The sequence below is a fragment of the Oenanthe melanoleuca genome, chromosome 7 (assembly GCF_029582105.1).
Source record: "Oenanthe melanoleuca isolate GR-GAL-2019-014 chromosome 7, OMel1.0, whole genome shotgun sequence".
NCBI lineage: Eukaryota > Metazoa > Chordata > Aves > Passeriformes > Muscicapidae > Oenanthe > Oenanthe melanoleuca.
The window spans coordinates 16,800,920-16,873,008 of NC_079341.1; the positions used below are offsets into that span (position 1 = coordinate 16,800,920).

The 72,089-nt window shown below is 38.2% G+C and overlaps 1 protein-coding gene across 2 annotated transcripts; it reads left to right on the forward strand.

Moving 5' to 3' along the window:
* Positions 1-342: 342 nt before the first annotated feature.
* Positions 343-34,335, forward strand: SP3 (Sp3 transcription factor). Of its 2 annotated transcripts, XM_056496230.1 has the most exons (8): positions 343-638; positions 973-1,097; positions 1,271-1,387; positions 11,554-11,644; positions 11,750-12,919; positions 24,836-25,028; positions 30,256-30,452; positions 32,574-34,335. In XM_056496230.1, exons 1-8 carry the CDS (start codon positions 632-634, stop codon positions 32,888-32,890), a joined length of 2,217 nt encoding a protein of 738 aa, XP_056352205.1. In that variant the 5' UTR covers positions 343-631; the 3' UTR covers positions 32,891-34,335. The 2 variants fall into 2 exon arrangements, with proteins under 2 accessions (XP_056352205.1, XP_056352204.1); XM_056496229.1 differs by having other exon boundaries at positions 11,554-12,919.
* Positions 34,336-72,089: the final 37,754 nt, after the last annotated feature.

The window sequence follows — 72,089 nt, forward strand, 5'->3', positions numbered from 1 at the left end:
GCCCGGCGCCCCCCGGGCACAACAGCGGCGGGGGCGCGGGGGGGCGGCGGAGGGACAGCGCCGCCGCCGCGCAGCTGCGTCTGTGCGCCGAGCCCGGCGGGCGGGCGCGCCCCGCGGTGCCAGGGCAGCGCGGCTGCGGGGCCGTCTCCCGGGCCGGCGCGGGCCGCGGGCTGCCGGCGGGTCCCGCTCATTGTTCCCCGCACTGGCCCTGGCAAACAGGAAGCCGCCCCGGCATGGGGCGCCCCCCCCGCCCCCGGCGGGTGACTGGCAGCCCGGGCGGCCCGTGCGCGCGGCGGCGGCGGCGCGGCGCAGCCAATGAAAGCGCGCGCGCGCGGGCGTGGGCGGGAGTTCCGGGCTGGCAGGCGGGCGGGCGGGCGGCGGTGTCGGCCGGGCCCCCTCTCCCGCGGTAAGCCCCACCTTTCGGCTTTCCCGCACCGTCAATCAAAATAGGAAAAAAAACCCGGAGTAGGCTCGGGCCGCCGCCGCCGCTTCAGCCCGCCGTGAGCACAATAAGCATGTCCCCGGCGGCAGCCGCCTAGCCCCAGCCAGCAGGGCCTGTGTGCGAGCCAGCCAGCCTGCCTGCCTGCCTCCCGCCCAGCCAGCCAGCCAGCCGGCCGCTCGCACTCACACCATGACCGGTACGTACGCACCGACCGAGCCGCCCCGGGGGCTCCCCGCTCCTGCTCCGGCCCTGCGCGTCCCCGCTCCGGCCCCCGAGCGTCCGTGTGCGAGCGAGGCGAGAGCGGCACTGAGAGCAGCAGCAGGAGGAGCAGGGGGAGGAGGGAGAAGAGGGGCAGGGGCAGCAGCACGGGGAGGAGGAGGAGGAGGAGGAGGAGGGCTCCGTGCGGGAGGGCGGGGGGAGCGCTGGGGTTAGGGGGGGGGAGAGGGAGGGAGGAAGGGAGGGAGGGAGAGGGAGGGGGGTGATCGCTCCCGTCAGTGACTCTCCCCTCCCCCTCCCCGCTGTGCCCGCAGCTCCCGAGAAGCCCGTGAAACAAGAGGAAATGGCTGCCTTAGACGTGGACAGCAGCAGCCACAGCGAGTATCTCCAGCACGGCAACGGCGCCGCCTCGGCCTCCGCCGGGGCGGCCGCCCCCCAGGTGAGCGCAGGCCCGGCTGGGCCCCTTCCCCCCTCCCCCGAGTGACACGTTGTGAGCGGGTGCGGAGCCGGTGCCGCCGCCGCTTCCTGTGTGCGCGTCTGCGAGGAGCCCGGCCGCTGTCCCGCACTAACCGCCACCCCCCTTCTCTCCCTGAACCCGCCCATTGTGGGTAGGACGCGCAGCCGTCACCGCTCGCTCTGCTGGCGGCCACCTGCAGCAAGATCGGCCCGCCGTCGCCGGAGGAGGATGAGGCCGCCGCCGCCGCCGCTGCCTCTCACTCTGCCGGAGCGGTGAGTGCCCGCCCCGCCGCTCTCGCACGGCCTGCCGGGGGGAGAGACAGCACAGCCAGCCCGCCCGCCCGGGGGGAGGGACGGGACACACGGCACTGCCCGCCCGGGGGGAGGGACGATAGCAGGGCCGACCTGCCAGGAGAGGGGTCCCCGGGCTCCCCTGCCTCTCCAGGAGGAGCCGGGCTCCCGGGAGGAGGAGGGAGCCAAGCTCCCCCCCTCCCCCGCCATTGGGAGCGGCGCCTTCATTTACTTTCAAAAACGGGGGGAGGCGGGAAGCCTCCCTCCCCCGGCCCTGGCACCGGAACGGCTCGCTCGGAACCCGGAGAGGCTGGGAGGCATCTCACCTCCACCTGAGCGCGCCCCCGGTAGCCTCGGCAGGCTGTCAGCCCGGAGCCGCGCAGCCAGGCAGCAACACAAAATGAAGGCTGGCTGTGGGGAAGGATGTAGTGAAGTAAAATGGCTGTTTAGAAGCGAACGCGGTGGTGGAAAGCTGCTTCCTGTATCGCGCTGTTTTTCTGGGGAGAGTTATCATGCGGTTCCTCGCAGCGTTTTCTGTCCTTATCTCTTATGCGCCGTCGCCTCTGAAAGGAGCCTCGATGACCTCGGGACCTTGTGTGATGAGATGGATCTTGCACGCTAGAAACGTATTCTTGCTGAAGCTAGTTTAACAATCCACATAACAAAAGCCTAATGAAAACTCATGTTCCTTAATTGGTCTAGCTGAATCTCGTGTTGACATATGCTCATAAAATTCAAAGAGATTATGCATTTCTAAATAACTGATACCTAAAAATGTTGGTATCTTAAAAGAGAGTTCTAAAATATCTTCTAAAATGACATTATGTAATTTTTTGGCCTTAGCCCTTGGAAAATTGCACATATTACCTCTAATTTTTTTTACAAAAATATCTTCAGAATTACCTAAGAAAAAATGCTTTCTTTTCCTTTTAAAGCAAGTCTTGTTTTTTAAACTTGCTGTACCACAGCCTTGTATGGTGTTAGGATTTTGTGAATAGGAAGAAAAACTGCAAAGCATTGTTCTGATGGATGAAGTGGCTTTGGCAAGCTTTTAACAAATAGCAAGTGTTAGTGATAGAAGTTTCTAAATACTTGCTAAACTTTAAAATAGTTTTCATCTGTACATTACAGCTTACTTTACATAAAGGGAAGCTGGAACAAAATAGCTGTCTGAGGTCATACAGCAGGTTGAAGACTAATGACAAAGCTCTAAAATATATTAAGATTCTGACCCCTTTAAAGCATCCTTTCTGCCAAACCTATTTATTTGATCAAGCAGTGTGTTCTTAAAAATCTTTCTAGATGTTGTAAAGTGCCTAATACCTCTAAGATTTGTTTCATTATACTGGATGCATACAGTGCTGAAGAGCATAAACATAAATGATGTTTAAATGATTACTTGCTTTCCTATATCCATCTTTAAGGTTGTTCTTGTTGTACAGCTGGAATTGTGCATCTTGGAGGTGGATTGATTGATTAGGATGAGCTGTGGGTCAGTTCAAAATGGGCAAAGCAGTTTTGATGTGGTACATCTTTACTTCTAATTAATTAATATGTTGTTGTTTTAATGTGTAAGCAGCTTTTCAGGGGAAAGCAAATGCAATTCAAGAGAAGCCAAAATCTTAGTTAAAAACTAAGTGAATATAAGCTCACTCACTACTTTCCATACATGCAGATAGGCCCTTCCTACATATCTTCTGTGAGTTAGGTTATAGAATTCTGATAATTTTTACACTCCTACAACATAACTCTTGAATGATTCAGAATATTTTGGGTGGAAACTAAATATAAATTGAAGGAGATACCTTACAGTAGCTGAACTAGACACTGGAATTAAGATGACCTTAATAAAGAGAGGGGAGGGACTAAGGGCCCTAAAACACATTCCTTGTGAAATACAGAAGAACAAAAGAGATTTAGTGCAATACAGATTCTTCTTTTTTTCTGATCCTTTGTGTTTATCGTATTGGAGGGTGAAATAAGGAGGAAGAAGCTGAAAAGGCTTAAATTGTAGATATCTCATAAGTCATTTAATGGAAAATGGTATCTATATGCACAGACAGACATAATTGTCTTCCTGTAGTTTGTGATACTCATCCCTTTCCCAGGAGTATAGCTCAATCAGAGACCTGTGCATGGGTGATGGTGCCTAATGTAGCAGTGGGAGGGCAGCTCTTTCCTGTTATAGTCTATACCTGGACTGCAGTTCTGACTGCTGAACATCTGGTAGAACTCTTAATCCACACAAGTGGGTAGTAGAAGTCAAACTAGGTGTTTCCTCCTAGAAGTGCTTGAAGAGCTCAGGTGTAAAGGGATAGCGATGCTGTTGTTTCGGGGTTGTTCTGTTACTGTTTTACTGACATTTGCTTGGTAGAAACTGGCAGGGCTGGAGCCAGCATGCTGGGCCAGCATACTGCTTTCCTGGCTGAAATGATACACTGCAGCTGCTCCCCAAGAGACCAGCAGTATGATTTAAAAGCAACAGCAGAACTCCCATAGGAACGCAGGGAATATTGCATGGCTGGGATCTGGGGAGGAGCTGGAGCAAATGTGATTGTGTTTGTAACGATCTAGTTGGCCCTGCTTTGAGCCCAGGGGTTGGACCAAGTGACCTTCAGAGGTCCTTTCCAGCTGAAATTATCTGTGATTCTGTATTGGTATCCAGGCCTACTGTTAGAATGGACAATTCTGTTACACCACTGAAAGGATTAGTGAGGAAGTAAAAAGACTGATGAAAATGGCAGCTTCTTGTAAGAAAAAGAAAATGAAGAAGGCAATTGGCAGAACTAAGCTCAACCTCTTCTCCTTTTCATTGTTTCAATGACCTGGCAGGCTGTCTTTAGACAGCAAGGTTTTCAGCTTGGCCCATGATTGTGGTTGGACCTGTATTTCATTTTGGCTGAGAGGCACTAGCAGGCATTGCTACTGATCTTGTCTTTGTGCATTGATGAAGATTGCAGTCTTTCAGCTTTGACACTGTGATTTACTCTGCCTAATGATCAACCAGCATCAGTATGTTGTCTAATGGTGTTTGATATTAACATAAATGGCCTTAGGTTTGTGGCTTGCTTACCTGAGAATTTTTCTTTGGTTGCCATACTGCTACATCCATGGTTCAAACACTTCCCATGGGAACTTTGCCTTGAATATTGCTGCTTGCTGGTTTGTGTGAGAGCCTCATTGGGATGGTGTGTGCTACTGCCTGACCTAGAGGGATGGCTCATATTTTGGCCTCTCAGGTTGTCTTTCTCTTGGGAGTTTAAAACCTGAGAAGTTTTAGTTTGGGTCTTGCTTTTTCACTTATTTGTCTTTGACTAATAATTCTACTTCAAACTTTCATATTTAAGATTCTTTTTCATTTAGTTATAAATACTCTAGTTTCATTCCAGTTTAAGCATCTGCAAAGATTTTAGCATTAGGTGAAAGTGAGAAGCAAAGCAGAAGATGGTAAAGCTGAGCATAAGGGAGGAAACAGAAGAGCAGACAGATTTAGGTCAAACAGAGCCTAGATGGTCAGCTGTATGGTTGTAGCATGATCAGATGATCGTTTAAGAAGCTACAAAGCTGAGATGATAACCAGTTGTTTATGTTCTCTTACTTCATTGTAATGCAAAGCTAAAGGTTGTCTTGGAACTCTGATGCTCCCAAGGGCCGTTCTTATGGTTGGGACTGGATGGGCAAGGATACTGCAACACTGATGGGAGGTTGCCTGGGAGGTCTGGAAGGAGAGTGAATTGGGAAGAGTGGCAGGCTGGCTGAGGAATGGGGTGGCTCTGACAGCCACCAAAGAATGGGAGCTGTTAGAGGCAACTGCCCAGCTGAGGTGTGTGGCTGCACCTTGTGTGAAGTGGGCTGCACTGACCTGCTACTCTTTAGAAAAATGTGAAGAATTATTTATATGCTTTGTGTTGCTGGTTACCAACAAGATGTGGAAAACATTTGGACAGGTTAATAATTAGCATATGTGGGGAAGATGAGTATAATTTCTCTGTTGTAGGCAAAGCATTTCTATGTATCTTTTACAAGTAAAGGTCGGAGTGCTTTAAGACTCTTTGGCATATCTTGAGTTGTAGAATTGGGTATCAGTGCTTCTCAGAACATAATGAAAGTCTGGAATTCTGGTTGGTTTATGCCTCAGAAGATTAACCATTTGAGGTGCACCTAGTTTAAACTCAGTTTAGGGGGAAATAGGAATAGCACTGACAAGATGGAGAAAGAGGAAGGCATTTTAAATTTCCTGTTTTCCACTAAGCAAAAATATGCATGAGTGCCATGTGTCAGAATTAACCATACTACTTGGTTTTCTGGCCTGTATGATCATTTTGAGGAAGTTCAGAATTATTCTGGCACCCATTTTTGCTTTTGTGGGTGATAAGATAGCTTCCTGATGCTAGCTTTCTGGATGTGAACAGATGCACCAGAATATATTCAGCCACTATAGAAATGTCTGCCTGGAATTGTCTTGCTTCTCTCTGTTCTCTACTTTTGCAAAACAAAGAAGTTTAACTAGAATGCAGTGGCTAACAGTATATTTTTCTTGCTGCTGTCCTGAAGCTCACCTTTTAAAATGTTCTTTGTTTTTTATATTCCAATTATGCCTTTCTAATGCTGGATCAGAAACAAATGTTGAAGTTCTTTTAGAAGAAGGTGCTTTAGGGATATTCTTAAAAAGAATTGTTTTATTTCTCCTAATAATTTTGGAGAAAGTAAGAAAATGTATGGTCTAAAACATTTCCATATTTAAAAACAGCATAGACAAAAAAATTCTCTAATATTAAACATTAGTAAGGAGTCTAAGATTTTATAGAAAGTTGAGGCTGGTAAGGATGTCTGGAGAATGTCTGGTCTGCCCCTCCTTGCTCAAAGTAGATGGAGTCAGTGAGAGGAAATTGTTCAGAGCTGTGTCCCGTGGGTTTGAATACCTTCAAGGATAGAAACCCTACCATCTCTCTGGGCAGCGTGTTCCAGTGTTTGATAACCCTTATGAAATAAAAAAAGAAGATTTTTCTTCTGTTATGGAGGACAGAGTCAAAAGCCTGACTAATGCAGTGATAAATACTATGCTTGCCTATCTCCATCTACCAAGCTAGTCTTCTCATGATAGGGCATTGTGAGGTTAGTTATTTCAGCGTTATTTCCCCTTCCTAAGTCTAAGCCGACTACTTCTGAACACTACATTTTTTCCCCCTCAAGGTTATTTGAAGGTTAATTTTTTCAAGGTTCTTTTTAAGGTTATTTGCTCCATTGCCTTCCCAAAGATCAAGTTGGGGCTGACTGATCCCAGGTCCTCTTTCTTGTTCTCTTGATGACTTGGTAGACCCTTCAGCACCCGAGTTGAAAGCAGGAAGAAAACAAACCATTTCACAGAATGCTGTGAAACTACATGCAGTTTGGCATGTAGTTATACTGAGATTCATATACATACATAGATTTAATAATTAATTAACAGAAGAAGTTACCTGTGATCTAGCTAAAAATGTCTCCTTGTTGCCATGTCTCATTTCTTAGTGCTTCAGCTTCCTTGTTTCTACTAAGATCAGGGATATTTTATTGTCTCAATTTGGACAAGTTCTGAACTTCTGCTGATGGATAACAAACTGTTGAACCTTTGGCTCCAGTTGTCTATGTTAAGCAAAAAGATGTAGATACTCTTTAATTGAGACACAGTTAGATATAATTCACCAGATTTGAGTCTCTTTTAAAGTAAGATTTGAAACAGCCTCAGATAATTTTTTTTTCCTGAAATGCTCTTTGTTTTTCCAAACATTTTATTTGGTAAAAAGTGTTTCTCTAAATTGAGTGGCTTCATTGGCAGAGGGCTCAAACATGCATCAGAATTAATTTGCCTTAACAAACAGCTTTGTGTCAGCTGAACCACGGTGACTGATCTTGAACATGTTTTTAACCTATGGCAAATACAAGATAGAATGTGTTAGCTCATACTTTAATGAAAGAGTTGAAGCAAGTGCATTTTATCTTGTATTTGTAATGACCTAAGAATGCACAGATAGTTTACTGTAGCTTGCTAAACACATGGTATTATTAAACCCATGCATTAGAACCCTAACTCTTTCATAAAACAACAATTTGGATGAGGCAGTGTCCAATCTTCTTCATTAGGTATGTGATTTTTTGAATGTTTAGGAGCTCGTGACTCATTATCTCTCCACCTCTGGTTGTTTGGCTGGTGCTTTTGCTCCAGGATTAAATGGGTCAAAAGTGACTTTCTGAAAAGTGCAGTAAAATGCACAGATAAATGTTTGGTAGTCTTTAGTACTAGAAAACTGATGGCTAATGACATGTGCCCATGGCTTGACATGTTGAGATGTAGGTGTCTACGACAGATACCAGTTCTTACAGAGGTGTTTCTCTGCTTTTGTCCTCTCCATTTTACTTTGGTGAAGCATATTTTGTTTTTTATAAAGTCCTATCATTCAGTGGTTTCACTTCTGAAAGGTATTTTGTCTTCTGTCTTTCTCTTATCTCTTTCCACATTTGACTTATTGTTGCTGTAATTTTATCTAAATATATTGAACAAGACAGTTACTGGATTTTTATTTATCATGGCTCATGATTCTTCAGGGATGAGACTTTTCTCTCAGAGACATCTCTTTATTTTACCCACTGGCCTGTTAAAGAATCAAAAGACAGGCTGAACAGTTGTTGTTGCTTTCACTCTTTGTTGGTACTTGACCTTTCTTCAGGTGGACATGTCATTTGATTTTAATTCATCCTATGCCTTGTGTCAGCTACTCTCTTTGCTCTGTTCCTGTTTCTTTTTCTTGTTTCCTGATGCTGCTTCCAGTGAATTCCACTTTGCTTCCTGTTCTCTCCTCCTTGGCTGAGTAGTGCCAAACTTTCCTCAGATCTTTGTCCCTTCCTCTTGAAACAGAGCCTTTGGATTGAAACAATCCAGCCTTCTCTTAAAGGAACAGCTGCCAAATAACTGCTGCCTGAGTATCAGTTGATAAGGAAACTGTTACTTTATCTCTAGCCTCTAAGTAATTTTCATGGATGGCTGAGACAGCAAACAAACCAGTGTATTTTGAATGTAAAGCTCAGTGACTGGGCTGCAGATGCTGCTGCTCATATACCAGTGGCAGAACTTTTGACTTACTACAAAAGTACTTAATTGCCTGAGGGCATAAAGAAAGGTTATTACTCTTTAGTTAGTAGGAAAAGAAGTCAAAGAAATGTCTTGTCTCAAGAGACTTTGTGAAAGAGCATAACAGTCAATCTTGTTATGACAGGCTAATGAAGACCATTTGAGATTAGAGATCATCCTCAAATACTCTTTACCATACTTTTTTTTCATGCTTTAGTGCTAGTAATTTTAGCTACCAGATAGCTTCTTGAAAACCTCACCCTCTTTTTGCTCCTCCCTGCACATGATTCAGCTGGTGGTGTCTGATATAGCCAGCTGTAAGGGCAGTATGAATTACAGGCATTTTGTGTTTTATGTGTAGCATAGCTTCATATCCTTATGCATGGCTGCCCTGAACTCCATGGACTGACAAGTGCATCTACTAAAAGAGTGGCTCTGTTCTGCTAAAATCATTACAGAGCAGGATTTGAGGGAACATTTCACTAGATCATGGAAATGTGAGATGTGTGCCCAACATGCAAATGCCAATATGGAAATCAACACTTGTTTTGGGAGAAGAATAAAGTAGGTCATTTCCATATCACGAAGGAGACAGGTTCCCTTTGAAGTATTTCTGTGGAGGATATTACATATGAGTAGACACAGACATGTTACTGTATATTAGATTGGTCCAGTTTAACCTGAGATTTCAACATTTGCTTGTACATAGTTTTCAGTCAGTGAGAAGTTCCATCAGACTTGTAATGGTTTATATTACTTTTCCTTTTTCTTTTGTTCCAACAGCTATCAGCTCCTGATACATTTATTTTATAATGACACACTTTAAACATATAACAGTCATATTTTTGCTTTTGGTATTTTCTGGTTGATGTTTATGTATAACATCTATGGGTCTTTTGATATTTTATGAAACCTTCAGTTAATAGGTATTTATATGCTTGTGAATTGAGTCATGAACTTTCTTAGCAGTGTTTCAGCAACTGGTGAACTGTGTAAACAATATTAAAATCAAGTGTATAGAGCTAATGTGGTAGCAGAAGAAAATAGAACTTATTGCCTTCTTCTAGGTAAGATATGTGATATGGAATATTACGTGTTTTTTCTATTAGTATCATAAGTTATGACCTTGAAGACTAAAAAATTTAAGTATGTTTTTTGAATTAAAGGTTGATCAGTATAAGAGGAAAAAAAAATAATAGAAGATAATTAATTTTCTCCTTTTTCTGTTTCTTTTCCTTGAAATATTAAGGCCATAAAATTAGTTTTGTTCTGGTGACACTGAATCTATTTATTAATACACTACCTGAAAAATTATGAATGATGCTTACGAACCACAGAATATTTTGACCTGGAAAGGAACCCCAAGGATCACTGAGTCCAACTCTTAATAAGAGTCAGTGGTCCGTGAGGGCTGAAGAAGGCTAGCATTCTTTTGTGTTTTGCACAATAATTATTTTTACAGTTCTTGAGAAGACCATGATATGTGTTGCCTTATTGAAAATGAAGCTTGGTAAGCACAGTAAAACTTCTTCTAATAAGTGTTCAGACTTATATACAGTAGTTTTCCTTTATGTGTAAACATTGTGGTGTTATGGGCTGGAATAGGATTAGAATGTGGAACTAGCAGTCCCATCTAATGCTGTGGACTAAATTCACTCAGGTGCATACTGCAGGATTCTTTCAGACTGGCTAGGTCTCAGTGCTGTGTTAGGAAAGAATTAGATGTGTGCTGTATTTTGCATGTCCTGGTTTTGTTCTAAAGGAAGTTAGAATGCAGCATCAGAAAAAAGCAGTGATAGGTTCTGGTAACTTCTGTACCAGGAGTGATCACAGGATGAGAGCAGAAAGACAAACCAGAGCTTTTCTTTCTGTGTCCTCTGGACTCTGGCAGAGAGACTAGGTTTGTTTCACAGAGCTGAACTAGTTGTAAGACAAGTTAGTTACGTGTTGCTAGTATTAAGTTATTCCATTGGTTTACTGTAGTAGCGTAAAACAGATAAGGAGAAACTTTACTTCATATTTTTTGGATTGATGGTTACTTACAATACCAAGCTGGTTGACTATGCAAATCTGTGCTAAGCATTGCAGGATGTTAAATCTAATTCTTGAAATACTCTGTTCTTGAAAGGCTTGCTTTGGTAAAAAAAGGTAAGTGCAATTTACCTTTTCTTTACTGAATAAAAAACAAATGCATTGTAGGTTCTTTAAGCATCTGGCATCTACTCTGAGACACTGGACTTTCCTATTGTTCCAACTTAAATGAAGATAGATTTTTTTTTTTTTTTTTTTTTTTTTTTTTTTTTTTTTTTTTTTTTTTGTTGTTTGTTTGTTTCCCCTCCTAACTGGTGCATATGACTAATCAAACATGATTTCTGCGTGGAAGTTCTTAGTCTATAGAAGTCTTCCTTAGCAAAACTAACTCTACAAGCTTATAAATACTAGAGATTTGTGTTATGTGTAACAAACTGAGGTTGTCCTACCTTTCCAGCTGTGGTGTCATCACTTGTTAATCTTCTCTGTTACTGCTGGGTATCACAACATGCCCAAATAAAACAGAGTTGAAAGGCAGTGGAGCTCCAGGAGATACAAGCAACACTGGCTTCACAGTGATTCCTCCATTTCTGTGCAATAGATGCCTAGCTGGGCAAAGAGTGTTTGAGTCCCAGGGTAGGTTGGTGATGAAACTCCAGCAGCTCCTGCCAGCTCCCTCCTCCCCACAACCAGGGGTTTGGATTACCCAGCAGGCCGGCCACCAGAATAACCCTGCTGTTGGTCACCTGACATAGCCATGACATAGGAGCTGCACTTGATGTGTTTGGGCACAGCGTGCAGCTCATGAGCCACAGGCTGGCTACCCTGACTTAGGTATTAGATAGCTTATAAAATCTGTGTTTCGTTGCTCTGATCCAATTGCTGATATGAGCTGTACTGCATGTTTTCCAGTAGTGTATCAATATCTAGTGTTGAATTGCATGACTGGTCTAACACATAGTCTGTATGACATTTGTTTTAATTTTTTGTTTTCTTTTTTCTTTTTATCCAGACAGGGGATTTGGCTTCTGTGCAATTAGCCGGAGCGCCAAACAGATGGGAGGTCTTGTCTGCAGCTCCTACCACTATAAAGGATGAAGCTGGTAATATAGTACAGATTCCAGGTGCTGCCACAGTAACTTCAAGTGGGCAGTATGTCCTTCCTATTCAGAGTTTGCAAAATCAACAAATCTTTTCTGTTGCACCAGGATCAGATTCGTCGAATGGTACAGTGTCTAACGTACAGTACCAGGTAATACCCCAGATCCAGACGGCGGATGGTCAGCAGGTTCAACTTGGCTTTGCAGCCTCTTCTGATAATAGCGGTATCAATCAAGAAACTGGTCAAATTCAGATCATTCCTGGCTCGAATCAAACCATCATTGCCTCTGGAACATCTTCAACTAATATTCAGAATATCTTATCTGGTCAGTCTGGTCAAGTCCAGGTTCAGGGAGTTGCCATTGGTGGTTCGTCTTACCCTGGCCAAGCACAAGTGGTTGCTAACGTCCCTCTTGGACTGCCAGGAAATATTACTTTTGTACCCATTAATAGTGTTGATCTAGATTCTCTGGGACTTGGCAGTGGTTCTCAAACCATGACAGCAGGCATTAATGCAGATGGGCACTTGATAAATACTGGACAGGCCATGGATAGTTCAGATACTTCTGAAAGGACTGGTGAGCAAGTTTCTCCTGAAATTACAGAAACTGCCACTGATAATGACTTATTTGTGCCAACGTCATCTTCATCACAATTGCCCGTTACCATAGACAGTTCAAGTATATTGGAACAAAATGCAAATGACTTGACCACAACTAGTGGTCAAGTTCATGGTTCTGATCTTCAGGGAAATTACATCCAGACGTCAGTCTCTGATGACACACAGGCTCAGAATATTCAGGTCTCCACAGCACAGCCAATTGTACAACACATACAGCTACAAGAGTCGCAGCAGCCAACCAGTCAAGCCCAGATTGTACAAGGTATTGCGCAACAGACAATCCATGGTGTTCAAGCAAGTCAAAGTATATCTCAACAGGCTCTTCAAAATCTTCAACTGCAGCTGAATCCTGGAACTTTCTTAATTCAGGCACAAACAGTGACCCCTTCTGGGCAGATAACCTGGCAGACATTTCAAGTGCAAGGAGTTCAAAACTTGCAGAACTTGCAAATTCAGAATGCACCTGGTCAACAAATAACTCTGACCCCTGTGCAGACTCTCACCCTTGGTCAAGTTGCAGCCGGTGGTGCGTTGACATCAACTCCAGTTAGTCTAAGCACTGCTCAATTGCCAAATCTACAGACAGTCACAGTAAACTCCATAGATTCTGCTGGTATTCAGCTGCATCAAGGAGAAAATGCTGGAAGTCCTGCAGGTATTTATTTTACTCTTTTTACAAAAGGTTGTTTTTTATTACTTCATGTTGTTGGTTTAAATGGTGATAATCAGAACATCGTCTTGCTGTTGAAACCTAAAAAACACAGTGGATTAAACATGGTGATGATAGATTTGATTTGAAACTGCTGTTCCATTAGAAACTGTAATTGTAGAACATAGTCCTACCTCACTCCTTTTAATATGAGCTCATGTAACTCTCAAGTAGTCATATTAGTTAACAGCACTTCAGTGTTTGTGCTTAAACATCTTACTCTGGAGAAGATCTGTATACTAAATTGAAAAAGGAGAAATCTGGCTATCAGCTGCCACTCTTCTAAGGCATCAGTGTCATTAACATACCCATTCTACCTAGTCCTGAATAGATGAAGTTTCTATAGAAAATCCAAATATTTCTGTTTGTGCAATTTTTTTTCCCCCTTAAAATTTTCAGACTCCCTGAGTGCTGTTATTTGTCTGCTCTTTTGTTAAGTTAATTTCTTACTGATTTACTTTCAGTGTTACTATGATTTAGGAAAATCATGTAAGCAGCAGTGAAACAAGCATGCAAATATCAAAATGGAGGCTGTGCTTAAGATTATGTGTGAATTTTCAGTACTGCTTGCTTACATTATGTTTTAAAGTACAATTATTAATTATAAGTATCACAGTGTTTTATCTCGGCAGAGAAAAAATACTATTTTCTTAAAATAGGTGTTTCTTAATGTGAGAAAAAATAAACATGCCTGTTTCTTTTTGGTAAATTTGATACAGTGAATTCCAAATTTCAGAGCATAACTACCTAAACAAAAAGAATAAGAGATTATTGTGATTCAGGAGATTTTGCTATATCAGAAGCCATTTAAACACATTATTGAGTTGTGTCTCAGGCTAGTTATGAGGGGCAGAATGAGCAGTAGAGGTCATTTGGGAGGGAACTGTTGCACAAAGTAGCTTGGGAACCACTGTTTTACTATAATCATGTGGTCCAGCCCTCTGGCTCATCAAGATACTGGACCATAAATATTTAAGTAAAATATGCATGGTTTGAATTGTATGTCTGTTTAAGCTTGTGAGAAGAATACAGTAAGTGAAACATGCCTGGAAGACCTGCTGGGTTTTGTTTCAGAAGGTTGCTGATTATAATACCTATATAGTTACTGATACTGCTGTATTCTATGTCAAGAAGCTTGCTTTCCCATTTGAAATCTAAAATTTGATTGCAAAATAATATGCTGGGACGTTTTTTAGTTAATTTTGTTTTGGGATTGACTTCTGTATTATGAACTTACCCTCAAGTAAAGTTATTCAGATCTAGATAAGCCTACTCTTCATTGGCTTGTAGGCAATAGCACCAAAGGGATGTGCTTTGCTCACAGCATTTGCTCTTCTGTCTGATCTGGATTCTCACATTTTTTGTTTACTGTGACCAGAAAGTCTTAGTTTGTCCCCATCACACATTGTTACCTATGAGGGTGCAGACATCAGTAACAAAGAGCATTTATTCTGCATGTTAATACAACTAAACTCAGATGTCCGAATCTAAGTCTCTGAAAAAGAGCCCTTTACTAGTTGTTATTAGCTCTCTGGCTAATACAAGGAGGATTATTTCTGAGATTTATATTTGGTATAGGATCATGTAATGGTATTGCTTGTGGAGTGATGTAGCAGAAACTTGAGAAAGAAGGATAGAAAGGAAAAGCAGAAAGAAAGCAAAAAGCCCAAACCAGCTAGGCACATGAGAAAGAAGTTGAGTGATCTGTGCTGTGTATCATTTTATCTATTGATCATTCTCGAGACTGTTTCAATGGTGGTTTATAATAAAATGCAAGGGAGTTCCATTCTTCTGTAAGGAATTTCACATGGGAAGGCAAGAGGCAAATTGGGATATATGAAATGTGATTAAATAGGCAGAAGTATTAGATGAATAGCAGAAACTATCTCCTGAAGTGCATAGCTATAAACACTTGGTTATATTAAAGACAAGATGGAGATTTATAGTGACATTTTTCCTACATGTCTAGGAATAATAAAAGGATTGGAAGGTATTAAAACTGCGATTCCCTAAATTTGGGAAGAATGTAATTGGTCTTTCCTTTATGTTAGAAGAAACTCACTTTTCCACAGTAATGATTAGTGTGACACTGCTTCTGACAGAATCAGACTGAATTACCTTGACTGACTTTCAGTTGCATCTGGTATTTTGTCTCAGAGAATCTTTCTTTTGTTATTTATAACCTCTCACAACCTTCCTTCAAGTTGGAGAATAAATATGCAGTTAGAAGCAGATTATGAAATCATGGGGGTTTTTTCAGTCAAAAGTATATTGTTGTTTTGCAACAAAAGGAAAGGAAAAATAGTTTAATTTTAAACTGAAAGAAGAAGGTAAGTGAAAGAGACAGCAGAGAAGTTAAAGGGTGTGAAGCTACTTGATTCCTTTTTTTTTTCCACTGCCAATGAGCTTTGACACAAATTAAGATGGGTTTCCCTGTATTTTTTCCCCCAAGCTGGATAATGCACTCCTTTCATACAAAGTAGAGTCAGGCTGTATTTTCTGTTTTCATTTAAGAAAATTTGTCTACCTGAGGCAAAAATAAAAAGAACATATTCCTAGTTTTGTGTCAGATGGCAGGTAATTATCTGAAGTCCAAATAATGTACTTTGTTCCGTTAGCAACGTAGCTGCAAAAACAGGTTTTAGATTTTCATCGTTACAGCCCATTGTGTGAGAGGTGTGTTCTTCCAAGGCTCACTCTCCAGCTAGGCAGCAGAGGACATCTTTGCTGTGCTTGAGAGTGTGTGAGAGGAAAAAATGTCTTTACTTAGGTCCTACATTTTGTTTACATAATAGAAAGCTACTGAAACCCTAATACAAAACTAATAGCTTTGTCCAGTAGATGTACTCTTTTTTTTTTTGAAAGATGTCCAGTAATTTTGCTTCTACCAAAATGTCCATTCTACCAGGCATACATATGCATAGACCTACATTGCAGTGAATTTGTTCTGAAAAGTCTTGTCCAAGTTGTTTTGTCTTAGGATGTTTATTAGAGCTCATATTCCTCATAGTGCTTAGTTTTTTGGTGACCAAGGGAAGAATATTGGTTAGTCACAGCTGAAACTCTTCAGCATTGCTTTTCTAGCAAAAAGCTGTATCAAATAGTACCTCTATATTAAGCACTGGCAAGAGAGATACCTTTCTCACCTGTGTTTTGGCTTCAGTCTTCTGGTCTTGAGAGGAAATTAAATCTGAGAAAGCTCTCTAGTAGTGTACTTCATTGTGTATAACAAAAGGAGCTATTACATGCACAGTTCACATTACTCTTTAGTGACTTGCCTGGCCAAGAAAGGTGGAGTTTTTTATTAGTGTGTTTATATAGATTTCTTCTTCAAATATTTCATATAACATAGTGTTTATTTTGGAGAACTATCAGGAACTGAAATGTACCAACTTGGCCTTCATGTTTCTGATCCTGTAAGTTTTGTAAGCTTGGAAGAATTTTTAAGTTACTGGATTTTCCTCCTGCCCCCAAGCCATTGTCTAGCTGAAGGAAGTTTAATGATGTTAATCAAATTGTAATTGTAATAGAGTCCCAGCTAATTCATTAGTGTACTGAATCAGTTTGGGATTGATTATTTCCTGGGAAAAAAAATGGCAATTTCACCAGGTCTTATATAGGTAGCATAACTTTTTATAGAATACTAGTTTTTTTTTTTATATACTTCCTTTGACCGTTGCAGTAGCACCTGGAGACACTAGCAAGTGAGCTGAAATAAAGTAGCATTGGCTTGAGAATGGACTTTGCTGCTTATCAACTCAGACACCCTCAGCTGGAAGTTTCATTTATTTAAATAGAAAAACCCCCCTGCCCTACAAACAGTTTTCCAGGATGGTCTGCAGCTGGAATCAGGTCAAAGGGATTCCTTTCAAGAGTTGACTGAAGTGTCACTCCAAAACTGGGGTCTTCATTTCTACGTCTTTCTTCCCAGCTCCTCTTCTGCAGGAGTGTGCACAGCTGCTTAAGGACTCACTCATCTGCCTGCTGCCACTGACCTTAGTCAGGCCTGTTGCTGAGTTACACCAGTTGATAGTGAGTGGGAGTGGCTGGCTGTTTGTGGTGGCAACTTCATTCCATTCCTGCTGGAATCTGACAGCTTTGTCATACTGGAGTAATTTACCTACTCTAAATTTGACCAAAAAATGGTCTGACAATTTTCAAGGTAAATAGTTGCCCAAGTGACAATTTATCTTTCATCTACTGGTATCTTGTGAGGCTTTGGTCTAATATCTGTTTCCTAAAACAGTTTAAATGCTGAAACAAACAAAATTAAGTTTACTTGCTGGGACAGTTGTTTCAATGTTTTAGTGCTTCAGATGAAGTAGTGCAGAATGCGACTTAAAGCATAGCTTCCTTCTGGCATCTAGAACTTTTAAAAAAGTTTTGGCTGGTTTTCAGTGCTGCAGAACTTAGTTTTCTTCTCTTTAAGTTTTAGTTTTTAACCTTATTAATTTTAATTTCAATTATGCAGTTTTTCCTCCTAAGGCGTTATTTATAACAAGACTTAGAGACAAGGCCATGGTATCATTATGAAACAGAATCTGATTTAAAAAATAAAAAAGTCTTATTAAATGCATGAAGTAAACTGAAGCAATGATGTTAAGTAAGTATTTTCATCTGGCAGCATCTGTCTACAGCTATCCAATTTTCACTTGAGGCATTTAGTTTGCATGTTATAAAATCAAAACTGTTAAAAACAATTCTCGCCACTGTTTTTTAATATGAAAATTAAATTGGAAACTGACAAATTTTAGTTAGGGCAGGAATTAGAGCTATTTATGTACCAATCTTGTGTAAATAGTTTGCTGTCAGCATGCTTAAATTACATTCCTCATTTTACCATCATTTTCAAAGGAAATTAATAAATTGTGGAAGAATTAGATTGATCATGCTTGTATGTGTTTCACAGTCCTACTTGTAATAGCACAATAGTAAATTATCTCACTTAAAGTTTGCAGAACTTCAGTTAGTGTGGTTTATTTTTTAGTGCGATATCTATTGTTGTGGAATAGAGTGATGTCTTTTTCTTCAAATTCTTGAAAATAATGAGTTGTCACATCCTTCCTCTGCATCAGTACTTTGTGGGCTTTTCTGCTCTTTGTTCAAAACAGCTCATTAATGAAACTTCTTTCAGCTGGTGGTGGTGAGATGAAGTTTGTTGTGTGTGTGTTACTCCTAAGTAAATATATGTTGTGTATGCTTGGTGTCCGGGGATGCAGTATAGATTCTAGAGTTAAGGAGGTTAGCTTGAGTTACCTTAGTCTCAGATATCCTCAGGATGTTCACAAAAGAATCTATTACCCAGTTTCAGGTACAAATTCCTTTTGCATTTTTCATATGCTCTTTTTACAAGATACTCCTGACACAAAATGAAAACTCTTATGCACCTGTGGGGATGTATGACAAGTATCCATGGAGTGAAAGAGGGAAGTGATTTTATTTCCAGTACTGCTACAACGTAAGAAAGCGGCTGGAAACTTGTCTTCTGTCTTTTTGCAGTCTCAGCACTTTAGGGCCATTGTTTCAGGTTCTGTGCAGTTTTCTTTCCTTTTGTACCTCCTGGCAGGATCACATACTTTGGTTCTGATCGCTGAGATCAGAACCAAACTTGTCAGTGCATCTGGCTCATAGAAAGTACCTGAAGTTTCTACCAAGCACAATGAGAGTCTTTTTATAATGCCAGGAGCACTTGCCAGGACGTAGTTGTGATTGCCCTCTTGAAGATCAGGCTGGGTTATAGGTGGGCTGTTTTTTACTGCTGGAGAAGACTCATATTTTTTCAAAAGGCAGTAATTTCAAGAGCAAAAGGAGATAAAAATGCACATTGTCAATGACATCGTCATAATTTATCAGAGAAATGATAGTTCTCAACCTGCATCTAAAATTCAAGCCAGTATTTAATTCATGTATTCCAAGTATGTTTTGTACTTCATTTAATCAAAGTGTTTTCCTGTATCCTAGTAAGACACTTGCTGTGCAGAACTCTCAAGTATATTATATCAACGATGTCATCACTGATTTAAATAAAAAAATTAGTTTTTAATCTAATTGTTCACATAATCACATTTTGAGTGTACTAATTCTGCCCCTACTTCTTTGAGTCTTTGTTTACACTTTTTCAGTATTATCACAGTACTAGCTTTTCTCTAACCTGCTGGAGCATTCACATGGCCAAAGGCTCACAGCATTAAAACTGCAGAGAGCTCTTCAGTCTTCTCTTTAAAAGTATCAAATGAAAATTATCCTAATATGTTGATTTATTAAGTGTTTACTTTGGTAGCTGTTTTTACATTTTCCTGACTTAATGTCAGTGGGAAGCTTTTCATTGTCATCTAGTAATAGGACAATTATATGGCTTTTACCTAAATACAGGAGCAGAAACACTTACTGAGCAGTTCTGTCTTCCTGAATTACTGCTGGCAATTCTGTTGTTTGACCCTAGTAGCAGTCTGATATTCTTCTATGTAAAAGTGCCTAGCCCTGCTGGTCAGAGGCTCTGTGTCCTCTTGCTTTCCTTGCATACCTCGGGAGTTTGTGGCTTCTTGAGTGTTAAGTATCATCGACTCTCCTTCCCCCAGTTTAGTTAGACCCTCTTAGATTTTCTACTGTGAGAAGAACAGCAAGAATAAGTGCATGCTGGAGAGGCCTTACTGTCTTTAAGAATCCAGAATCTCGAATCTGCAGACAGTACATCTCAAGGGAGTACAGTTACTGTGGAGCAAGTTCCTTGGTGCCTAGTGTGTTCTTTATGGTAGCACTGGCTAAAATACTTTCATGATTTAAATACTTAGTATTTGCTTTAGAATAATACATAGGATCACTTGGAGATACACTATGTTTGCATTTCTTGCAAGGAAACAAATCAGAAACCTAAAATCTGATTTAGAGCTATTGAATCTAGATGAGTCTTTCTTCTGAGTTGAGGTTTACCAGGATTTCAAGATGATGCTTTGCAGTGTACCTTATGTAGCCTTATTAATTTATTGTGTAATAAAAATGTCTAAATTCATACTTAAGATTTGGGGGCAAATCAGAGTAAAAATCATTAATTCTGTTGAGTTTCCTGTCTGAAAGACTTGAACAGCTGGTCAACTTAATAGAGGGAGTTTAATTTAGATAGTTCAGTTTAGATGGGAAAGAACAAGAACAGTGTCTTAAGAAATTTAAATGTCTTTATTAAAAACTTCCTCTTATCTAGAGATTAAGGCAAGATGAGTCAAGATTCCAAGGGAATGTGGGTTGAACTGTAGGGAAAACAGAGGACAACAGAAGATAGAAAGGAAGTAGGAATTAACATCGCTTTTCTTGGGAAAGGTAAGAAGGGAAGCCTCTATTTGGAAAATAAATAATGAGAAATAATTGAAATGTGATTCTGTGAGGAAATAGGTGGGAAGGTATGTGTAGTGCTCCTGCAAATCTGTTTTCAGTTTCAAAAACCATATTTCTGCTTCTCAGATCAGGAACTTGTAAAGCTTGGCTGAGTAAAAGGGCAAGGTGGCATTCAGCATCTTGGCAAAGCAGCCAAACTAGAAGCTCATGTTTTGGAGACTGTTATGATGTAATACTGAGTGTGCCTTTGTGACATTTTGCATCTATTAAAAAAATCTGCATCCTCTTCCCTTCTCAATTTACCCCTGCTTCTGGGGCTCTTGGGCAAACTAATAACTTTTTCTATAGATGAAGAAAGTGTTCTTAAGTCCTGGTGAAGCATAATTGATGCATTCATCAGATACATGGAGAAGTAGGTAAATGATTTGGGTATATCCGTGGACAACAGTATTTGTCTCCACACTAGATTGTAGCTGACATACTCAAGAGTAGTTTAAACTGCATTTCCATCTGCATTGTTTCATCTTGTCAATTTAGTTACTCTTCTCTGAAACACTTTAAACAAATCTCTTACTTACTGCTCTTATTTGCCAAAACCACTCAATCTTGTTCCATATTGTAGTCAGCTCTGGGCTTTTTATGACTGTAAAATGCTACCTTTGGAACAAAACTATTCACCAAGATCCCAATTTCCATCTTGGAAAAGCTGAATCTAAACCAAATCTAGCCCACTAGACAGGAAGCAGAACTTGAACACAATATATGTTATTCAGGATCTGTTGGCAGTTTGAAACAATGTCTTTGTTTAAAATTCCCCTTCATACTTACCTAGAACTAAGTCTTGAACTTTAAAAGTAAGGGCAGATAGAAATTTGAAAACATGGAAATAAAAGAGTAGTGAAGAAATTTTTTAATTTAGCCTGTGTTTAATTGGTAGAAGAAAAAAGTTGCCTCAAATTTGCTAGTGTTTGCATCAGCTTGTCAGGACTTCAGGGATTATATAAATTCTTTTAGGCTTTTTTTTTTTTGCAGACTTTATGTAAATGCTCTCAGTTGAGGATGAATTAGAATGGAGCACATCTAGAAGAACACTAGGGAGAAATGTAGTCTCTGATATCCATATGAATTTTCATGATCTCATATTCCATTGACACAATCTGTAGCTCTTATCCATGGTTTTCTCTTTCAGTGTCTTCATGAGTGGCACCCCTTCTCCTTCCAAAAGACACTGGTGGAATTTTAACCTTATCTCTTGAAATAATGTAAAAACCTACTTGGGAGGGCAACAGACTCATTGGTTCTGAGGACCTCAGTTAAGGCAATCACATTCACTGAGGGTGTTGATGCAATCTGCTCTCTACTATCCTGCATCCTGGAGAGGCTATATAAACACTTTATCTATTGATATTTTAATTGTGTTTTGTTTAAAGTACAGTCTGCATAAATAAGTATTAAAAAGTCCTGTAAACTGCCAGTTTATGTTGTACTTTTCTGTGTGCCGGGACTAGAAGATATTGCTTTAGTTATTCATGAGAAGGACTAGCTACCCTTTCTGCCTTACCAAGATAACCAGAAAGCACAACACTAAATTAAAAACACAGTACTACTTTGTTGTCTTTTCAGTTTTGCCTTTTTTAGAATAATTCTATATAATAATTAAATGCACATTGTTGTCTTCTCTAGTATTCTCAACTGTTAGAAATGTCTTGTCTGTCCTGTTTTTTTTTTCCTCAGATAAATTTCGCAGTTATGCATCTATCATTATAAAACTATTATAAGTCTCTGTGCTGCTGCATTAATGGTGGTGGTTGGGAGAAACTGGGAATAGAGTGATACTAATGAAAAAGTGGAAGGAACTCATGACAGAAGTTTAAGTGGAACAGACATTGCCTAGAAGCTATCATGGATACTGGCATGCAGTAACAGACTTTTTGGACATACTTCTAGTCTTATGTGTATCTCTATTTTTAGAGTGTGACTTTGGGAGGTCAGTGTAATAGGAGGAATCATATGGAATGTTTGACTTCAGTAGTGGAGTTGGGTCTTGGTATCACAGATCCATTCCCTAATTTGTTCCATTCATCTTTGTATATCTCTTTTGGAGTATATGTATGCAGTCTTAACTGGATTCAGCTATTGACTTTGCAGGCACACTATATGCCACTGTCTAATGTTAGTGAGATCACACTGAAAGTGTGTTATTTTATTAACAGTACTTTAATTCTTATTTTAAATAAAACCAGATTTTATACAGTATACATTTTGTGCTACATTTGATTGGTAGAAGAATTTTGAGTATAGTGTGTAGCACTTAGTCCTAAAGAACTGGTTGGAGACTTGCATTGGCCTGTGCTGGCAGCCTTGCTGCCTTGCTGTATTTCAGTTCCTACTATGTGCCCTTTTGTGCAAGAGTGAATCAGGCTTTTGCTTTTTTCTAAAGTTGCTCTAAGTGAATGTATTAGTAGTATGTATAGTTTTAGTAGTTATTTGAAAGATAATTCTATAAACTTTGTTTTATAGTGGTTTAATGTTTACTTAAATTAATTGTATATGTAACATACAGATAATAACGTTCTTTTTTATACAAGTCTCAGAAAATAGCTTAATTTGATAGGAAAAATAGTTTGGTGGCTCATGCAGAAAACCAGAAGTCACCACAAGTTTTCTAGCAATGAAAGATATTTATTATGGTGCTGTGTGAAATTGTGAACTTGTGATGGTAACAGTAAAGCTCAGTGTGCAGGTGACTTTGGGCAAGCTTATCACAGTAGTACCATGTGTGTAAAAAACCAGTAGATGTGAGTATGCTTGCTACTGGGTTCCCACAGCTCAGAGCTTGTCATGTTCATGCAAACTGAATGTCTAACACTGACTTTTGCAGTCAAACCAGATAAACATTCTAGATTCCCCTGGTTGTGACCTGGAATTCTCTTCCCAATGCAGGGATTTCCTAGAGAATTCAACTGTAGTTTATATCAGTGATGTAGGATACAGGACAGTCCTACATATGGTCATATGTCTGAAAAAGAAAAGCAGACTGTGGTGGTGGGGATGACTGGGCTGAGAATTTATTAGCATCAGGGAAATTTTTGTGTAGCAGTATCCTTTGTCTCTAAACAGATGAATGCTAGAGAGATGATTTTGAAGGTAGACCAGGTAACTATTACTCTTTGCATATTTTATCATTGGTTTCTTTCCTGATCTCTACTGGGACAGGATGCTCTTTATCATATGACCCAACACAGTTTTTCTTATGTTTTATCAGGCAATCTGTGCAGCTTTGTCTTCATTACAAAGATATGATGTCTGATGAACCGACTCCCAGAAAGAACTTAGAGTGACCACAATGCTCTGTTAAGGTTTCAATATTTAAGGATAAAAGTCTACATGATAATTGAGTTTGTTTTGCTGAAAAAGCATCTTTAATGTGTCTAGAAAGATAGACAGATATTAGTTTGAAGCTTCAAAAAAATAAATGAATAAGTAAATAAATCTCCCTAAATTATGTTTGTTTTCTTATTAGTTTGAGCTAGTGGCTAATCATTTTCACAGAAAAAATGCAAAGCAAACTACTCTGATGAACCAAAGAAGGGGCTGGGGTTCAGCTTTCTAAAAAGATACATATAATCTTTTTTTTTGGAATCCAGTCTTTAAGTCCACTGGGAATACAGAATAGTGTTTGAGGGGAAGATGTTCCTATTAAAATGTAAATTTATTAAGACAGTTGTTGTTATGACACTAATTAATTCTTGGATTAGACTGAATGAATGCTCTCTGGGGAGAGGGTACACATACTTGCAAATGTCCATCCTATAAGGAATAATTAGGAGGTCTTTTTGCATCCAAGAATCTGCTAAGACCTATTTTGACTACTGGTATATCAAAATATTGAAGTGGCTCATGTGTTGCTTATCTCTCTCTAATGCTGAATAACATTGTTCCCTAAATGTTTTCTGTATATTGTGCAGAAGACATGAATTTCAGGTGGAAAGGGGAAATGGAACAAAAACATTAATTTATTTGTTTCCCTGAGATATCTCAGTCTTTCTCAGGTGGAAACTTTTTATTAGATTGATTTCTTACATTACTTTATATATCCCTCTGCATACTAAAATCTTCTGAAGACCATTGAGGAAGGCTGATGCTACCACATGTGACACTAATTCAGAAATGCTGTGGAAACAAAAATGGCTACTCAGATTCATTTGAAACATGTGTTTACATTTTCTTCAAGCTCTGTCCAACCTCTTGTTCCTCAGTTTTTCTCAAATTTCAAGCAAGCAATATTCTCCTGGTGACAACATTCCTCACTAAGAACAGTTACAGCTTATCTTCAGCTTTGAAATGTATAGTAAGATAAACTTTTTAAATACAGGTTACAAGGGCACAGAAGCAATGTCAGAATCTACTTAAGGATGTTGACTTTTGACTGACATAGTGCTCTCAAGAGTAAAAAGATTTGATCATTATGGCTTCCTTTCTGGTTATTTAATGGGCTACTTATGTATGATCTGTGTTTGTTCTTTTTCTCAGATATTAGAATTAAAGAAGAGGATCCTGATCCAGAAGAGTGGCAGCTCAGTGGTGATTCTACACTGAATGCTAATGATCTAACACATTTGAGAGTACAGGTTGTAGATGAGGAAGGGGACCAACCACATCAGGAGGGAAAAAGACTGCGACGAGTAGCATGTACATGTCCCAACTGCAAAGAGGGTGGTGGAAGGTATGTAAAGTTCTGTGTCATATCCCACATATAATGGCAAAAAATTAATAATGGGCAAGAAAAAAATGACCTTTTGTTAACAGCAAATTGTCTGCAGTGAGAGGAAACTAGAGGCTTATGCAAAGGAGTTTATGTAATAAATGACTACCACTTTCATTTTGGGGTTTGCAGATTAAAAAGCAGATTATCCATCCTTTCTGAGTTACTCCTTTGAGATAAGTTGAAAAAATGTGGAGTTAGATGCCACTTAGTACAAGTGAGGGGGATAGAACATTGCCCTAAAAATATGAAAATGAAATATTTTGGAATATGCACGTCCTAGTTTTCTTTTACACTGGTTTCCTAGGAAAAGTAAGGTTTGTATAATAACTCTGAGTAACAAATTTTGAACTGTTTTCAGTCATAGTGAGATTTCACTAACAAAGAAGTGCTAAGTTCCATTTCATTAAACTTCAGTACTGCATTGAAACCTATGCTTTATTATTGTGCATCTCATTAAATTATTACCAATTTTTTATTCTAAAGATTTTATTCTATTCTAAACACTTAATTTTAAATGTCTTGATTATGGATATGAAAGGGGAAGGGTAATAAGCTGCCTTTTACAAGTGTTTGTGTTTGAGAGAATTGTGCAGGGGCTTCTTTCCAATACACTAAAATTTGTCCATTTTATTGATAGTTTCTTCACTAAAATTGAACATTTCATTTATTCAGGAGCAATAGTGCAAATCAGTAAGGTATCTTTAAGGCATCTATCAGTGTCCAGTGGCAGTAAGAGTTCAGGCAGCCATGCTGAGTAGTGTTAAGTGTGTTTTAAGAGGAAAAGACTGATACATTTACATCACCAGCAAAGCTAGTGATAATGGCTGCAGGTTATACAGCATCTTCATCCTTCAGATTCCTCTTGTTAAATTTCTGTATGTAGTTCACTGCAACATGGCACAGGCATTTCTAAGTTCTTGGTGAACTCTGGCTCTGCTATGAAAATCTGCCCAAAGTACACCCTGGGTTGAGATTTGTTTCATTTCAGGAGAAAACTCTGAAAATGTGATTTGCACTGCCTGTACTCTTAGGAAACAGAGATTCCAGGTGTTTGATCTTCCACGTGCTCTATTCCAAACTATGGTGGCTTTAATTGAAATTTTAAACTTTCAGCCCGAGAGAGAATTTTTTTGAGAGATGGTTTGGGAAGTCTGGAGAAGGGTGTAGTCTGACTGAAAACTCAGGCGATTTTTGGGAAAGAGTTGAGATAAGAGCTATGACAGAGTTTAGATAGATGAGTGAAATCCACTGTAAAGGAAGGCCTGGACACATCAAACATACAAAGTAACTAGGAAAAGTAGGACAAGAAGTCAGGATGTGAGAAGAATTGGAACTGGAAGAGGATAATGAAGGAGACAATGGTAGGGAAACAGAAAAGAGTGAAAGTGCTTACAGTTGCTACAGCAACTTTCCCACCAGAATGTAGGATTCCTTTGGAGTTTAGGAGAAAGGAATAAGCCCACTTTAAAGAACATGTGAGCGTGTTAATGTTCCATAGCTGCTAGAGTTACCTGTTTATCCCTAGTGCTGGAAATCTGAGTTTTGATTTGTTTTTCAACTCTGGTGATGATTTGCAGAGTTTCAGATGGTAAACATTTACTTTTATAAATTCTTTCAGATAGCATTCATAATTCTTAAAATGACGTTAAAGTTACAAAAGTTACAATTGGGCAAATGCTTCGTTAAGATATTCTGGGCAACTTTAACTTAATTCCTTGTGTATATACATTTATCACTAGGTTTCTGATTACTTTTACTGCATACTGTTTTTTTCATATGGCATCAGTGCCATTTGGTGGATGGGATGGCTGATAGATAGGGAATGGTGAATCAACACTGTGACTATCATCTGCTTCACTTATTGCAGAAATTGAGAGGTGCTTAGGGAATGAGACACAGGACTGCAGCAACAGGGCTCTGAAATTTTGGAAGTGTAGATCTATGTACCCCACCTTTTCCAGTACAGAAGTACTGAGTTCATTCCTGTGAAGAAGTTGATTGAGCAGACTGTGAACATCTACAGTACTCTGAGAAAATATGCTTCTACCACATTAACCTTGACACCTTAAGCTGGTGGGTGTTTGACAGTTTCAGCCTAATCTCTTTCTACCTCATAGCAGGATGTAGAAAATGATTGTACTAGTTCAGGTTCACCATACCAAAATGTTAGAGTGATAAAGCCATTAATATTTCTGAATTGCTTAGGGACTGTGAGTGTTGTCAGTACCCATGATGAGGAAAAAAACCCTGGAGAAATGAATAAATTCTGTGTAATAATTTAATGTAGTGCAGAAATAATATGTAACTAGTAAAACAAGAAAAGTACTTCAAATCAGTATGAAAAAGCTGAATAGTGTTTCACTCAGTTAATACTATTACTCCTGTGAATGGAGAAGGAAAGGGACAATGGCTTCACATATGCAGACTCGATCATAATTTCATCTATCGTATAGCATTCGTTTTAGTATTTCTTGCATTTTCTGGATTCAGAGGTGAGTTCAGAAGTTCTTACTGGTTTTTGTTGTTGGCTTTTGGAATTGAGCTACATTGCAGTCTTCAGATTTGTACCAGTTTTGTGAAGTGGAAAGCCACTATTATCTTTGGCTTGGTGGGAGGAAAGTAGGAAAGGAAGAAGATGATGTATTAGATTTGTAAATTAACACCTTTTAGCCCCAAGCTTATGTAATAAATGGGGAATAAGCAAGTGGACAGAGAGACACATGCCTCAAAGGATGACTCTGTTTCCAAACAGAATGTATTAGGCTTCTAGTTAAGGTGTCTGAAGTTAATTGGAAAGTTTAGTCTCCTCTCAGTTAGATGTCCTCCTAACAATTACATCTGGAATTACACTGAGATATAACTACTACTGTCTGATATATAGAGGAGCTGTGCTTCTGACTGCCACTGCAGGTATGTAACTCTAAAAACCACATTCTTAAATTAATAAGAGTGCTTTACCCTTGAGATACTTAATGTTATTGCTGGAAATTCTGCTGAATATAAAGTCCAGTTTCTCAGTGGACGAAGATGTTTCCTGCAACTGGCAGTCTGCCTGGTTATTGAGAAACATAATTTTCAGTATTTGAAAAGCTAAAATGTACTATGGAAATACTTAAATATTAATTGTTTTTAGGACTCAACTCAAGGAGTAGGCTGTAGTCATATACATCTATTCAGTGATGATGGGTATTGGCCAGTGCAGCAAGAAAGGCCTCTTAGCATGATGTGTTAGGGCATAGTGCCAGACTGTCACAGCTGCAATGTGTCTAGATAGAATCTGGCTTGTGTCCTGTCAGTTTAGAGCACACATGAAGCAATCATGCAGATGCTCATGTTGTATAGAATAAATACACTTAATTTCTAATTCACAGTAGTCTTGTGGGTTTCTTTCTATGGATCCTTAACTTCCCCCTCACTTGAAACTTAGGACTCTGCTAAGGAATTGTCACCAGTTAGGTGAGGTGCTTAGAATCACATGTTCTATACCACCTATGCACCTATACTCACACCATGCGTTGAACCTTGGTTTCCTTCAGTCTACACTAAAGGTGCAATGAAGTAATTTCAAATGATTGACTTAGGAATATTAACATTATTTGTGTACTATATCATGCCATTTGTACTAACTGCTGTGGAAGGGAAGATGCTAGAGTTTATTTGGAGAAGGTGTTAGGATGAAGTCCTGACATGATTATCCTGCTGCAACAGGATCAAAAGCCTTCTGGACTCTGCTTCTGCTGCCATTGAATTTGTTCTGAAATCAAAACTTGTATTTGTCATGACAAATAGTTAGTAGGTACAAGTGATGTTTTTATCTTCTGAGACAAAATGACAAATGAAGCACCGTGAAGATTGCTCTATTTTGAGAATTTGTAGCATCATTTTCTAGGAGTTAGTGGGATTTTATCACCTTACTTTTCTGGACTGTCTGTAATGTTTTAGGTACATATTTGATTAGGCTAGAATCCCCTTTAGACACTGTGAAGTTTTAGAGTGAGTTCATTTTGTGCATGTACAGAAATGCTTGTGGCAATTGCTAGCTCCTTGAAGTGTGTATGCACTTCAGCCTGAAGTGAGATGTAAACCAGAAGCTAAAGCACCCAGTTTAAAGAAAAAAGTTTCCTGAGGAGGCAGCTGAAAATTTTATAATCAGTCATGGAGGATGGAGCACCCAAGACTGTGATTTCAGAATCCACCAAAGGTGTTCTGAGTTAATGTTGCTGATGAATAAGGTGGCCTTATGTCTGACTGCATTTTCCAATCTCCTCCTTGCTACCAGTATTTGCCATTCATATAGCTGTGTTGTCAGCCAGACCTATTCCCTCAAGTTCTCCTTTCAGCAGTAGCAAGTACTTAAATTGGCTAAAATCAATCATGATGCTCTGCACTGGCCAGACTGAGCTCTTTCTCTGACTCTTATCTCTCTCTTGTGATTTGATTTTTAAAAATTTTAAAATTAGGCTGTTTTATCAGGTGCTTCCCTTGATCACCTGCCATTTCAGTGAGACAGCATCTTAAAAAAAAGCATCAAGCTTAGTCTGGATTGTAGAATCCATGAATTCTGTGTTCATTGTGATGGATTTCTATTTTTTTAACTGAAAAACCAAGGAATTAATGTAAATGTCAGCAAGATCAGCTTCCACCTCTTTTAGTGAAAGCATTCAGGTTAGTATACTTGTCTTCAAACCCCAAACTGATTCTCAGATTTCTCCAAGATGCCAAAAGTCCCATCTGTTCTCTACCCAGTTTCCAAAATCTCCACTGTCCGTTTTGGCAGTTGCAGTAATTTGTGTTTTTCTTTGCCAAAACTATCTTTGATATGGTAAAAACCTGAAACTTGGGGAAATGTAAAATATGGGCACTTCAGCATCAAAGTGGTACAAACTGCTATAATAACTGTGTTTCCAACTTCATATACATGTATGCATATTAAAGATTATACTTCTTCACATACATTTCATACACAGCTGAATTTATCACTTTCTGTGGAGCTGGGAAAGCATTATAGAATTTATTTCCAGCTTCTTATGGAGTGTACTGGAATCCAGTTGTATTTGAAATAAAAACATGAAGCTGCTCTGGTTGGTGTGCAGATCCACTGTGGTATGTGTAGCCCTACGTATGTATACGACCAGTATTTAGGAGGAATGTATTAGAATTAATTTTTTTCTTTTTTTTTAAACAGAGGCTCCAACTTGGGAAAAAAGAAGCAACACATTTGTCACATACCAGGATGTGGCAAAGTGTATGGGAAGACTTCACATTTGCGGGCTCATCTGCGCTGGCATTCTGGAGAGCGTCCATTTGTTTGTAACTGGATGTTCTGCGGCAAAAGGTTCACTCGCAGCGATGAGCTCCAGCGACACCGAAGGACGCACACAGGTTTCCAGTCTTTGATTCTGGTGCCTTTGGGACTGAGCTTGGATAAATAACTTCTAAGAGGAGAACAGATCTTTGAGTTGATTTTAATGCAGTGTGATTTTTCTAAAATCAGCTAAATCTTATTGATACTTATACACTTTGGAACCTTTGGTAGGTCTGAGGAGATAAAACAGCCACATCTTGATTCAGAAGTGACTTTAAGGCTAATGTTTAATGTAGCTTAATCAGAATACTTTGATTCAGGCTCAGCAATGCATTTCATTTGTTTAAACCAGATTATAACTCTTTTTCTATCTTGAAACTTCAGTAAGAAAAGGACTGGGTGGCCTGGGGATTAGATATCATTCCTAAAATCAAAGAAGAGCATGTGATGGTGCATTGTTCTACATCTTTTAGTTTGATTAGACCATCAATTAGGAACTTCAGGTTCGCATTTCTCCTTCTGTCTAATAAAAAGAAAATAATTTATTGTAGATATTCCACCTCTTCAAGGAGCAGTTAGTTTAAAATCTGTTGTCTGTTTTATCTGTTTTCTTGTGAACTAAATCCATATATGCATTCCACAGGATGTTTACCTTTTAAAATCATAGTATTTGAAAAACCTATAGATAAATAATTTTTGTGCTTAATCAGCATTTACATTGCTTAGAAAAATGCCTTTGGATGTCTGTGAAAAGTATCCCGTGTTGTTCTTAATGGTGTGCTTTTGTGTAGACAATTTGGATGCTAAATCCAGGCTGGGATGTTACAGTTTGTCTGGATGGACAGGCTGATGGCCTTTTAAAAAAGGCGAGTTGAATGATCTAATAGCTTCTAGTGTGCCTGCCTACCAGTAAAAAGTAGAGAACTGCAGGGATCTATCCTTCGACCTCTTTTAAAATCCTTGTCATTGACCTGGGGGAGTCAACAGAATTCTTCTGTTAACCTTTTAAGGTTTGTGGATAACCCTAAACTGGAGAGATCAGTCCATGCACTTTGTGGCAAGGCTGCTATTCAGAGGGATGGAGGCTGAAGGAATGAGTTAACAGGAATCCTAGGAAATTCAGCAAGAATAGTCACAAATACTGCACCTGGGATGGGATTAACACTTAGGGTAACACAGGCTAAGCATGGAGAGGTTGGAAACAGCTCTACTATGAAGATTCTTGATGGACAAGTGGAACATGATCAAGGGCCAGCAGCAGTGGTGCCCAGAGCTGTACCACAGAAGCAAAAACCCTGGTCACAGGGATTATTCCCCTCTTCTGGCTAGACTGCATCTAGAATATGGCATCTAGTTTTCAGCACTCAATATAAGAAAGACACTGAGGACAGGATTGAGTTCACTAATGAGTGACCAAGATGATCAGGAAGCTGGAACATTTCCCATATGAGGAAAGGCTGTAGGATTCAGATGCACAGAGAGAACAGTAATGGAAAAGGGGAGCTTAGTAGTAATTCTCTAGTTACCTGCAAAGGCCATCCTTAAGAAAGCAGATACTTTCCCAGATGGTGTATTGGTTGAAGGATAATAGACAGATGTGTGTTGAAATTAGAAGGGTTCAGAACAGCTATTAATAAAAACTTTTGCAGGAATAGCCAGGCATTGGAAGAGGATGCCCATAGAGTTCCTCTGTCCTTAAGTCTCCATCCTTAAAGGTTTTCAAGAAAACTGGAAAAAAACCAGGTCTGATCTCATAGGTGACTGCTTAGAAAGAGATCAGAACACAGACATTCAGAGGTCCTTTCAAACCTGAATTACCCTATGTCTTGTGTGTCAGTCTCAAGTGTGATTCTGCTCTAGGTCATACAGTCTTCCCTGTCCATCATTTGGTAGGTTTTGTTCTCCTCCTAGAAGTTATTTATTGGTAATAATTGCAGTGCAACTTAGCAGCCTGAGGATATGAGATGGCTATATTCTCTAGCATGCCTGAAAGATCTCCCCAAACCCTATGACACACAGGAAATTAAATCAGTTCTTACATAAAGGATTTGTAGGGGTGTCAAGAAACGTAACACACAAATTTATTGTGTTGGATCACTTTCTTCCTCAGTATAATTCTTGTTATAATTATGATTCTAAAAAGTAATTTTAATTTTAATTTTTAGTGTTCTTTAATGTTTTCTTTTCTTCTTTGACAGGTGAGAAGAAATTTGTCTGTCCAGAATGTTCAAAACGCTTTATGAGAAGTGACCATCTTGCCAAACACATTAAAACACATCAGAATAAAAAAGGTATTCACTCTAGCAGTACAGTGCTGGCATCAGTAGAAGCAACATCTGATGATACTTTGATTACTGCAGGAGGAACAACACTTATCCTTGCAAATATTCAACAAGGTTCTGTTTCAGGAATAGGAACTGTTAATACATCTGGCACCAGCAATCAGGATATTCTTACCAACACTGAAATACCTTTACAGCTTGTCACAGTTTCGGGAAACGAGACAATGGAGTAAATATTACACAAGATACCTATTAATTGTGGTTATTTTTATACAGTAGTGAGAAGAATATTGTTCCTAAGTTCTTAGATATCTTTTTATTGATGTGCAAAAATTTTTGGATTGACAGTAACTTGGTTATACATGACACTGAAATGCCTTACTTTGTATGATATTCCATAGTATATTAAAATGGTAAAATTGCATGGGTTTTGTAGGTACTTTTGGAATCTAGAAGAGAAGAAATTTTACCAAGTTATATTAAAAAAAAAAAAAAAAAAGAATTTAACGATGGAAATGGTAGTCTAACCAAATGCATCAATCCTGTGTGGTTTAGTGTACAAAAAATGAGAACATGTTGGTATTTATCTATTGTAAGATAAAAGAAGTTGATGGGTGAAAAGAAATCACATTATGATAAAAGAAATTTTGTAATTTTCTTGATGACTGGAATTTTTATTATGCATAACTGACAAATCAAGTTTCCAAGCAAATGTTACATAGTGTAGGCTTTACTTAGCTCATCAACTTGTCATTTTGAAGCTAATTATTTTAATTAGGTTAACTATGTACAATATTTTAAGCATTACTCTTGTAAGATTTTGCAAACTACATTTTAACATGGAACTCTAGGGATAGTCACCTTTTAAATCCTATTGAAAAGCCATGTTTAAGATTTAATTTGCCAAAATGATGTCTTGTTAATATTCTTTCAATAACCAAGGTGGGCAATATAACCAATGTTTAAAAAGCTTAAAATGTTAAGAAAAATAAATATGTATAGGTTGAAGCATTTGGGTGGTAAGGCAGATGTTATAGTGAAGTATATCCCTTCTTTTGAACATTGGAGGACCAAAAATAAGGTGTATTGTGTCTCAGCAGTGATTTTTATCAAATCTTTTTCCAAAAAAACATCTGTATGCCAGGGCCTTAAAAGCCATCATGTAAATTACCAGTAAAATATAACATATGCAAATACAAAAGAAAAATCACTTCCATATTGACAGTACTCCCAAACATATGGATATAGTCATAGTGAACTAGGGGGGTTATGAGGTTTTTATTTGTTTGTTGTTTAGTTTTTGGTTAGTCAATCTGCATTTAAATATCAGCCATCTTTCCTTTTTTGCTTCTTCCCTTAAAAATTGTATGTATCCAGTACATTTAACTGATAAACATATATGTTTTTTATTATGCTGAATTTTCTTTTTATTTTTTAATTACTGTTTATATTTTCAATTATAGAAAATGTACAAAATGAAGTTATATAGCCAGTCTGTAAGTGCTATACCATTTTCAAAAAATGTACAACAATAATTACTGCAGTTCACCTATTTACAAACATTTGGAAATCTGTTCATTTGTTATTCTTAAAACCACCTCAAATTTAAAGGCTACCTTATTGTACGTTTAAAGTGTATTATAACAGTGTGGTAGTTAATAAAACACTATTTTTTTTTCTTTTGACTTGAGTTTACTGTGCTTCTTGTTAACTAACAAGGTGTAATTTCATAATATGTCTTGATAGCCTGAGATGTTTATGATTTTGCAGTAGGTGGTGAGAAGCAGAAACAGTGTTTTCTTTCCCTGTGGACACAGAGATGGTAATTTTCCACCTCCTCACTCACAAGCCCCCATCTGCATGTGCATGGACACAAATGTGCTGTGTTGGTGTAGTGGGGATGTTTTGCTCTCGTGCTGAGCAGGGCATGAAGAATATATAGCCCCCATCCTATAGGTTGTGTTAAAGTCCTCTGACACATGCACAATGTGTGGAGTAGTAATAAGGAGCTGTGACTGAGAACTGTGAGATTAAAGAGAGTAGTTGTATGCAATGCTCTAATGGAAGTGAAAAGCTTTTATTTGTCAAGTCTAAAGTTTTGGAATATCAAATGACAGAGGACAGACCAGGATAATTTAGGATAAACCAGGCAAAGTTCAGCCTTGGAAAATGAGACGTGGAAATCACGTAGGGAAGATTTTCTGAATTTGCAGTTAGGTTGAAAAAAAATTTATGCAAATCATTTAGAGATTCAGAGCAACAGGAATTGACAGGTACAGAGAAAAGGGAGTTAATTCACCATCAGTTTAATCGTCTGTTTAATAAAATGAAAGGATGAAATTGGTTGGGATGAGAGCAGCAGCTTGAGGGAAGACAGTTTCACTTAGAGTGTTCCATGGATGTTGTCAATATATTAATGTACTCTGAATCTGCTTCCTTTAGGCAGGTGGATGGGCTTGGTTTTCAAAAGCTGGTTTAGAATACAGAGCATATTAGTGTATTTCTAATACTTGGGTTCTGTTTCTCATCTCTTAGCCATCAGTGGCTGTATTAGTGCATTATTTTAAGTGGGAGGGAAGAGGGCTATTTCTTTATTCAAACTGCTTTTCACCACTTTTATGGAATGACAGTTTCACTGATGTTCATTTGTGGATGAAAGTGTTTTGGTGTCAAGGGTGTCGTTTCTGAAGATGAGATTGCTTTAGTTCTCAGAGCTTTTATGCTCACTATATCAAGTGGTTACTTTAATTAGTGTTTAGGTAGCACATTTGATAAAAAGATTTGTTGTTAAGCTTCAGAAGGTAGATGTTTTGGAAGAAAGTAACTCTGGAAGTCTCATGGAAAGCCTGTCTGCCTAATGGCTCACAGCCATAGTGTTTGTGTTGTGGGATAGTAATTTCTGAAAGCTCCCTGCTCACCTCCAGGGTGAAGATTCACAAGCCCAAGATCTTTGGTGTATCTAGCATGGTTGCTACTCATGGCCTCTTTTCTGGTCCTCCAGGCATTTATGTGATGCCAAGACAAAAGTGTGCATTTTGTAGGATGCTTTCCAGTTCTTCATGGGTTCCTGACAATGGTTGCTTGATGTGCTGCTTGCTTCTTACTGGTACAGTGTGTACAGTTTACATACTTTTTTTCGTGTCAGGGTTCTGGCTTGTATGGTTTCTTGGTATGATAACCTTTAGATCATTGGGTGGTTTTTATTCTTTACAGTCTTGTGTAATGTCTGATTAAGAAGACCTTAAAACTGGGTCTGCAAGAGAGCATGAGTTTGAAAGCATCCTGTGTTACCAATTTCAGTGGTTCAACTTTCAGTAAGTACAAGGCCTGTACATGCACTTGCTATAATCTCAGAATTGTGTTCATTCCTGAATGAACTCATGGTTTGATCCTTGCAAATTGCAAACTTAACACTGATTCTTGCAGAGAGCAGAACTTTTAATCATTGTCACTTTCCAGGTCAAGGAGCAGTATGACTAAGGACAATATCATCATTGCTGAAAGACTTGTGAGGAGCCAGATTTCTAATCTGATGATGCAGATTTTCCTCTGGAAAGGGACTCTGCAAAGCACTTTTTGGGGCTTTACTGAAAAAGAAATATCAGGTCTTAGTTTTAGGCATTTTGAGCAGCTGCAGTCAGTAAGATAAGCCTTGCCAATGGCTTCAGGAAAGCTCTGATACGTTGTTTCACAAGTTTTTCTGGTTGTTGGGGAATGAAGGAGTGGAGCTAATAGACACCTGTCAGGAGTGGTTCTTGGCTTCTTTAAGTGAAGAACTAATGAGCAGCTGGCTGTCCTTCCTCCAGATTTTTACCACTACCATTAACAGCACATGTTAATGTAGAGCATGTACTGTGAAAAAGGGCAGAAGATGACATGGCTGACTTAACAACACAGGAATAATAACCATTTTCCAGCAGTGGGGGTACTAGTGGTTGGCATTAGGTTGTTCTGTGCTCTAGTTTCTAGAAGATTGTATCAAAAAGAAGCATTTTTTACAAGCCATTTTACATACAATTCCTTCTTTCATCTTGGAATTAAGGAAAAAAAAAACCATTTCTGACTCAAAAGAGAGCCTCTGTAATTCTAGAGCTCACTTTGGCATCTTGACACTGTAAAAGCCTCTGTTTGGACAAGTTGGTACGCTTCTCAAACCTTATTATTGCTGAGTTGGCAGAAGAATGCTATGAAAATAACCTGCAAGGAAATAACCTTCCTTCCCCAGCTATGTATTCTCTTCTGTCAGAAGACTCAGTTACACACATTTTGAGCTGAATGTGAGATGGACACCACCAGGAAAAGTTTCCAAAGCTAGATTTAGAACTATTTGTTGCTTGAGTACCACTTTTCGTATGGCCTTCAAAAGTTCAAATCTTGACCATGCTCCTGGGGAGCCTGCAGATGAAAAAATCTACTTCTGTATGTATCTTGCAACATAGCTGCATTTTCCACAAAACTCACTGAAGAGCAATACCTTTACAAGGACTATAGGCTGGCAGATCACCATAGCAAATAATTTTCAAACAGCAAGAATTAGTTGGTAAGTGGTATCACATAATCCTTTCTCTGTCAAGGTCTTTCAGGTAAGAATCTTGATGGCCTCTGACAAGAAAAAACCATCAGAGAGATGGCTGATTTGGGTGCCAGGCATGGACAAAATATCACTAAAGTTTTACATGATCTAAAGGGGGCCCTGACTTTCCACATGCTGGGTAACCCACCTACCCAGATTCTTAATCTCTCCCTCCTTGTTTCTATGGAACCTACTCCTCTAAGTAAGGTATTCACAGAATTTTATTTATCAATTATGCACAAATACCACAAATGGCTACTTCGTCCCAGTTGCTTCCTAACTGGATATTTTTCTTCCATCAGGACATGTTTTGATTTGACAAACGCCGGAAAATGTAACAATCTACTCCATTATGTTGCTATCTGAAGAAAAGACATCAGGTTTGCAGGGAAAATCAGTGGGATTCTGTGCATGTGATTACCCTGTGGTGGAGACATCATGATGATATTAGATGGGACTGTTCTACATTTACTGCTTAAATTAATTTTTGATGTCTGTCCTCTGTCTAGGCCACTGCATGAATCAGTATCAGAACACCAAGAAAGTAGAATGCAAAAAGATCTTACTGGTTTTGGAGACTTTTTAAAAAACTCTGTTAGCCATTCTTCACTCTAGGAGAAGGTACTAGACTGATTCTAATACTACAGATGGTACTGCTAGAAGGTTTAGTGGTGAAAATGATGGCTCCTGAAAGGGTAGTAACCATGTCTTATATTGTTAGCTTGGCTGCTTGAGCCTTTCTACTTTTCTGAGCTCCTGCTATTTCTGATCTACTTTTTGCCTGTTTCAGAGGTGCTGAGCACAAGCTAATCTAGCACAGCTGTATCCCTTAGCATGTAAACATTGGATCCCTGTTGGGATCTCAGCTATAGCCTTGCATGTAATGTTCAGATGTGGTTGAAACAGACAGATGCAGGGCTGTGTGGCAGCATTTTGCTATACTTTTCAAGAGCACCATGGGGGAGTGGATAAGAAGACCTGAGGTACGTGACCTGGTAAAAAGCAGCTTGTACTGAACAAGCAGGTAAGAAAGGAGTGCTCTTGTGGGCTCGTAGGAAGACTTGTGAACATGAGGACAAAGTGAGGTAGAAACAGATGGGTTGCATAAGTGACTTAGAGTGGGGTTGCAGAACACTGTGGAGGCACACAATAGTAAGAGTTAATAAAGTTTATAGATCCTGATCCCTGGTGTTCCATTGAAACCTTCTGGAGTACGGGTTCCAGACAAGTGTGACTGCAGCCATTTGGGTGGGGGGGCTGTTTATGAGTCAGACAAGATGCAATAAAGCAAGGAAAGGGGACTCAGAAAATAAAGTGAGCGCTGCATAAAGCTTTTTCATGATGCTTTCATAGCAGTCCTTACTGCCTTTTGGTTCTTTAGTGACCTGTGCACCTCTCTATCTTGTAATTTTCCTGCTAGGTCATATATGCCATAATGCCAGCAGAAGCCCACATGCTAGACTGAGATTTGCCATAATATGCACTATTGCTTGAGGTCTAATGAAACTTGTATCTGGAAATGTGCACTACTATAGGTGATTTGTGATGGAGAAAAACAGATATGCATTGAAGCTTGAACTGTGCTGCTTGAGCCGTGTTTTGGCTGAATCATTTGAAGTACAAGGATATTGTGTCTATCTTAGGAGCTAAGTACAGGAGAATGGATTGGTCCTGTGGCAGTGTCAGGCTTGCTTGTGTCTTCACTTCTGTGGCTCTTTTGTACACTGGTTTTATTTATTGTCTGAGGAGAAGGCTATTCCTCAGTTGCCCAGCCCCACAGGCCTTGTTTCACTGCTGTGGTGATGGCTGGTCCCTGGGCTCGGCAGCTGACCTGACGGTGCCAGCCCCTCAGCACAGCCCCACAGACCACAAATCTGCACAGGTTACAGCCCCTCATCACAGTCCCACAGACCCCAAATCTGCACAGCCCCACAGACACTCCTGCACAGCCCCGCAGACCCCGAATCTGCACAGCCCCAGACGCCTCATCCCCACAGACACCCCTACCTAGGCCCACAGACCTCCCCTCAGCACAGCCCCACAGACCCAAAATCTGTACAGCCCCACAGCCCCCTTAGCACAGACCCCTGTGCACAGCCCCACAGACCCCAAAACAGCACAGCCCCAGACGGCTCATCACATCCCCACAGACCCTCCTCAGCACAGCCCCACAGACCTCCCCTCAGCACAGCCCCACAGCCCCCTGCCCAGCCCCACAGACCCTCCTCAGCACAGCCCCACAGCCCCCTGCCCAGCCCTACAGACCTCCCCTCAGCACAGCCCCACAGCCCCCTGCCCAGCCCTACAGACCTCCCCTCAGCACAGCCCCACAGACCCCCCTCATCACATCCCCACAGACCCTCCTCAGCACAGCCCCACAGACCTCCCCTCAGCACAGCCCCACAGACCTCCCCTCAGCACAGCCCCCTGCCCAGCCCCACAGACCTCCCCTCAGCACAGCCCCACAGCCCCCTGCCCAGCCCCACAGACCTCCCCTCAGCACAGCCCCACAGCCCCCTGCCCAGCCCCACAGACCCCCCTCAGCACAGCCCCACAGACCTCCCCTCAGCACAGCCCCACAGCCCCCTGCCCAGCCCCACAGACCCTCCTCAGCACAGCCCCACAGACCTCCCCTCAGCACAGCCCCCTGCCCAGCCCCACAGACCTCTCCTCAGCACAGCCCCACAGACCTCCCCTCAGCACAGCCCCCTGCCCAGCCCCACAGACCCTCCTCAGCACAGCCCCACAGACCTCCCCTCAGCACAGCCCCACAGCCCCCTGCCCAGCCCCACAGACCCTCCTCAGCACAGCCCCACAGCCCTCAGCACAGCCCCACAGACCCCCCTGCGCAGGGACACGCACACAGAGCACAGTTTGAGGAATGTTTCTGCTTTTGGGGACCATCCCCAAGGGTGTCCCAGGTGCTGGTGAGAAGGAAAGGGGCGAGCAGGTAGCAGGGTGGGCAGGGGTGCAGCTGTATGGCTTTGGCAGCCTTTGTTTTTAAGTGATGTTTGGCCATGGGACGGGAGGCAGTGCCACAGGCAGCCATAGGTGCCACAGCCTTGTGTTCCTGACCTACATCCAGAGTTCTGTCTGGGCTTATCTGTGCCAAAGCTGCTGTCTGAGATAATGGGATTTAATAATAATTTTTCTGTGTATATTTGTAGCTGTTTTTACTGCATGTAATGTGTCCTAAACATCTAATTATTTTACAGCTTGAAATGCTTCCAAAGGAGCTATTCAAGTCTTTTCTGTAAATAACACACCTTTTAAAATTGTATTAATTCTTAATGTTATTTTGGATCTTTTATTTCATTTCCTTAAAAAAAAATTACTTCCCCAGTCAGTATTTACCTGAAGAATTAAAATAGTTCCATTTTCAGTTGAGCTAATTAGCTTTTTATGTGACCAATTTTTCATTTGCTCATCTGAGCTTTGGAGTGAGGGATGTTTTCCATCTTCCCTGAAAGTCTTAACAATCCTCAGAGGAAGAAGTAGCTATTAAAAATATTTCAAATGCAGGAGGATTGAAGGACATGGCAAATTTTACCCTTTTCCCATTCAGTACACGTACAATACTGAACACTAGTGAGTGGGAATAATCCTGGACAGCTCAAACTTCAGGAGCAGAAATAGGGAGGTGAACTGTCACTTTCCAGTGTTAATCCCTTCGCTGCCTTCATTTTCAGCCTCCCTTAATACTTCTCTTCTGCAGCTCTCCAAATTTCTTAGAAGCCTCTTTGTTCCTTCTGCCTCTTCAAGCAAGAGCAACAGATGTTTCCTGTCTGTTTCTGGAAGGCAGAGATCTTTAGGGTAGAAATGGTCAAAACTTTCTTCTGTCCTGCTTATGAGTGAGACAGTTTGTGAAAATCAATCTGAGGACCCTGTTCTTGAATGCTGAACACAGAAACGGGGCAGAATTAACTGGCCTGATGTCCCTTTAAGGGATCTTTACATCTGGGACTGTTAAGGTAAAAAAAAGCTATTTGTGAATCTCTCTTGTCCAGTCATTGCATAGGTTTCAAAATTTATTCATTATCCCATCTAGATTGCATTATCCCATCTATAATTTCATGCAATAAAGCCTATACAAGTAGGGAAAAGTCTCACTTCTATGAAAATATATAATTAAATTTAAAAATTCATAAATAATTTATTGCATACACAAAAGTTATATCCTTTTTTTTGGTAAGTTTTATGACAAAAGTCATAAAAGGATTATCACATTAAAGCTCAGTTCAGCATTATGCCACAAATAGTAAATCAGGTGAAACACTTTTATTATTTTGAGTAAGGGCTCTAAATTTTCTCACAATGTTCATGACTTTTCTCATACTTTAGAAACAGACTAGTTTTATAATTGAGCACCAAATACTGTATGAAAATCATAAATTTCAGAACCAGAGCATGTAAACAGCTGTGAAGGATTACACTAATTTTTTTTAAAAATTAATAGTTATCTAAGTTATTAAAAAATTAACACCAACCCTCCCCTCCACACTTGGCATGTCAAATATAAACAATCTGAATGTTTAAAGACTGGTGTGTGCATGCAAAATGTGATTTGTTTTTCAAGTGCAGTGTTCAGTACATATTAGTGATCCCTGCAATTTAAACTGACATTTCTCTTTGAGTATGTTTTAACATGTGCTTAATCTGAGGAACACTTGAAGCAGCATAACTGGAAAATGCCACAGAGGTCAAATTTTTTCTACTCTTTTCTCGTTTAGTTTCTGTTTGACAGCACACTTTTTGATATGTCCATTTAGAGTGTGCAGGTGACTGGTGCATAGCAGGCACGTGAAATACGAATTTACAATCCCAAGATTCAAAACCAGTTTGAGAAACAGGTACTGTGTTTGAGGACTGTGAGGTAATGTGGGGCTTTGTTGCTCATCATTGCTTGTTAACTTAGATTCCTATTTCTTGAAGCATGGAAGTTTTGTATGTGCTAAGGAAGAAAAATGGAAAGATCCAAGACAAGCTACAAACAAGTAGCTGAGCTTGGAGTACAAACCTTCCTGATTCTCTTCAGCCAGGTAAGCATAAATACTTGCATGAAATTTTTAAACTTTTTAGTTCTATTCTCATTCTTTTCATTTCAAGGGCTACAGAAGGCATGCTAATGGCAGTCTTGAAAATCTCTACAGTTACTTCATTTGATCTCAAGGACTGTGGTGGAATCTTGTCCCTCTGGATGTTTAGGAGATGCAGAATTTCATTCGAGGTGTTTATTAATTTGAGACAGCTGCTTTAATGGAAGCATCTGCCACATTTGGATCAGAAGAACACTGTTTCTGACAGTCATCTCTGTCTCAACATTTCATTTCTCTATCTTTTCCCTGTTATTTCCCCTAATTTTTATTTCTCTAGAGTCCTGTCTTTTCTCTCTCCCTGTTGTAGAAAGTATAAAGAGGATATTGTTTTAGCCTTTCTGAGCAATTTTTATTTCTTACATATAAAAAAACTTGCACAGTGCATTATTGACTTTTGCTAGATTCCTTTCGATAAAATTTCTGCTGTTACTATCCAGAACTTCACCAAATTCCAGAGCAGTTGTCTCTTCCATTTTAAAAGACTTTTGAACATCAGAATATGACATGAACATGTGACCATATTTGAGGATGTCATGGTTCAAAATTTGGGGTTTGCTCTATTGAAAAACCAGGTGTAATCTGTGAAAAATCAGAATCCATCTCAGGCCAAGCTTGGTTCTCTGAGTATTCAGCTGTATAAAATGGCCATTAATTTGAAAGTTGTGCCCACCTATGAAAAAAGAGATGGCTTTGGCTGCTACAAACTTTATGGCTGTAAATCTGTTAAATAAATAAAGTTGAATAGGGAAGCAGGGGAGTACTGGCTACAAAGAGAGCCCAAAACCTGCAAGCTACCAGCTTAGAGATCTGCTAATTACTGTTGCAGAATGGGACTCTTTCCAAAACTATAAAAGCTGAATTAGAGGAACAGCAAATAAATAATAGATTCAATACTCTTTATGGAAATAGAATATTGCTGAAATGGAGGCTTCTATATCCACAGAGAAGAGAATGAAAAATCAGGAAAATACAGGACATAAAAACTCTTAGTTCAGTTTGAAGGAAATAGTACAAGAATCCTAGGCTTCCCTGATAGGAAAAAGGAAAAAAAAGTTTCGAGAATGGTATGTGGTTATTAAGAAAGAGAAAGAAAGTACTTTTGTCTATAGTTTTGAATTTTTTATATAATAAAGTTTTTTGGTTTTCCATTTTTTTCATTCCGTCTCTATCTGAGACTCAATTATGTTCTGACTTCCTCATACTCAGTTTGGCCTTGCTGGAAAGAAGTTAAATGGTATGGTCAGCCCACACATCTATTACAGAGATTCACTTAGACTGGAGTAGAGGCAAATAGAAATAATCTTGTGACTGAACAATTTTTTATGACATAACATAAGGGACTTTGAAAGAAAAGATGGAGCTACCTAAAAATGGTGTTTCTTCCAAGAAGACTGATGGAGGGGAATGCTTACATTATGAGAGAAAAAATGTAGCATCTTTGGCAGCAAAAAAAGAGGAGAAGAGGCTGATAGAAACAAATCACGAGATGAATTAAAAAACATTTGGCAAAGAAGCAGAGGAACACAGATTCTGAAAGAACCCTCAAACAGCTTACTATCCTTAGAGGCCAATTAAGCCTGAATCAGTCAGGAAAGACAGAAAGAGCCCTCTGCAAGCTTAATGAAAATTTATATCAGGCAAAATAAAGCCCTGAGATTATTGTTATATAAGGTGTAGAATTCTAAGAGAAACAAGCTAGCTTGGCTATTAATGATACCAGAGTGGTATTTACATTTAAAACAAAATCTATTTGTAAGGTCTTTGAAGGTTTTCTGAGTCCATCTGTATCTTAAAAAAAATCAGCTCCAGCTGACAAAATATTGTATGTAATGAAGCAAATATGCCCCCAGGTTCCAGCTGCCCAAATCACCATTTGATGCTAAGCAAGAAAAAAAAATTAGAAAATATCTCCAGAAAATTGCTAGCTAGCCTAGAGATTGTGTCTTTTAAATACTTCTAAACACCTTACTTAGCAACTTGTAAAGACTGGTTGTCTTTTGCTTGTGATAGTTGATACATTGCTTAGCAAGAGCTGGCTAAAGCATCTCTGTTAAATGTCATTGTTGTGCATTATTTTAGAAGATTATAATCACCACCATAGACACAGGTTAGAGTAAGGTCACCAGTTATTCACAAAAATAGGCAAAGTTATGTCTCTTGCCCTGTGTCCCCATATCTTGGACCTCTAGCAGTCATTTAAAGGTGTGGCAATTGAAGGCTATTTTACTGGCATGCATACCATTTTATATAAAAAGAAATCTAAGTAGGAAATTAATGTTTTCATTTTCCCTATAAATCTCCCTAAAGAATCAAATACAAAAATGAATTGGAGAGATCTGCAACTCTGAGTTAAAATCAATATTTCTCAAATTTCCACTCTTCAGACATATAATTTTAGCATCTTCAAATGAAGCATATACCAAACTTCCTGTGACTGCCATCCTAGCTGCCTTGAAAGTCAGATGTATTCTAGGTTGATAGACACTACCAGATCTCTTCTTCCACAGGGTGTTTGTATCATAGTGAAAAGTTTCAGATGGGCTCTGAATTTAGAAAACTTAAGAGGCAAGATCTAAACCCCCAAATTAACAAAGGTAAAAAGAACCAAGGAATAATTTATATTTGATCTAGAAATAAACATCCAAATTATATTTCATATCTCATTGTTTAGCCTTCTTAAAGGCAGAGAAAAACCTCTGGATATAGGCTCAGTAGAGAAGATCAGTCCTCATCCACAGGATGTTTTTTCTTGTTTGCAAAGGATTTCCCATATTTGCCTTCAGAATTCAATTACTAAATTTTGAAACATTTCTGAACCAATTTCTGCATGCTTCAGGGTAATCCTTTGTATTCTTCTTTCTCTATATCTATTGAAATACTTCCTATGGATATACAATGCTCTAATTGCTTTTCATGTTGTACAGTTTCTGATTCTCTTACAAGTAATATTTAATTAAAATATGTTTAAATATTGAGAATGTAGGCAGACTGTGAGTTGACTTTTCATATGTGAACAGCTGGAGTGCAAGGTGGGTTTAAATGCATGCTACCATGTTATCCTCATGTTTGTACAGTCATCGTAGACCTCCTGGTGCTGAGAGGTTTCTTTCAGAATTTTACTCCCATTGTCTTCCAGATTCATGTTTTAGAACCTAAATTATGTCCCTGGACAAATTCCACTTGAACTGAAACAGTTACAATGGCTGGTCACACCCAGTACCTGAGGATGTGAAAACAGGTTTTGAAAAGCAGCAAAGTAAAGCAACCTTCTTGAAGAATTAATGGCAGCAAAACTTACTTCCCCTTCCCCTAACAGGAGGGAACCACAGAAGGAGTTGGAGAACAAGTACTCATTTTTGATACTGTGTCTGGTTATGAGTATGACGAGAAGACACCTATGAATTCTCATAACACTTTTTTGTTTAGTTTAGTGAAATAAAAACAAGGCTTTGTTTTTATAAAGAAACTGTAGGGTTTTTTGATGACTTTGTTCTCATAATGACCAATAACACATGGCACAATACTAAGGCTGTGTCTGCTTTTTGTACATTTACCAAAGGAGCAGTTTTCCTACATAACTAGAATAAGGATGTTTATATCCATATATATATATGATAAGTATGGATAGAGTATATAAATAAAACTTGGGTGGCAAGGAATAATGTTGTTCCTGAGATATAAATTTGAAAGGGAAATTCTTAAGGCCTGTTTGTCATTTATTTTTATGTTCTCATTAGAATTAAAATACCAAGTGACTGCAAAATATTCAGATCCAGAAGAGATTGTTATTTTTATCTTATTCTCCCCTCCAGAGTTCCCATGCTTGAATTCAAAGGAAGAATATCCTAATTTGGGGTTTATTTATTTATCTATTTTACTCTGCAATCTAAACAGTTCACCTTTCCTCTTAGGCTTCATCACAGAGTTACATAAAGTCTATGACACAAAATTCCTTTGGAAACACAAAGTTGCAGAGAAAGACAGTGAGTATTTAGTAAGGGGAAGCAAGGGTTAAGGCCTGGGACTGCAGAACAGCTGGAATATGTTAGTTTTACAGGAAGTCAGCCTGGAGAGGGAGTGTGAACTGCCAGCAGGTGGCTGGGAATGGCTGGATGAATCAGTGGTGGGACTGGAAGAGAGCTCTGCCTCTTACTGAGATGACTCGGCCAATTTCAGCCTGTTTTCCTTTGTAACAGGGAACTTCTGTCAAAGCCCATTACAGTGAATTTAGCATTTCCTTTAAATATAATAGGCTCTGGATCTAACCCTGCTTGTTTTGACAGTTTTTGTTTGCTCTGTCTTGTTCTTTATCAGATGAGGAAGAAAGAGATGGTTGGTTTCTAGACAGGCTTCAAAGGGTGAGACAGATGTGTCCCATGGAGAAACTGCCTCCAAGTCAAGCAGATCTGTTTTGTTAAGAGAAGCTGCAGCACACAAGTGTGGGAAGAAGGGTCTGCTGGGGTTTCTCTCCCTTCTGCAGCAAGGAAAGTTCTGACAGAGACAGCTGCTCTTACCACAGTGATGCTTTGCTGTGGTTTGCAGTACTGGTCGATGTCCTCCAGAAGTCCTAGTCATAAACTGGGCTTTGCTGTGGGTGGCACTGTACAGACACAAGAAGCTGGCTCTGCTCCAAAGACCTTGCAGTGTAGGTGTAACCAGGAACCAGAAGACCCAATGGAAGTGCAGGTTGGGGAGCATAGCACAACAGTTTTCTCTGCATTTAACTGACACAGTGGTAAAAAAAAAAACCAAAACAAAACAAAAAAAAAAAAAAAACCAAACCAAACAAACAAACAAAAAAATCAAAAAGAAAGTTTGAAGGAAGGATTTGAAGATAACATAATCCTGCACAATTATTTTTGAAAATCTCCTCCCAAGCATGAAGAGCAGTGTAGCTAAGATATGTGTTACAATTTGACCATCCCACAGGATGGCATTTGGCAGAATTTGAAGAAACCAAGATGGTAAGAGCTTGGAGAAGACTTTTATCTATATAGATGGTTGGGAAAAACTTTACCTCATGCACTAAACAGCAAGGCTCTGTAATTATTTGATAGAGCTATTAGGAGAGGACTTATACAGAAGTCTAAGTTAAAGATATCTGAATTGTGTGTTTGAGGAATTGACAGGATGGCCGTATTATGACAGGAGACCTTGTGCAAGGTTAACTTGGAGAGAGAGAAGGGTGAGGATAGTAACAGTTCCGTTTCAGCCACAATGATATTCAGCTAGTGATCCAGAGAGAGCTGTCAGAGGAGGGATGAGAATGTATGTTCTGAAAGATGCAGGTGTTAGGGAACTGACATACTTTGTGTTCGCATGTGTATGCTAGAGGGTGTTATTTTGAAGTCAAAAGAGGTAATATCTGGGGCTGGAGGAAACACTAACCAAAGACAGAGTCCTGAAGAAGTTGCAGTGTAGGTGTAAGATTAGAGACTTCAGGTGCAGAGAGAGGTGCACAAGGAAACAAAACACCTGACAAAAGCTGGCAAACTGGAGGACATAATCACAGGAATTTATCCACAGAGTCCCTGCAAAGGCAGTCAGATACTAGAAATAAAAGAAAATGTTAAATCCCAGTCAAGAAAGACCAGTGCATCAAGAAGAGTGTTGCTGACTGTTGAGGTCAACTCAGATGGTGTACCTCAGTAAAAATTCAGACAGAAGAGATGGAAACAAGTTTAGAAAGTACATACCAACATCATACAAAGGTGAACATATAGAGGTTTGGTGGTGGTTAGGAAAATGTTCTACAGAGAATGTGAGAAGGCTCTTTACAGTCAGAATATCTTAACACTTGAAGGAACAAACTGAAGCCAGAAATCCAGTTCTCTCATAAATGAAATACTCATCACTAAAGTAGTCCTCTGTATATCATTATATGGCTATACCCTTGCTGGTAAATTTTCTTGTGCCTTTGTTACTTTTCCAGAGTAGTATGTAAAATATTCAGATTTTTGCTGAGACTCAGCACTTATTAATCTTGGTGTTTTGTTAGTAATAAATCCACTTTTTTCCAACTTATATTCTTACAATTGGACAAAAGCTATTACTTCTGGGAATTTATAGAGGTGTTAAATAGAAAAAAATGGTTGATTATTAATAGCTGTTTTAACTAAAATTAGCCAAAATTTGTATTCCAAGATATGTTTAATTGAAACAGTAGCACTGTACTTCTATGAACTGTACTAATCCAGTAAAGCCATTGGCTATCTAATAGTTTAAGAAAATATTCGGTACAGATTGGTTTCTAAGAGAAAAACCCAGTGGCCTACTACAAAATAATTTTGGCAAATACAAAATGATAAACTGCTTGGCACTTCTGGTCAGGCAAACTACTGCTTTAAACTCATGTATGGATAATAAAGTGGCAGTCTGCATAGGAGCTTTCATGACAGTAAGATAATAAATACTGACATGGATAAATTGTCATGAGTTGAACAAAAAAATCCCTGTCAAATTATCATTTTGATGAGGATGGTGCATTTGATTATAAGGAAAACAAATGTGTTGGTTGCTCTTTGCAGCGTAATTTTGCTGTCCAAGATGACAGAATTAGTTCTGAGAAACTTTTTAATTGTTTTATCCACATAATGGCATACTGATAATTTTTATGTCACTGGGCAAGGAAATAATCTTGACAACAAAATCTACATTTCATACCAGAGGTACCACTTTTTTATTTAGTTCTTTATTTGTGGCAGCACAAATGAAAATAGTTGTATAGCATGATGATTGGCATAGTGAGACCCACATCGTCCATATCTTTGAGCTGGATGGGAGAAGATACAGAGAGTATGTAGAGATACATGACTTGTGTTTAACACAAAAATGTTTGCAGGACCCCTAGTAGTGTGGCTATCTGAAATATTTTCCTTGAACTGCTCAGAGGGTCTGCAAATGATACCTGGTTTCACAGCAGTTCCCCAGGACTGCCCCAGTACCTCAGGTGCTGGTTGCATTCTTCACTGCCACCTGTCTCTGTGACCACTATGGACGCAGCTGTAGCAGTCAGAGCTTCATTCCCAAATGATCAGCCTTCCAGAGTTATTCAAGTGGGGACTAAAAGTGCCTGGATGATGGTGCTACATCAACATTTTGTGTGTAGTTTGAAACAGGAGCAGATCTGCTTCAATATTTGTTTAATAGCTTAATTAGATCTGGATAAATCTTTACTTTGGGGGTTTCACTGGACATCCCTAAGCTCAGTGCATGAAATATGAAAGCAGAACATGTCTGTCTTGGGTTTTTGTGAATGGCACATCAAATAAAGATGGCTTGAAGGACATAGCCTGTTGATCGTGCACCTGAACTAAATCTGTAATGTTTTTATCAAATTTATGAATTTGAAACTTACTGGTTGTCATGCAGTTCCTAAAAATGATAAGAATCAAATTGCCCTTGTTTCAAAAACTAATGTTAAAAATTAAGGTAGTTAAGTGGCATGGGTTTTTTTATACACTGAATACTATTTGGAGAACACAGGAATATATTTTGGATTACATGTATAGAGAAAAATTTACTGTTTGATACCTTATTTCACTGAATATTTTAGATAATTTTCTCAAAAGCACAGATGACTATATTTATTGTTGTTTATATTTATAATTATAATTATATAAATATGTTTTGCTTATTCTATACCTTTGTTTAGTTTTAGTGAAATCAGAAGATGGAAAGACTGACCAATTTCTTTGTTGTTTAGCATGTTACATTTCTACTGAAACTTTTCAACACTGAACATTCCACTGATTCCCTTTTCTCTGCCATCTGTCTGACCTGGCCTTTTTCCAAATAATGCTGCTTTCCCAGTGGAAATGGTTGTCCTGGTACAACAGTTTTCAGTCAGGGTAAGGAAAATTCACATTAGGTTCAGTTGCTTCTTTGACAGTGCATATAAATATTGAATGGCCATATACACTTACAGTTTGTAGATTCTAAGATGCATGCTAAAAATACCTGTTTGCATGAACTCTGACTTGTGCTCTATGTTATTGAAAACCTGACACTGTCTGTTAAAAATATTTGGTTTTCTGTCATCATGTTCTGTGTAAGTTTGCTTATTTTGACAATTATTATAGTACCTGAAGAATGGATGTTTTGAAGTTTGGTTTCTGGTTAAAAAATGTAAAGTTCCAGATTATACACAGTATTGTAGAAATGTTAATTCAGCACTTTGGAAATAGTTGTCTTATCTTAAAAGTTTAATACGAAGTGTTTTAGGAAAGATAGTGTATTTTAAAAGTTGAGCAATTAGCCATGTGCCATTTAATGGACTGTCAAGTTGGGCACAAAATCACATTCTTGACCAATAGCCTAAGAAGTCTAGATTTTAAAAAATTATATATTGTTGTCATATATTGCTTAAAGTATTGTATCATATCCAAGGACATCAACAGAGAAATTACATCCCACAGATCTAAGGAAGTGCAATGCATCATTAAAAATGCATTTGAGAAACGGTTGCGTTTTTACATGCACAAGTGCATTAACTGTTGAAAAAGCAGAGAGGTCTCATTTCACCTTCTTTCTTTATGCTAGAATCACTTTCATGCTAGTAATTAAATAGTGCATTTTATCATGAGAAATTGTAATAAAAACCTACCAGCTACTGACAACTTCTTTTAGGAGGAGCATATTACATTATATTCTGAACCATGTAGATCATCTCTGAACAGTCTTAGAATTTCTTGCTGGACAATTAACTCTGATATCCCAGAATATATTTCACAAGCTTCACTTTTTCTTTAAGAGAGAAAAATGTCTTAGGTTACCTGAAGTCCTGGTTTCAAGAAGGGATTTTCATCCATTCAACTGGAAGAGTGAACTTTTGGCTTTCAGGATCTGTCACTGTGTCAGAGTCACTTCGAGCTCTTGACTAGGATCTTGAAACAAATGTCTCCTCAGGCAGTGAGCTCCAGGGTTAGCACTGAGCCCTGTGCGTGCTGGGAGAAGGTATTGGGAGTTCAGCCCATGTTTGACAATACACATGGGGGGTGGCTGAAAGGTGTTGGAGCTATGGAAGTCTCCTCTAGGCTCTAACTTGAAGACTTGCATTTCATTTATACAAAGGCCCTTTTCCAGTGTCCTGGCAGCACAAATGTTGCATTCCCCTAGCCTGTTCTGAACTGCAAGTGTGGGTGTAGTGAATGTAAGCATGTCTTCATCTTTTGACCTGTGCTGATACACTGAAAGGATGGCTGGTACCTGGCAAAAGGAGAGTCAGGAGTGGCTGAAATCAAGGCAGCCAAGGACAGCAATTTTACTTCAAAGGCAGATAAAACTGATAAAACTGGCATCTTAAAAAGCTTCCTGCTGAGTTTCTTGTACCTTGATAATTCAAACAGTCTCCCTGGAGGAATAGAAAACATTAATTTTCTGGGTTTCATCTGGCATTTCAGGAAGTGTATTTTCTACCCTAGTGTAGGTTTCTATATCTTTTGGGGTCAACCAAGTTCAGCACATAAAATAATTGTTTTTTAGTTTATTTATGAGTTTATAATTTTTCTGGTGTTGCTGTGAGTTTTTATTACACTATTAGAAAGATTTCAATTTCCCCCCAGTGATCAGCATTCAATGTAACCGTCTGGAATTGTATCTGGATTCCATTTTGTGCAATTATGATATTGGTTTACCATATTTTCTTTACTAAGCAGACACTCAGCACCTAGCTCATAGTGCAGGGTGTAGCTTTACAGCCAGATGATAGTTATTACTATGGTAAGCTATTTGAAAAAAACCCCACCAGACTTTGACTTGCATGAAAACAAACATATTGTCATGTAAATTCCTGAAGAGGAAACTGGCAGATAAACAAGCAGTTAACTTGTTAGTTAACTCCCTCCAAAACAGGGAGTCTGCTCTCTTCACCAAAATTTGCCCAAAGGCTGGGAAGCAGCTGAATTACTGGGTAATATTAATACCTCATTTTTACTGTGAAACAGATGAATGCTGCCAGATCTTTTTCCTGTGGGGTAAAAAAGAACACTAAATAACAAACACATTGATCCTCTCCACTCTCTGAACTTAAAATGTTATGTATGTTAGATTATAAATAGAGTATGATTGTTTTCAAACTCCAGACATCAATTCTTGTGAGATGAGAATCATCCCTTGTATTTAATGGAATATTCACTGTAATTTAATTAGATGAATATTGTCAGAAAACAGTCTTTCTGACCAGAATATAGAAATAGGGTTGTGACGTTAATTATGTTGTTTTTTTGCAAGTAGTGTTTTTTGGATTAACACTGTTGACCCTGAGCCTTGTTTTCGTAGACTCAATTGCTAAAAATAGAATTATGCATGGAATTTATTTTAAAATGCTTTGGTTTTGTTTTTTTTAAGAGCCTGAGGACAAAATCTGGATCATAGTACTTGTAACAAATGAAAAATGTTTCTAATGCTTGTTGCTTTTGTAGACTTTTAATTTCCACATTAATCTGAGAATTGATTAGTCTGTAGCATTGGATTTATCTTATTGTTCTGTTGTTCCTGTCAGTGTTTAAACCATCATCACTCCAAATGCCAATTGGAAGGAGGACAATTACTGCCATGATTGCCATCTTGCTGCCTCTGCAAACCTGGGTGACTATGCTTGCTCCATGAGGAGTCTGTGTATGAGGAACTACCATTTGCATTAGGGTAGGGTGCTCTAGTAGAGATGTGCTGCATGGCAGCTCTAATAATAGCCCCAAAACTGTTGTCTGAATGGTCTTGCCTCCCTGTTCTTTTCCTCCCACACGAGCATCACCGCTGTTGGAGCTCTCTAGAGCACAGCTGCAGTGTGACCCACAGTGTTTCTGCCTCCTGTGTTCGTTGCTGCCCCTCCACAGCAGAGCTGTTTATCAGTTTGAGGTGCCTCAGCAAAGCTGGCATACATCCTAAAATCTGCCCATACATCTTAGCCCATGCTAAATAATGTAACTTTCCATGTGAATGGCCCCTTCAAAGCCAGTAGGACCACGCAGGGAGGCTAAAGCTCGGCATGTGGGTCAGCAATTTTAGTATGTTTTCCTCTTTTGGAAAAGGCTATGTGGATTTGTATTTTTAAATGCTGTGAAAGGGAAGCCCCTCCCGCATCTAAAGCCATCCACAGCAATATTCTGGATAGCAAAGACAGCAGAACATGTCAGTCATGCTATCCTTGCACTACTCAGACATCTGTGAAAATTTCATGCTTCTCTGAGCAGATTCTCCAAAGGGCTGAATTTGGCTGCATGTCTTTGAGCACATACTTCCATTTTCCCTGCTGTGCCTGTCTGTTATATGTTTTTAGCTGTCCTTGGTATTTGGGGAAAAAAAGAAAAAGCACATATTAAATAAAATGTATAAATAACAGGAGCCGGCACGCTTCAAATGGCAAAGAGCAAGAAAACAGCCTGGCTGTAAACCTGGAAATACTGTTCCCAACTCCTAGTGTGTGCAGGAAATGCAGCACATATGGCACATGGAATCACCTGGAGCTAGGCCTCTCTGTTGCACCTTGGCATAGGAGAGCAGGAACAAAGCAGAGATGCAGACTGTAACCCTTGGTGGCCTGGTGTCTGGTGAGGATCAGCTTTAGCCTGTGCTTGTACTTGGCTTCCAGTTCACAAATATGAGATGGTAAAAACAGAATCATTACTGAATGATCCCTTTTATACTTAAACATGGATATCAGTGCATTTTTGTCGATTAGAAATTTTCAATATCATTCTTTCTGGTGTGTATGAAATACATATGAATGTAATTGTACCCTTTCTTATAGAAAAGTTGAATTTTATTATAATGACACTTCATTTATGATGCTCCTTGCAAAAGCAGTTTCTGATATTATGCTTTTAAGTGAGCTTCTGAGTGTTCCTTACAATCATTAATGAATCAGACGCTAGATAAAGACAGTGTAGGTATGGCAGCATATCATTATACAGGGGAGTAGAGTGAAGCATGGGGATGTAAATATTTACTACATCTTGCACAATGTTGAGGAAAAGATAGCTCTAAGGGTAGGATGATGTTTTTTACTGTTCATAGTGTATTCATCATAGAAAGAACAGTTAAAAAATTCAAACCATTCCTAACTTTTGCTCAACATCGGCAAAGGATTTTGTCTGGGCAGGAATAAAAGAAAATTAAAAGAAAAAAACCTCAGAACATCTGATACTGAGTATTTCTTCTGGTTTTTCATTTTTGGTTTTTTTTTTTTTTTTTTCTTTTCTTTTAAAATTTTATTTTCTTAAGAAGGTTTCTCCTTTTTTTTCTTTCTTTGGTTTTTGTTTGGTTGGGTTGGGTTTTGGGCTATTGCTTTGGTATTTTTTGGCATTTTTCATTTATTTGGAAAAAGAAGAAAGATAAAAATTTTCGGAATGATAGAAAATACTTGCAGATTGATGCCAATCCATGGGATTTTATTCATACAAGAGATTCTTTTTAAACCCCCAAAAGCTGCTACTTCTGCCTCCCTTTCTGCTCTAGAAATTTGTTTCCTTCATTCAGCTTTACCACAGATCATCTTGATACCACTAACTATATGCCCTGTTATACTAATGCACATGCATCTCTGCTCAGTTTGTCTGTCAAAACTTAAAAGTTTTTCTGTATTTCATGCATTTCTAGAACAAAATGTGTATTACTTATCATGAATCAAGCACTGAAAAGCAAAAAAAAATTTACTTTTTTTTTTTTCACAGGGGCACATTAACTATCAGAGCTGATATTGTACCGTTATATTATTAACTGGAATCTTATGTTTAGAAATAGAGAAGTGCCAAGATTTCAAACTTGTGAGTATAATTATATGTATTTTTAGAAATTGAAATGAGCTTATGCAGAGATTTTTAAAATAGACCTAGAAGAAGGAACAGCAAATGTCCAGCAAAGTGTATGCATTCAAAAGTTTTAAGAACAATTTTTATATTTAAAAGACAACAATTACTTGGAGCCCTAGAAAAGGCAGCAGCTGTTACCTAGTGGAATTTTTCTTCTGTGCTAGTATTTTCTGTTTAATAAAATTTCTGAAATGTTGCTATGTACTGGGATAATATATTTAAACATGGTAAATTAAATTCAATTTTTTGTCTTGTATTTTTTAAAAAGTAATAGACTTAGGAACATAGTGTAGTCTGTGATGCATTAATTGTCAGAAAAACAATGTGTATGTTCACTTGAGACAAGGAAAGCTAGAATGTTCTGGCTGTGGTTAGCAGTTATTGGGGAGAAGGACTCTGCATTTCAAAATAGTTTGTTTGCAGTAGTTGAAATTTGATTAATGAAAATTATCCCATTATCATATTGTGGCTGTTTGAAATACATGGCTTTAGTACTGTGGAACTGGTTTCAAAGTTACCTGGAAAGAACATTAAACTATAAGCACGTGGATCAAGATGTCTCCCCTGTGCAGACTGATTTTAACAGCCACGGGTTCTGAACTCTGCACAAAATGCTTCAGACCAAAAGCTCTGCAGCTGTTTTAGTCCTTTTTCTCCTCAGCTTATATATGCTGTGACAATATAAGGTTTTTGGATCAAAGCTGAATTGCATTTGGCTGCCCCGGGACAGAGAGCAGAAGAATTTGTATCTTGAAATTAAACGCAGTTGGATTTTCAGTGAAGGTGTTGTGGTGAAGACTGAAATTCTTGAGTCTGACCCTTTCGTGTCTGCACTGAGTTTGCGACCTGGTGCCAAGTAATCCTCTCTTCAGGATAAAGTCACTACCCTGTCAGATTTGCATTCTATGGCATTCACCTTTTTTGCTTTTTGTATTTATTACAATTAGATTTACATGTTTTAAATCTGTAGGGGGTTGGCTAAATTAGGAAAATGAGTTTTGACAACTTAATGGAAGAAAAGGAAATGAAGAACAACTGATTTATTTAAATTTCCCTCCTGAAATCCCAGGGATGAGGTGGGGGGAAAGATTCTCAGAGATGGCACTCTGAAGGGGGCAGGTAGAAGACAAATGTGTCATTTCAAATACCATCAAATTCAGGACTGAGTGCTCTAGGTTTTATATGGTAGAAGATACAAGAAGTTGCCAACACTAGTGTTCTTTTAGAAACAGGATTACAGAAGTCAAAAAAGTTTTAGCAAGCCTAAACTGTTTTCAAAGTGGGCAGTTACTTTTTTGGTTGTCTCAATCTGCATTTTTTAGCACACCTCTTTCTTGGGTAAAAAATCCAGAAACATCTTTCACTGTTAGTGACACATGAATGAATGAAGCCATTGATTCTTACTGAAGACACTTCTGCTGAGGTAGCCAAAATTAAACATTTTATTGGTGAAAGAGGATAGTAGCAGCTTTGATGTCTCAAGCTCTCTTGCTGTTCCCTAAAGCTTTTCACACCAGCTACTCAGCTGGAGAAAAAAAGTACTTTGGAGTCAGAGAGAAAAAGTGTTCAGTGAAGAAGTCTATTCACGAGGAAAGAGTTTCATTGGTGTTGGAAGGCAAACACAGAAAAGTAAACACAGCCCACTGGATTACAACAGATTAGTAAATACAAATGCTGTGACATTCCCATAGAGCTCTTTCTGTAGAGACAACTGTCATGTGCAATGTATTGTGTTATTTTATTATGATCACTTTTTTCTAAGTTATACGCCTTTTTTCATTTTTAGTGTGTTTTACTTACAAAAGTTGTTTGAAGTTAGTGAATAATAACACTGAGAGACATCAAAGTTTCAGAAAAAAGGGGAAAAGAGGTGTTACAATTTAGATGAATCAGTCATTATTAAGGTGTTTTGGGATCTGCTGGTTTGGCTTCTAATGTGCATTCAGAACACCATCTTGTGGCCTAAGTTTCCAGTAATATGTTGCAGTTGTGAACCATTTTCGTACCTCTCACAGCAGTGCAGAGAATTGAGATACCTCTAACTCCCATGAGCCTTGTGGCAAAACTCCCACTGAGACTTACAGAAGGGAGAGGAAAGGTCATTAGTGACTTTTGTGAAGATCAGTGAGGTACTGATGAAATTATCTGAATTGCTTTTGTTAATTACACGTGGAGCAATCCCTGAACAGAGGAGTCAGAGCTATAAATGAAGTATTTATTTAACATCAAGGTGCTAAATTTTAGGTGGCATATTGTAAGTAAAAAACTGGCCTTTTGCTAGGGCGTTGACATACTACCTTTTGTTCCTTTCAGCTTATCTTTTTAACTTTCTGTTTTTCTTTCTATTAATGCAAAATTGTCAAATTGTAAACACTTCCCTATTGACAAGACACAGTTATATCAGTAGTAAAAGTGTTGGTATGAAAGGCTAATCTAATGTGGACAAGCATTTCAGAACTATTCTAAAATATTTCTTTTCTAGCTATTCACAGCTATGGGCTAGCAGATAAATTCTAATCATTCATGGACAGCAGCTTCATAGTTCTTTTGCAGAGAAGTTGAGATGAGAGGGTTGTATTTTGCCATATGCTGTGGCTATCTTTGAAGCATTTCCTTGTGTCTTGTTTGAGAGTTCCATAAGATGGAGAAAACCAGAATTGTTCCTCAAAGAAAAGGATTTTCAAGCGTTGCCCTGCTTGTCAAATTTCTTGTGACTATCTCCATATAAGATGATATGCAAGGACAAATGAAGGAGGTGAGGTAAAATATTTATAACTGAAATAAAGCCAGCACACTTCTACTTGTACCAGACTCTGTCATGCATTAATAATTTGTCCTTAACTTTTTGTAAGAAACAGATCCAGGTTTTTCTTTTCTTACAGTTTGCTCATGGGACTGGTAGGTTGACTAGGAAGCCAGTTAAGCTGATAGATAAATAGATAGATAGATAGATAGATAGATAGATAGATAGATAGATAGATAGATGGATGGATAATGGTTTTATATATGATGAGAAATACAGTGCTAAGTTTTGCTTTAACTGAACATGAAAGGGATATTTTTGATTTTTTTTTTTAACAACACAATATTTATTTGATTTTCTCATTATGATTAGCTCTCATGTGCCATTTCAGGCACTCCTGTACTATCCCTATCTTCTTATTCTAGTGATAAAAATACTTGTTTTAGTAAGCTACTTTCAATGCTTGATCATATGTGGATTGACAGAACAAACTACATCCTATCTCTATTCCTTTTATTCTGTAGATTTTTGCCTATGGAACTTGCAGTAATTCTTGTGAAGCTGTCACAATCTGTTCTATCAAAATTACTTACAGATCCTGTTGTTCAGGGATCGTTGAGATGATAGATTGCTATGGTCTCTTTTGTTAATGTGTGCTTAGGGAGTCCTTCATTTACACAATAGATTTATTCAATTTTTGGTGAAATGTGGTTATTACTCTTGCACAGAAGACACATGCTCGATCTAGATATGGCTTGCTTATTTTTTAAAGTAATTATAAAAAATAGGCTGTCCCTCCACAAAACTTTACTTTTAACCTTACAAACTAATTGCCTTTACCTTGCCATTTGAAGGACTGACAATTTCGGGTACTGGACTGTTAATAACAGCTGGCAAGAAGTCCAGTTGCAATAGAGGCAGATTGAAGCATGACTGATGGCTCAGGGTGCTGGAAACGGTGGAAAATTCACTGAGAAATGTATTCCTGTCTCCATCTGCTCAGCTGTGTGGTTTGAATAGTCTGGTACTGGTTGTGAACTTGTGTATGAGAAGATTTTAATATTTTAAGGCATCAGGTAGCTTGAACAACTGTAGTCTAAATCTAACTGATTTTATCTACAGCAATTTCATTCAGCCCATTTTAATGAGAATGGTGTTGACTTCTAAAACTTTTTCTTACTCAAATGCTTCTTTGATGTTATTATTTTAGTAATACTGACATTTCTTGGTAAGTCGTCTGTGCTGTGTCTGTGTAGCAGTGGGCTGAGGATCTAAAACTGAGGCAGGAAAATACAGAAAACAATTCTAAGTATAATCCTGTCATGGCAGTAGGCTGTGCCCACTTATATACTAGCTCATAAGGTTGAGCCCTCTGCTTGAGTCAGGAGCCTCCTAGTCTATGGGCACGTGGAGAACATGAACTGAGGAATGCAGGGAGATCCTGGGAGTTGCTTTTTTCATAAATCATCAGCTATATCAGCTCTGCTGACTGCACCTTGTGCAATCTGACTGTTCACAGCTATGGGCTAGCAGATAAATTCTAATCATTCATGGACAGCAACTTCTTAGTTCTTGTTCTGTTATTTAAGCTTTTGTAGTCTCAGTTGTACTTTTAGCTTCAACTAGGCGTGTGAAACCACATACCTTAGAGAAAGAAACTAAATAAATGGATTGTATCATTCAATTTCAGGGGATTTATCCACCCTATCTTGTAATTTTTACTTACATGAATAATTTTTGTTTACACTTTCTTAATTTGAATGGGATTACTTGCATTAGTGATAATGTGAGTAGCAAGTACAGGATTAGTTCCTGCATTTGTCAGGGGTGTCAAAAGCAATAGAACATACAGTAATTTGGTTACATTTTCAATTATAATCTGAAATTAAAGAGCTTTATTTTGGAGCTGTTGCTCTGAATAGCAAGTATTGATATTTGTAATTGAATTCCGAGATAGAACTTTCTGTACATTTGTAATGCAGAAAGCTCTCTCATCATATGAGATTCACTTGGCAGATGAATGGTCACCACTTAGTAACAATATTAAATCCTGCATTTCAAGAGTCAAAAGGACTGGAAGCTACTTCTAGGGTAAAATATTTAATCTATTTCATATCTCAAAATTTTATAGTATGAAATTGCTAGGTTGAAAAACATTTTGATAAATATTTGAGTACGTGCTGTGATTAATTTGTATTAGTATTATACTTTGAACTAGAGTAATTCAGGTTGGCAGGACACCTGATGAGGCAGATCTTGATTCTGAAAAATGCTCCAGGCAAACCTCCAATGAAAACTTAGCTGCCTTGAGCAATTTTCAGGAATCAGAGGTAAAATTTGATGTAGTGTGAATGGGTGGCAGGATGAAAATAAATCATGCTGCAGCTAGCCTGTTTTTCACAACTACAGGTTTGGGGGTCTTGCTCTCTCTTTCTTTTTTTCCCTTTCTTTCTTTCCTTCCCCCCCTCCTTTTTAATTTTATGCTTGCACAGCTTGATTTTTAAAGATTTATTTAAATTTGGTTCATGTGCAGCTTTTAGCCTTCATGTAATTAAACAGCAAATTTTGGGAAATGAGTAATTTTGGCAAATATTCTATTTTCAATATCCAAGACTTATATTGCTGGATAAATACCATCCACTATTATATAAAACTTTCTTTCACATGGAAAAATGTCTCCTCAGTAAAAATAAAAAGTAGGAAAAGAAACAGCTTGCAATAATTTGAATACTAGATGGATGTAGATCATCCCAGCCCTTGTGGCTGCAAGTCACTTTGTATGCAGGGACATACAGTGACCCTGATTCCAATCACAGCTTATTTGACAAAGAGGCAACAGTGGACAGTGAATATAATCCTGTAAGTGATGCTGCAGGAACTACCTCTCTGAAACACAGGATGCAAGAAGTTTTTTGCTTTAAGATACCCTGGCCATTTTGGAATCTAAAATATCTTTTCCATGGCCAGCTTCCTTACTGATCTGAGAAGGTGACTCAGGACTCTGCCAGCTCCTTGATCACTGGAAGTCTTCCAAAGCAGCAGTTGGCTGCCAATATATATATATATATATGTTATAAAATACTTTCATTATTTTTCCCCTTGAAATTACATAAAGGATAATCACAGTTTAGCCTTGGATAAAGACTTCCTGTTCTGATTTACAGTAGGTATTTCTAATGTTCAGGTTTATGTTTTGTAAAGTGTTGGATTTACATTAAAAGCAAGTATAACAAACAGTGAAAACCTGCTGTCATCAACTGTACTAGAGGTAGTAGCTGTGTGTGAATTGGCATGATGTCAGGAATGAAAAATGGGTATTAGTGTACCATATTTTTTAGATGACCAAAGAGTAGCAGCAGATTTTAGTCCTGTTAAAAAGAACACAAGATTAAGATATAGATGAAGGGGTTGTGAATCTAAAAGTTCACCCGTTTTTCTTAGTTATATCAGTTGGTCTATAAGAATGTATTGCTTTATCAGACAAAGCTTTCTGGTCTTGTAGCTGTAGAAACCCTGGCTACTACTTAAGACACAGAAAGACTGTAAAAGAAAACGGAAACAACATATGAAATATTACAGGAACAGTTTGATATTCTTGTAAAAATAGGGCTTTCTGCTGAATGAACAATGGGCTGTCTGGTAGAGTTAGATAATTGTCTTAGCATCATTAATAGCTTGAGTTAGAAGAGAGGATTTAGGAAATTGAAGTTGATATGTCCAAATACTGAAATGAAGAACAAGATTTGCATATTATTTGATCATAGACTCTCATTCATTATTCAAGTTACGTTTTCATCTACAATAGATGAGAGAAGACCACCATAGACTGCAATGATAAAAGCAAGGGCAAAATTTGACTGTGACTCAGGGGGAAATGACTAATCTTTCCTAATTTGTTCTGAATCTTGACATGTAGACCTCAAATACTTCAATTTATGTGAAAATGTCTTCTTTGGTCCCTCAGCTGTTAAAAGTTGTAATAACACAGGACCTACAAAACCAGAAAAAGCTTTTAAAAACTTATTCTTTTAAATAAGTGCTTCCAAACCCAGATTATACCCATAGACCATGTATTTTCTGAATTGCCAAGGAGTTAGCCACAAAACTCACATTAAAGTCAATGGGAGTTACTAAAATTGGTGGGAAATGTGTGCCATGATCACATGTAAACTCTGTAAATTTCTAAGAAAATAGCAATTCAAAGTAGTGGTGAAAAATATAAAGTGTCAGATAATATATGAGTAAATGAGCCAAATATCTAACAAAATGGAAAACATGATGGAAAAGAGAAGATGGATGAAAAAAAGATGGTTGAATACATTGAGTTATGTAAGACTGTAAAGGAGAATTCATAAGGTTTCAGGAAATAGAATTTCTTAAGAAACTGAGGGAAAATGGCAAGAAAGCCATCAGGCAGAATTGCTGTGAGGAACAGCTTCCTGCTGAGACAGAAGAGGTTTACTTTCAGCACTGTACAAATGCATCCCAACAAGTACAACAAACAAAAATAGATGCATTATAAAATCAAGAGTAAGGAGAAGGAGTTTATATAAGCACACAAACATACCACATTTAATGGAGAAGAGACAGACCAAAGGAATAACTGTGGGGGAAAAGGAAAATATGGGAGAAAACAGACATTGTACTGTGGTTGAGGAGGAAAGCAGACAGTTGATGGGATCTGGCTGCCTGAGCAACATGGGAAGCATTCACTTTCTCTGTTGAAGAGGTTGACGCTGATCAAAATAATTAGTGCGGGGAGAAACTAACTCACAGCATGGATTTTTTTATCCAGCAGTTATGTTCAGCAAAATAACTCACTAGTTCTGTAATAAATATTACTGTAAAAATAGGACTTATTCTTATATAAATGTTGTAGATTCTCTAATTCATTCAGATTTCAAACCTGTAAGAAAGTTTCAAAAGAAAGAGAGGGCCATTACTATCAATATTCCTTTTAGTTCTACAAGATGCAGGTGCTTAAGACCCTTATAAAATCTCACCCAAATAAAAATGGAGGAAAGCTCTCTCCTCAAAAGCTACTATTTAGAAATGGTCCTCCACAGAGACAGGGAAATAAATAAAAAGTTGATGATAAAAACCATCTTTGAAACATTAGGGAGCGAGCAATGTTTTGCAATGGATATGGAAGAATGATAAAGTTAAATGTCACTAAACAAAGATCACTGACTGTTCATACCCATGCAACTGTTGAATAGAAGAATATTATTTTATGCTTATGGTGGGCCATAATTTGAGACTAGAGCAAAACCAAAGTCAATCAAAGACAAAGTACTTATTCTGTAGAGCTACACAATGGATTGTATTGCCAAACAAAGGCATTCTAAGAACTTTTTAGATCTAAGAAAAACATCTTCTTTCAAAGAAATTCAGAAAAAGTGTTGTCAATGTAGCTGTTGCAGCAGGGATTAAATTTAGATGGCCCATTAAAGGTTCCAATATTTATGGATGCTCTGTTAGCAGAATCTATGACGAGACATAAATCAAATGGTAAAAATCAAAACACGAATTTTAACAAAGAGGAAATGGGCAGTATGCATACCAGTTGAGCTGTGAATTGCTTATAAGTAACATACACGTTTCTTGTGACATTTCATTTAAAAATTTAACTGCTACTTTAAGCTGGCTTTATGTCTTGAAGAGCAGTGTTTTACAGGTGGTCACAATTGGTGATTTAATACACAGGCAATCTTTGTAGCTGTGGAGCAAATCAGATGAACAAATAGGATTTGGTGTCATTGAGAGATTGCATAACCTTTCCAAACTAATGAACTTTGGAGTGTGAAAGTAAAAGATAATGCTCTGAGTACAAAGCACAAGAAGCTACAAAACCTCCCAGAACAGCAGGAGAACACAGGCAAAGGTTCTGAATAGATGCCAAATACTAGAAGCTACAACAGAGATAAATAAAATACACAGTAAAGATGCAATATAATAAAATACTGTAATTTGGGATGTCAGCATGAGTGCAGTGAGTTCAAAATAGAACAAGTGAATTAGCTTTCATGGGGTATTTAACCACAAACTGCCATAAACCAAGTCTGCTGCTGGTAATATATTCAAATGCAGTAAACATGTTATTGGGAAAAATTATATAAAATCATGCTATAAACTTTTTGGTTGTATTTCTTGAATTTGTCCTCTAGGCAGACAAATGTGCCTTTTGCAGACTTGACATCTGCAGAAGTGGTAGCTTCACTGCCATTTCCCACAGTATCATGGAAATAAATTACTACATTTACATAGGGCATCCCTACCCTGGCAAGGGTTGGAACTAGATGATCAGTAAGATCCTTTTCAATTCTATGGTTCTGTGAAGAAAGAAGACTTATTTTGGACTTGGACAAACCAGACTGTCTCAGATCCCACAGGCAGTTCACAATAGTTCCAAAAATGCCTCCTGTAGCATGGGGCTTTTTTCCCAAGCGATGTTAACTGAAAGAACAACCAGATCAGAGAAAAAAATAATTTTTATCATCTCAGTTCGTTATTTGGGTATGTGGAGAAACTGTCTGCCCAGTGCTTCAGTATAGCTGTTTTCATGTATTCTGCCAGAATGGTTTCCTTAGAACTTTGTACCACTGATTCTTGGCCCATTGTTGTAGCTTAGGAGCTACAGAGAGTAATGTCTAAGAAGCATTAATTCCTGGCCAGTGCCACTTGCAGGGCTGCAGTGCTGTCTCACAGTGCTACCTCAGAGTATTTCACATTTCATGATTGCTATTCCAGTGTCCTGTTGTTTTGGAAATGGATAATGCAAGTCCTTCATGCCTTCTTAGGAGGTATTTTTGGGATGTTGTCTGGTCTGATTTCCAGTAGCACAAGATATGAGTCCTTCAGCAGCTGTTGGTTCCTCTCAGAACCACTCCTACAAGCTGAGCAAAGATAAAGTTTATTCTAATAATTAGAAATAAGACAGATATTGTTTTCTTATCTATTTATATAAAGTTTTTTTTTTGTGATAATGTTTTCTATTAATTTTAGAGGTATCTAGATTTTTCCATTATTTTGTTTTTCTGTATTTAATTTTTCATAGATTTATTAAATTTGTTCCCATTATTGAGTTCTTAATAATCTCTTCCTCAACACCACTGCTATTCACACAAAATGTTAATCTTGTATTTGAAGAGGCAAGAAAGGTAACTGAAACCAGAATTCTATGTATATTTCCAAATGCCATTTCTAATTTACTTTCCAAGCAAAAAAAAAAACCCCAAACCACCACCACTAAAAAAGCCCTCACAAACAAGCAAACAAAACCCAAAACAAAACAAAGAAACCCCAAACCCCCCAAAAAGCCACCAAACTAGAATAAAAAACCCACACAGAAACCCACAAAAAAAACAAACCTCCTCCCCCAAACCCCCTACAATTAATTAGCAGATTATTCTGTTATTTTAAGAGAATAACATCTGGGGGAAATGCAGAGTTTAGAGTAAAATGTTTTAGAATAAAATTACAGTTCTTTATTTATTGTTCAGTGAATTTTCTGCAAATTTGCTGGTATTTAGTAATCTACTGGAAAGGCCTGCCACCAGTTCTAGCTCTTATCCATATTTTTCTTTTGTACTGTCAATGTTTGATGAAGAAATTATCTGCTACAAAGAGATATTTGAGAATCAATGACAGTAAATAGGAAAAATCTCCAACCTCTTCTTAATTCAATTATTATTTTAAAAAGTATTTATTTGCTTACATGTTTTTGTTTATTAATTAATCTAATATACCTTAATTAGTTCAATTTATTTTTTTCTTTAAAGAGATATGTTATATTTTAACTGGTTTTGAAATTAGTTTTAAGTAATTAGCTAGGAATTTTCAATTGTTTTCTATATTCTTTATAGTTTTATAGGCAGTCTCAGGAACACAGTAATTTCTTTGCTTCTTTTCTGGATTATACCTATTGATTTCTCTCCTCCCATTTGACACATGCTGTATTTTCTCAGGAGCTTAGTTGCAAGGGCCTCTTTTTTTCTTCTGCTGTGCAGTGTTTTTAGTAATCTTACTGTTCTATAAGTACATACTTATGTACCTTTTATATGATAAATTTTTTTTTCCTGTTTATTTTCATGCCTTGATAGAAATTAAAAATCTTTTCTCCTACAAATAAATATTAAGATGCCTGGAGCAGTGTCTTCATTTTTAAAGCTGCAGTCACTAGGATATAAGACATGAAATTTTGTATGTTCTCTATTTTTAAAGTAATAACTGTTTCTAAAGTAATCAGAATGTAAGGAAATACTGAATACATACTGAAATTAGTCAAACGACTTAGGAGAAAGCTGAAATGAAATCAAAATAAACTTGCACCTGGTTTTGCCATGGCTTTTGGAACATTTCCACACATTTTCAGGTTAGGCAATTCTGGCTTTCAAACAAAACCAAAATTAGAATTATTGAAGGAACCATGAGACAAGCAGTTTTTCCACAGTATTTTTAGCCTGATTACAAGCAGATTTCATGGGAATTTAATGATTTAGTTCATTCTGAGATTTACAGTACCATTCAGAGAATTTGTTGTATTCTGCTGATCCTTCTGGCCAAAATGTAGGCCATGGAAATTTTTTCATTCTCTCTTTACTGATCAAGTTTGTAATCATATCTATTGCTTGTGTGGAAATGAGACACTCATGAGTATGGAAGATCACTTCTCCCTGAATTAGGATTTTGAAAAGGAGATACTATAAAAAGCAACTTGACAGTGCAGTAATAGTAGCAGGAAACTGGGAGATTTTTTGAAAGCAGATGCTCTTGTGAACCAAAACACAAGTACTGGAGGCTCTGAAATGTTCGAGAAATTTAAAAATACTTGAAATCTGAACACTTTCTCATCTTATTTCATTGAAATTCAAATTATATTAAACTTCCACTTTAAAATGAACATGCAGATGCTTAGAATTCTTTTTTTTCCCCCCTTCACAACCAAATTACCTTCTGATGAAATTCAGTGAAAGCAAAACACTTAAACTTTAGACAAAAAGTTGACAGGCTTTATCCAGTTCTTTGGAATCCCAATAGAAAATAATTACAGCAGAGATTGCATAGATGTACAAGAAAGCTGACGTAGCCTATGACATTTTCGTTCTATTTCCTGTCTCTAAAAGCTCATATCTGCACATCTTTATACAAGCAATTAAAGGTATACTTTGATGTGTGTGAAAAATATGGAAATGTACTCATAAAGTTCTCATAGGATGCTTTTTGATTTTTATAATCCATTCAATGAGCATTGAATCATACTTGAAAGTATACTCCTCATTGAATTTTTTCCTCCTAATTTCTCTAATTTCTACAGGGATCATGTGGAAGAGAAGAAAAACTTCTGCAACAAAGAGTGAAGAAACTTTTTCTCGTTAAGAAAAATATTACAAAAGAGCATATGGCTGTCTTGGCAGCTTCAGCAGAAATTAGATTTCACAATGCTCTTAATGTAAGTGTCCAGATCTGCATGGTGACAAACCACACTGAGGTCTTCATGAACCTCATGACTATACAACAGTGTCTTCATTTGTGTTTATGGCTGTATTTATAACAGTTTATAACTCTTTTAGTGTCATCCTTGTTTACTGTTGAAGCTTTGCCAAAGGAACCCCCTTGTACTTTCAGAAAAGCCAGTGGGATTCCTAAGCAGTTACCAGACTTGCCTGAGCCAGCGTAATCCTGTTCTTGTTGGCTGTTTCACAAAGGTGGGAAGGAAAGCATCTCTGAGCACCTGAAACTCCTCTGTCACCCAATGTAACTTGCTTCAGGAAGCCTTTGGGATTTTGCTCAGAGACAGAGATTTTGGATCTGAAAAACTGCTACTTCTTTAGTCACTGAGAGTGAATTTGGCATTTTGTGCGCAGTTTGCATGATCATAAAACAGAAATCTCTTACTGTAGGTATTTTTGTTTGTTTAAGTTAAGGAATGGATGTAATACATCTTATGAGAACACACCAGTGACTGCAAGCAGCTTAAAATGGTCTTATGAGTTAAAAGGGGCTTCTCAGGCACGGAGCACATTTTCAGCACATCAGTCATCTGTGAGTACTGCTCAAAATTTGTGTGGCCAAATCTCAAAAGGATATTGTACATGAGATCAAAATGAAGAAACCAGCACTGTAGGATACAAATGGCAAAGACTTACAGCTCTTGCTTTCAGGAGGTTGATATAAATTCTGCTTCAGTAAATTCTATAGTTATGATGAGGTAACTTGAGAAAGGAGGTTTTTTTTGTGTCTGATTGCCTTTTTCTGAATAACAAAGTCTTTTGGATTCTGTAGCTTTCTGCTATTTCTTCAATGGGTATAATATCTTGAGATTTTACAAGACCCTCCTAACACCAAGAGGTTGCAGTGCTTTTATATTGCAAGAGATGCACTTTGCAAGGTAAATAAAAAGGATTCTTTTTTACAGATGTATGGGAATATATAAACAGAGTAGAAAATTGATAAAACCCTAATAAATATCAAGTCTTCATCTATTCTAAACCAAAACCAAACAATTTTTTACAATTATCTTTTCTGTGAGATGGTTGTTGCTCTGTAGTTTGTAGTTAATCATTCATTGTTGTTTTATTTAGTGTATGTATACTTTTCTTTGAATACAAAAGGCTGACCTCTAATGCATTCATTTATTAAATGCATGGCTAGAACTAGTTCCTCCAACCAGGTAATTTATGAAATGCAGCTCAATGGTTTAAAAGCCTAGTAAGAGATGATGAAAGTCCCACTATTAGGCTAAGCAGAAAGCTTTTCAGGGACTAAAATAAAATTTATCTTTGATTTTAGTCCAGTTCTGAGAGATGTGTTTTTAAAAACTACTGTCACAACTGGGGTGAGTAGTGGGAGTTTCCCTTGTAGAAACAAAGAAGAAAAATTATCTAATGGGACTTCTTCCTGCTGATAGAAATAACATCTCATGTACCAGCCAGATCCATATTGGGTTTCTCTGTAAAAGTTAGCTAGAATCTTTTAAATCAAAGTCGATATGTTGGATTGATATTAGTTAAAGTATTTCTAGTTTGCATATGGAGAGCCAGTAAAAAAGACTTTCCTAGGATCAAAATAAGTTGTTATATAATATGAACAAGCTGAAATCATCCAGTTTCAAAACAGGGTAATGTCCACCTTCAGATTTCTACCAGTTTGGCTGCATTGTCAGTGAACTAAAATCTGAGTATTTCACACAGAAGCTATGATGGAAAGACAAAAGAGTAGCTGTAGTAAGAGAAACTTGTCCTGTTTCTGTCCAGTCATCCCTCTTAGGGAGAGTGAGAAATACTCAGTTTTATAGGCTATCCTGGAACTTTTTTTTTACATTAAAAGCCAGGTTGTCTACTAATGTGTGAATAGGATGCCTACTCAACTGATAGATCACAATAAGAAGGTTGAATCCATTTTAAAACTAGAAGACTGGACACATTTGATTGCCAGTCTCTTCCAAGTGACAAGATTAATGGTTTATTGCAGCATGACAGATAAATCCGGGTTTGGTACAGAACAGACTGAACAAAGAAGGAAGGAATCTGTTTAAAGGTATTTCTGATAAACTTAGAAAGAAAAAGAGTTTCTCTTACTCTTCGTATACTGAAAATTTAACTGTATTTAAAATCTGTGCCAGAGACTGTGGAAGATTGTGCTGCAAAGGAAGTAGAATACACAATTTGGAGAGTTTTGACAACTGTTGTCTGACTCTGACTTGGCAGAATGCAGATCTTTGTTACCATAATGAACAGACAGGGAGAACTTTCTTAAAATGTGAATGAGGGAATCAGAATATTCAAGCATTATGTGAAACTGCATGTTGTATAGAGTGAGTCAAACAATTTTTTTGTCCAGAAAAAAAGAAAAAAGGCAGAAGTCCTTTCTTCTATCCATTGATTAAAAAAACCTCCTGTGAAGTACAATTCAATAAACAGTGGAAAAGATTAGCCAGATAGTCTACATGATAGTAGACTCAGTGAGTACATATTTTGTTCTGGGAGTAGCTATTGTCACTAAATAGGTGTAAATACTTCTGGGAAAGCCAGGACTAAGTAAAAGCTAGTACTGTTTTCAAACATTTGCACTTGCTGATGCAAATCTAATTCCAAAGGGAAATAGTTTTCTGTAACTAGTTCCAGATGTACTTGTAAAAGTCACAATGAAAAGGTAATTATGTTGTAAATAGTGGGAATGCTTTTCTTCATCAAAGTGAGAGTTTCTTTATTCCTGGACTCAGTTAGCTGGAATAAGAAATACACACTGGGAAGAGCAATTCTAAACCCCTGTTACTGATTCTCTAAATTACTCTTTCCAGGACAATCAGTATTTGCTTCAGACAGATCCTCTTTCTGATGAATGGAAATTCTACACTGAATACATAGAACGCATGATTGTAGATGGGCTGTTCAAAGCTATCAAATGTTTTCTTCAGTATCTGAATGAAAACACTGAGGCAACATTTAAATCCACTTCTTTATTTGAAGTGCAGCTTTTTCTTAATAGCAGTGAAATAACTTTTAAACCTTCTTTGGACTTAATGTCAATGGCAATTTCTGTGATATAATGGGGGCACTAATCCAAAACAGCTATGATACTTAATCATTTATAGACAGATTGTCAAATACTTTGGAAAAGATCCTTTTCAATTATTCTTACTTTTGCTACTTTTTCTTTTTTGTTGTTGTTTTGTTTTGTTTTTTTTTTAAAGTGTCACAATTTATCTTTCCTCTAGGCATTTGAATGTAGTTGTTTTCCCAGCTGTCTCACCCCTATCCAATGGCTTAAGCCAAGAAGACTAATATCTGAACAGAGGCTGTGAGGTCTTTTCCTATCTATTCCTGGTGAGTTATCATATTCTACTCTCCTTAACCTCTGCTTCTCTTGTTTTATGTGTGTATCCAGTCATTTCCATCAGACACCAGCACATATTTTTAAAATTGTATTGGCTAACTTCTTTTTAACTTCTTCTGGTTTACTTGCCCAATTGAGATTACATTTCTAACACACATTGAAATCTGCAGCTGGATGGACTCTCTTCAAAGCTGGTTCATGAATTTGCCTTCTACTTTCAATTGTGCATTGTGCGCAGGCAGTCTTTGGCTTTACAGTGCCTGTTTTACTGAGCATTTGGTGTCATATGACTTTTACATGTTCCAGGCTGGGCATTTCTCAAGAACTACTGGTTTCTTTGTGATTATAGGTTGAATGTTTGCTGTCTTGGTTACTGCTTTCATCAGGACACCTGATACTGCTTCTGGTCCCAGATCTGCAAGTACAGCTGAGCTATGTATCTGCAATAATTTCCTTCTCTATAAGCTGTGAGATTATGTCCACACATAGATGACAAAAGTGTTTAGTGAATTATAGTGAAAGAATTTTGCTAGAAATTTAATGTAAATGCAAGTTTTTGTGCAAGAGTATTTTTGCTAGACTAGCAGGACATGCAAAAGTCTTTGTGCAATTTCTTCCTTTTGCAGGGTTTATATATGTGATGGAAATAAATATCAATAAACAAGTATATCAAAATATCACAATTTACACAGGCAAAAAGACATTTAATATAAATTGGTTAAACTGCACAACAGTGAAAAGGAAACAAAGGACAGAGTTGGACACAATATTGCATTTTTTGGAGCTCTACTGGAAAGTGACACTGATGGTCATAAGGATCTGAATCACAGTCCATCTCACTAGCAAGTGCTGTAAGTTAAATCAACATGTTGGAGCATGTGAGTAATAACAAGTGCACTGTTTTGTCTCTACCTGATGACAGTAGGTACTTGGAATTTTTGATGTTAGTGTGATGCATGAAACAGAAATTATAATACTTGAGAAACATGTATCCAAGCAGTCATTTCCTAATAAGTTGTTTCAGGGAGCAGACAGGAAACCTGCTGCTAACTGACAAGTTATAATTGTCATTGCCATCAGTGCAATATCTTGGGTCTTGGCATGTGACTTAGCTTTAAGGATGTCTTTTGTTTCTTTAATTTAATCTTTGCCTCGACTGCTTTTTCACTTTAGGGTGTTCATTATCAGATGGATACCCTGGAAGAAGTAAGTCAAGTATGAAGAAGAGGGACTTGGTCACTGTCTATGTTCTGGAACATTTTAACAAAGAGTGGTACTCAATGTATTGATGATAAATTGGATGTGTGAAGCAGTTTCTGCCCAGTGGACAATTTCTTAGTGAAGAGAAGCTGGAATTTTATTAGAATTCTAAGG

Coding starts and splice junctions, on each gene's coding strand:
- SP3 (XM_056496229.1), top strand. Junction 1,388..11,553: donor CCTCTCACTCTGCCGGAGCG/GTGAGTGCCCGC, acceptor CTTTTTATCCAG/ACAGGGGATTTGGCTTCTGT. Junction 30,453..32,573: donor ACACCGAAGGACGCACACAG/GTTTCCAGTCTT, acceptor CTTCTTTGACAG/GTGAGAAGAAATTTGTCTGT.